The 69,445-nt window shown below is 41.1% G+C and overlaps 6 protein-coding genes across 18 annotated transcripts; 5 read left to right on the top strand and 1 right to left on the bottom strand.

Moving 5' to 3' along the window:
- The first annotated feature begins 1,997 nt into the window (after nucleotides 1-1,997).
- LOC106609510 (transmembrane 7 superfamily member 3) lies at nucleotides 1,998-14,314 on the top strand. Of its 2 annotated transcripts, none has more exons than XM_014208412.3 (12): nucleotides 1,998-2,304; nucleotides 3,916-4,038; nucleotides 5,409-5,559; nucleotides 6,049-6,169; nucleotides 7,738-7,909; nucleotides 8,047-8,224; nucleotides 8,762-8,848; nucleotides 9,280-9,360; nucleotides 11,182-11,334; nucleotides 11,480-11,577; nucleotides 11,754-11,916; nucleotides 12,031-14,314. In XM_014208412.3, the coding sequence occupies exons 3-12, from the start codon at nucleotides 5,409-5,411 to the stop codon at nucleotides 12,282-12,284; spliced, it is 1,458 nt and encodes a 485-aa protein (XP_014063887.1). In that variant the 5' UTR covers nucleotides 1,998-2,304; nucleotides 3,916-4,038; the 3' UTR covers nucleotides 12,285-14,314. The 2 variants fall into 2 exon arrangements, with proteins under 2 accessions (XP_014063887.1, XP_014063885.1); XM_014208410.2 differs by having other exon boundaries at nucleotides 3,884-4,038.
- A 191-nt stretch (nucleotides 14,315-14,505) lies between these two features.
- LOC106609512 (FGFR1 oncogene partner 2 homolog) lies at nucleotides 14,506-17,222 on the bottom strand. Of its 3 annotated transcripts, XM_014208417.3 has the most exons (6): nucleotides 16,922-17,221; nucleotides 15,821-15,974; nucleotides 15,607-15,724; nucleotides 15,320-15,462; nucleotides 15,092-15,205; nucleotides 14,506-14,977 (listed from the first exon to the last, which is right to left on the bottom strand). In XM_014208417.3, exons 2-6 carry the CDS (start codon nucleotides 15,953-15,955, stop codon nucleotides 14,840-14,842), a joined length of 648 nt encoding a protein of 215 aa, XP_014063892.1. In that variant the 5' UTR covers nucleotides 15,956-15,974; nucleotides 16,922-17,221; the 3' UTR covers nucleotides 14,506-14,839. The 3 variants fall into 3 exon arrangements, with proteins under 3 accessions (XP_014063892.1, XP_014063889.1, XP_014063890.1); XM_014208414.3 differs by having other exon boundaries at nucleotides 15,092-15,462; nucleotides 16,922-17,222; XM_014208415.3 differs by having other exon boundaries at nucleotides 15,092-15,462; nucleotides 16,867-17,209.
- Nucleotides 15,632-19,416, top strand: LOC106609513 (mediator of RNA polymerase II transcription subunit 21). 4 transcript variants are annotated; one of them, XM_014208418.3, is made up of 5 exons: nucleotides 15,632-15,764; nucleotides 17,169-17,311; nucleotides 17,605-17,719; nucleotides 18,336-18,436; nucleotides 18,922-19,416. In XM_014208418.3, the coding sequence occupies exons 1-5, from the start codon at nucleotides 15,683-15,685 to the stop codon at nucleotides 19,099-19,101; spliced, it is 621 nt and encodes a 206-aa protein (XP_014063893.1). In that variant the 5' UTR covers nucleotides 15,632-15,682; the 3' UTR covers nucleotides 19,102-19,416. The 4 variants fall into 4 exon arrangements, with proteins under 4 accessions (XP_014063893.1, XP_045578132.1, XP_045578131.1 ...); XM_045722176.2 differs by lacking the exon at nucleotides 15,632-15,764 and adding an exon at nucleotides 16,007-16,614; XM_045722175.2 differs by lacking the exon at nucleotides 15,632-15,764 and adding an exon at nucleotides 16,007-16,829.
- Nucleotides 19,417-20,494: 1,078 nt separating this feature from the next.
- LOC106609511 (serine/threonine-protein kinase 38-like) lies at nucleotides 20,495-28,582 on the top strand. Its single transcript, XM_082977763.1, has 13 exons — nucleotides 20,495-20,884; nucleotides 22,502-22,641; nucleotides 23,536-23,587; nucleotides 23,748-23,870; nucleotides 24,097-24,304; nucleotides 24,729-24,883; nucleotides 25,052-25,154; nucleotides 25,281-25,342; nucleotides 25,776-25,893; nucleotides 26,045-26,168; nucleotides 27,028-27,123; nucleotides 27,332-27,423; nucleotides 27,780-28,582. Exons 1-13 carry the CDS (start codon nucleotides 20,867-20,869, stop codon nucleotides 27,902-27,904), a joined length of 1,416 nt encoding a protein of 471 aa, XP_082833889.1. The 5' UTR covers nucleotides 20,495-20,866; the 3' UTR covers nucleotides 27,905-28,582.
- Nucleotides 28,583-36,767: 8,185 nt separating this feature from the next.
- Nucleotides 36,768-54,877, top strand: LOC106609509 (basic helix-loop-helix ARNT-like protein 1). Of its 7 annotated transcripts, none has more exons than XM_014208402.3 (17): nucleotides 36,768-37,042; nucleotides 43,297-43,459; nucleotides 43,546-43,584; nucleotides 43,711-43,752; nucleotides 44,489-44,646; nucleotides 46,492-46,577; nucleotides 47,735-47,827; nucleotides 48,581-48,698; nucleotides 49,049-49,195; nucleotides 49,394-49,625; nucleotides 51,047-51,153; nucleotides 51,437-51,584; nucleotides 51,816-51,868; nucleotides 51,964-52,075; nucleotides 52,250-52,334; nucleotides 52,707-52,812; nucleotides 53,003-54,877. In XM_014208402.3, exons 1-17 carry the CDS (start codon nucleotides 36,985-36,987, stop codon nucleotides 53,173-53,175), a joined length of 1,920 nt encoding a protein of 639 aa, XP_014063877.1. In that variant the 5' UTR covers nucleotides 36,768-36,984; the 3' UTR covers nucleotides 53,176-54,877. The 7 variants fall into 7 exon arrangements, with proteins under 7 accessions (XP_014063877.1, XP_014063878.1, XP_014063876.1 ...); XM_014208403.3 differs by having other exon boundaries at nucleotides 46,489-46,577; nucleotides 49,052-49,195; XM_014208401.3 differs by having other exon boundaries at nucleotides 46,489-46,577.
- Nucleotides 54,878-55,565: 688 nt separating this feature from the next.
- On the top strand, nucleotides 55,566-66,645 carry LOC106609507 (protein mono-ADP-ribosyltransferase PARP12). The gene is made up of 11 exons (XM_014208399.3): nucleotides 55,566-55,707; nucleotides 60,199-60,326; nucleotides 60,590-60,640; nucleotides 60,927-61,053; nucleotides 61,150-61,315; nucleotides 61,405-61,504; nucleotides 61,719-61,812; nucleotides 61,992-62,064; nucleotides 62,189-62,319; nucleotides 62,411-62,556; nucleotides 62,890-66,645. The coding sequence occupies exons 2-11, from the start codon at nucleotides 60,200-60,202 to the stop codon at nucleotides 63,390-63,392; spliced, it is 1,518 nt and encodes a 505-aa protein (XP_014063874.3). The 5' UTR covers nucleotides 55,566-55,707; nucleotide 60,199; the 3' UTR covers nucleotides 63,393-66,645.
- Nucleotides 66,646-69,445: the final 2,800 nt, after the last annotated feature.

Below are 69,445 nucleotides of genomic sequence, written 5' to 3'. Positions count from 1 at the left end.
ACTGGCTCTAACCAGAATAGAAAGAGGAGTGGGAGGCCCCGGTGCACAACTGAGCAAGAGGAGAAGTACATTAGAGTGTCTAGTTTGAGAAACAGACGCCTCACAAGTCCTTAACTGGCAGCTTCATTAAATAGTACCTGCAAAACACCAGTCTCAACGTCAACAGTAAAGAAGCGACTCTGGGATGCTGGCCTTCTAGGCAGAGTTGCAAAGAAAGAGACATATCTCAGACAGGCCAATAAAAAGAAAAGATGTGCAAAAGAACACAGACACTGGAGAGATGCTGATTGGAAAAAGTTTGAGGTGTTCGGATGACAAAGAAGAACTTTCTTGAGACGGAGAAAAAATGAAAAGATGCTGGAGGAGTGCTTGATGCCATCTGTCAAGCATGGTGGAGGCAATGTGATGGTCTGGGGGTGCTTTGGTGGTGGTAAAGTGGGAGATTTGTACAGGGTAAAAGGGCTCTTGAAGAAGGAAGGCTATCACTCCATTTTGCAACGCCATGCCATGCCCATTGGACGGCGCTTAATTGGAGCCAATTTCCTCCTACAACAGGACAATGACCCAAAGCACAGCTCCAAACTATGCAAGAACTATTTAGGGAAGAAGCAGTCAGCTGGTATTCTGTCTATAATGGAGTGGCCAGCACAGTCACCGGATCTCAACCCTATTGAACTGTTGTGGGAGAAGCTTGACCGTAAGAAGTGCCCATCAAGCCAATCCAACTTGTGGGAGGTTCTTCAGGAAGCATCGGGTGAAATCTCTTCAGATTACCTCAACAAATTGACAACAAGAATAGCAAATGAATAGCAAATGTCTGCAAGGCTGTAATTGCTGCAAATGGAGGATTATTTGACGAAAGCAAAGTTTGAAGGACACAATTATTATTTCAATTAAAAATCATTATTTATAACCTTGTCAGCGTCTTGACTATATTTCCTATTCATTTTGCAACTCATTTCATGTATGTTTTTATGGAAAACAAGGACATTTCTAAGTGACCCCAAACTTTTGAACGGTAGTGTATGTATATATATCATTCCTCTTTGAAAACATGGGGTATTGTGTATAGGCCAGAGACTAAAAAAAATCTCCATTTAATACATTTTAATTCAGGCTGCAATACAACCAAATGTGGAAAAAGTCAAGGTGTGTGAATACTTTCTGAGGGCACTGTATCTGTTTCATAATTATTATTATGTTTTTTTTTTATCAGATATTGTGCATTTTATCAAAATTTCCACAAAATTCTCATTACCGTAACAGTCCAAAAAAGTAATAAACCAATACCATTCTAATATTTTGTTCACATTTCTCGCCAAATAAAAAAGCCTGAGTTAAACATAACACTGAAAATAAATTAAATTATAAAATAACTATACAATTATATCAGACTTTTTTCCAGTTGGAGTGTTTTAGCCGTTTTGGTAATGAGAAGGTCAAGTGAGGTAAAGTGGGTGATTGAGAATAAGAACCTCATTCTGAAGGCATTTAAATGAATATATCAACTTAACCGCTACAACTCTAGACTATGCATCATGGGTTAATAAAACTAAATATGATAGTTTAATGTAAATGTCAACGTGTATTACATTTTATGATTTATGGACAAACTACAGCAACATATTTTGTGTTTTATTCAAATAAGTTTGGTTTTTCTAAAGTAAAATTGTTTACAAATTTTGGACCCGAGAATTTAGTCTGGATGCATTTCGGTAATGAGAATTTGGTATGAAAATGTACAAAATTCTGTAGAAAATTAAAAATGGATTTAAAATAAACACTTTGCCAAAAACGATACATCTTAGTCCTTAGAATGATAGTTGATTTTTGCAGATACATCATGGTTTTGTAACTCAATTTGCTACAGATATGTTTAAAACTGGTTTCATAATCACCCAGTTGCTGTTTTGTTCAGTGATTGGCAAATGTAGACCTAGCACGAGGTTACAATCTATGCGCTCTGGAACGCACACTAGGACTAGGGACTGGGACCTGCCCAGTTTGTTTTGACGTCTCCTGGAGAAAGGAAGTGGCTTGCAGCAGTTGACATTCGTAGTACGTTTGAGCGACCGGACATGGTTGGAGTTGTTCCGCGGAAGCAACAACAGCAATGAAAACGAATTTGTAGCCACACTATGTTGCGCTGGCCTGTAGCCTTTGAATATCTCAGCAACTGTGTTGCAAGTGAATGTAGCAGACTAGGAAGTAGGAACGTGGGCCTGAAGAAAATGCCGTCCTCCTGGCTAATGTACATATTTTTATATGTCTTGGTCTGTGATGGAGTTGTAGCACAAGTGGAAAGTAAGTAGTGCGTTCAATATTTTAAAATACAATTGGCAATAGATTAATTTGTATAACTTTCAGATTACATCATCAAGGTTGCTGGCTGAAAGCCAATCATACTCTAGCTAGCGTCTTATTGTTTTATAAGAAGAAGATATATACGCCTTTTTTGAATCAGAGATATCTACTCCACTAACTTAATGAATTGTTAACCATTCCTATGTTTAGAGATGTTACCTATTGTTGCAGTTAGTCTTCACATTGAGGCTGGAGAAATATGAACCACTCAAATTCATAGATGGAACTGTGGATGCACGGGCTGATAGTCCATGATATGGACTAACGTTAACTAGTTGTATTTTGAAATGGCATTGTTTGTTTACAAAGACTCAAATATCAACAAAAATAAACAATGGAGTTAAACATCCTTATTGTTTGGGTTATGATGAAGTGAAGACAGTTGTACTAGTTGCTGGAAAAGTGGAAGCAAAACACTATTCAATGTCTTCAACAGTAAAATAGTTGTGTGGGATTATTCTGGGATTTCAAAAAAGGCTATTATTGTTCATAGTAAAAAAATATGTTTTATATTTCACTCAATTTTATACCCAGTTTGTATAGGCTATGTAAATGCTACACTAAACATAGGATAAAATGCTGATTGTATACACCCACTCTTGCCATGCCAGGATGCACATCATTAAAAAATAGATATTTCTCTCATGGAATCTGATTACTTTACTACTACATATAATTGAAATGTAGGGCTAATTACACTGCAAGTGAAATGGTCGCTAGTGAACAGGTTGGATGCCATTGACATATTTAATGCTTGAGAAAGCAGCAGGCATTAGGAATTGGCTGCTTACGTTTTTTGTTAAACGAATGGAAAAGAAGCGACCAGAAAAGTAGACACAAGGCTGTACAAAGGATGGGGAGCAAGAGAGTAGAAAGTGAAAAGGCATGTGTAATACACAACCAGTAGTCTATTTGGTGTCACAATAGTTACAATAGTTGTGTTGTATGAGGATCTGGCCTGCCTTGTTTTGGGTGTATGTTGTGGATTAAAGGTGTCATTCTCAGATGTACTTACGATAGGCTCACATCCTGGATGATGTTGTCAAAACCACAGGCGTAACCACATAGTCACAGCACCCTGTGCGAGATTTATCAGTGGGCCGTCAACAGAAATCAGAACAGCAGAACTGGAAAGACATTCACACTTACGGGTGGCCAACTCATAAAACATTTTAGAAAAAGGCTCAGTGCTGTTATCCTTGCAAGGTGAGGTATGAGTGGTATTGAAAACAGAGGTGTCAATATTTTTTACCACTACCTTTTTGAGAAAAAAAGTATTACTAGTTAAACAGAATCTCTTTCTCTGAGCAATTGTATTAGTTTAAAACAATATCATTTCCAAATTTGTTGAGCATAGAATATACTGTAGCTCAGTATTTGAATTTTTGATTTTATACAGTCATTTTGGCTCATCTTTAACGGTGTGAATAATTTAGGAACCACCGTATATAAATGAACCTAGTAACAGGTTGTGGATAGCCAGGGAGGATAATGCTGTAACATATATTTCCTCTCTCAGATCGGGTGGTTTTTCTGTTCAACACCTTTCAGAACGTGAATGTGAATGAGAACGAGACAGTGCAGGCAGTGGTCTCCAGAATCCCCCCTGAAGTGGCCTTTATCACCCTCCAGTTCCATACACAGCACAGCAATGCTACGCTGTCCTACACCAGGGTAAGACACTGGCTCACACACAAACACACATGCTCAGGGTAAAATAGATTTATGTAATAGTCTAATTCAGGTCAATGTTCATTCATTCAATATGACCTATTACCCTATCAAACACGTACGAACACACACACACACACACACACACACACACACACACACACACACACACACACACACACACACACACACACACACACACACACGATTGGCACTGATCGGTCCACTGACTTGTGGAGGGAAGTCAGATGATGTGGAACCAGACTGGTTGCTCATCATGGGAGGAAGACGGGGCATGAGGCAAGGGTAAGATAGGTTGACCAATCCTGGCCTTGGTCCCAGAGATCCTAAGGGTTTGGTGAAGAAACAATCGCCAATCACCCAATCACACACACACCATTTCTAGTGACCCACTTGCGGCGGAGTCTTGTGAGATTTGCAGACACTCTGAGTAGAGCTGTGGTCATGTGTTAGGCTGGTCACAAGCTCTTTGGTGCTGACGGAAACCTTTGTGAACGCCTTTCCCTCTTTCTACTGAAAACGCTTTGAACTAACTCAAAGTAGTCGTAACTCAAAGTAGTCGTAACTCAAAGTAGTCGTAACTCAAAGTAGTCGTAACACAACTAACTCAAAGTAGTCGTAACTCAAAGTAGTCGTAACCCAAAGTAGTCGTAACTCAAAGTAGTCGTAACTCAAAGTAGTCGTAACACAAGTAACTCAAAGTAGTCGTAACTCAAAGTAGTCGTAACTCAAAGTAGTCGTAACTCAAAGTAGTCGTAACTCAAAGTAGTCGTAACTCAAAGTAGTCGTAACTCAAAGTAGTCGTAACTCAAAGTAGTCGTAACTCATGGTGGGAATAGGCTAAAGCAGTTAACATGCTCTGACTGTAGTGAAGTCAACAAAGAAAACTGTCCCCAACTGTTAAGGGGAAAATGTACCAAACACAGCATAGACAGTTAATGAGTGTCGTCTGGAAGTGAATATCACTACAAGTCGTTTTTTTTCTCCACTATCAAAACCATCTGGCAGGTATAGCCTACAGCTAGGTGTCAGCCGGGCGTCTGTGCACATTTCAGTAGTACTTTACATTACAGCACTGAATAAAGCATTAATAACATGGTGGTAATATGGTAACTACTACGTTAGAGTTACTCACAATGGAGACATTATTTGCCAGGATACATAGAACATTGAGAGCAACTGAAACTTTCAGGCAAATCAGTGCATTGAAATCAACAAAAGATTGACTTAGAGCTTTAGAACACAGGTCTTCATGGGATTTCAGGCTTTGGTTTGGTGACTGAGTTGGATGGATTAGGGCTGTGTTGTTGACTGACTATTTGAGTGATTGTCTGGTTGACTACTTTGGGCAGATGCCAGGGCTGGGCCTCTCTCTAACAGCGGTGGACTCAGGCCTTCTCTCACCCCTGATCCCCGGTCAGACCAAGTTCTCCTGGTTCCTGCTGGCCCCTGATGGCAACTCTGTGGCCGGCACTGGGGTCATCCTCCCCTACACCAGCTCTGGTATGTATGCCCTTCCATCTCCACTTCCCAAAATAATCCACCAATTCCTCTAAGTTTTAGGTGGCCTCCCACTATCTGTCAAGGGGCTGCAGTATGTTGCCTTACATCACTGTTAGCATTCCAGGATATTTTACCTCTCACTACTCACCCTCAATCCACCATTGTTTTAACCACTCCATATACCATGTCAAAACAATAGCAAGAGGTTCTAGTACCGTTTCAAACAAAGTATGTCAGTTAGATTATTGAACAAAACAAATAGTCAACTGAGGACAAATTTCAAAGCTGTTTTGTCTTCCACCTAACTGATTGTATCTGTGTAGAGTAATCTGCACTCTACAACTTCTCCACAGTCACCAGTAGGCCATCTGCATAGACCAATGGTACAAACTCTCAACAGTCTGCTACTACTGCACTGTCAATGGACTTCAAGAAAAAACAGTGACTTGATTGGCTGGTTTTAATGATGTGTTTTCTCTCTCTCTGCAGACCCAGTCCCTGGAGCTTGTAATCTGGAGTTTGACCTGGACATTGACCCAAATGTCTACCTCCACTACAACATTTTTGAGACTACTATCCGCTTTGCACCTGCAAATATTGGCTATTCAAGGTAACAACACGCTAGAGGGTTTATGTACGAGCGTCTTGGATTTAATCACTTCTGTCTCACTGCAAACAAATGTGAGGCAGGGCACACTCTGCATATGTTTTTGTTTATGTAACCAATGTGAAATGGCTAGCTAGTTAGCGGTGGTGCGCGCTAATAGCGTCCCAATTGGTGACGTCACTCGCTCTGAGAGCTTGGAAGTAGTTGTTCCCCTTGCTCTGTAAGGGCCGCGGCTCTTGTGGCACGATGGGTAATGATGCTTCGAGGGTGGCTGTTGTTGATGTGTGCAGAGGGTCCCTGGTTGTGTGCAGAGGGTCCCTGGTTCGAGCCCAGGTAGTGGCGAGGAGAGGGACGGAAGCTAAACTGTTACATTTATACATTTTAAAGTTAACCCTGGTAAAAAGCCAACAATTAGCCAAATAAATAGTCCTGTGACTGAAAGAAAATGCATTCTTATGAGTGGATTATGTGTTGTCCTACATTTGTGTGGCTTTCGTTGTGGTGGAAGCAAAGTAAGAAATGTCTTAATGCCAGGGCTCTGGCTAGGAATGTGCTTTAGTAGAGAAAATAGATTTACCCACAAGTGGCGAGGTACAGTGATTGGAACCCAACCTCTTCAGCATTTTGGGAGAGGGAAATCATTGATATTTTCTTATGTAAATAAAGAAAATACTTTGTTGCTGTTAATCAGGCTATGGTGTGATAATGATCATAGGAGTTGGCAAGACAGCCCAAACAGATCTGGTGACCAGGATATGGGAAGTGCTGGCTTTTAGTATTTCCACATACAGTACCTACTCACTCACATTACACAGACCGCAGAGTGGAAACACACACAAAATTCTGTCAGGGCCAAGCAGGCTGCAGAGCGGAAAACACACACACAATCTTCCTGTTGTGCATCAAGCAGCTAAAATGTAACATTGGCCTGTGGTCTGTAGACTGAACTGTATCTAAATTTACCTGGAACCAAAATAAACTGAGATTTTGAAAAGCAGTGATTCAGAAAGCAAACTACCAAAGAGGTCTGGGGAGGTCTGTGGCGAAACAAAAAAAGAGTCACAAAGATTTTGAAAGATTTTGAATGAGACCAAAGTGATGGGGACACTTATTTTGCGTAGTCTCTAAATTGTATTTAAAAAAAGAAACCCACTACGGCCCTTTCTGTTGCAGTTTCATATTGCTGTGTTATTATTATTTGTGACGGCCCTTCTGAGCTATCTTATTTCATTGTGAAAAATATGTAGAATTTTTTAAATATAAAAATCGACAACATTTTTGTTTAAAGCTAGAATCCTTAATAGGTGAAAGTGCCATGTCCGTTTAGGATATTACAACAACCACTGTTTTTCTCCTCTGACATCACTGTACACGCGATAGAACAGCCAAATATGCAGTGCACTTTTTTTTTACCTCGCTGCCGGACTCTTCTCTGCTCTGTTTTCATCAACAAAACAATAACAAAGGCACTGGGGGGCGAACAGTGGTGCTGTTTCCCTAAATGCGCATTCGTACTTTAAAGCAAACTTTCAGAATCCATTGTGAACTGACCTCTGTTGGCACCTCCTCAGGGGCTCCAATCCGCCCGCCTGTGACACTGAAGTAGGTGAAAACACTCGATGGCGCCTGAGGTATGATATCTACCAGTACTTCCTGCCTGAGAGCGACCTATCAGAGCAGAGCCTCATCACCAGCATCCAGAGTGTGGCCAATGTGCAGACCATGAGAGAGCATGGGAAAAGGGTTAGTTGATAGATAACAGTGTGAATGTAGTGCAAAATGGACATGTATAAAAATACAGATTGGGATTGTACACTGTAAACTTGCTGGTTGTGGTGTAATGGTATGCTGAGCTTTTCTCCTTTTTTTTCTCCCTGTAGATCATGACACTATCATCCAATGACAAGACAGAGGTAGTGTTTAGCTCCATCCCGGGCCAGGGTGTCATCTACTCTGTCATAGTCAGAGACCCAGTGCTTAACACCTCTTCCTCGTATATCCCTGTCCATACCTATGCCTGCAGCTTCTCCTCCACCCTGGATGGCTGCGACACTCTGGGTAAGTGGGACAACCAGCACTGGGTCAAAAGGGTCTTTTTGCAGGGAAACGTCAGTCAATATATGTCTATAATGGAGACATTTCCAAAGATATGAGTATTCCTGTCTGAATTCCCGGGGCCTTATTCAATGAGACTTGTTGCTGAGTGGAACGAGAGCATAATGTCATTCTACACAGAAGACGTTTACTGTACTGCAATCGTTCTGGCTGAGACCTTGAGGGCTATTTCTGTGGAAATCCTATGGAATGCACCTTGAAGGACAGCATGCATTTAAGACCAGGGAAGATCGACACCAGTACCCTGGGAATATGTTGTCAGCTGATTTCAGCCTCTATTTTTATTAGCAACTGACTTATGAACCCATATGTCAACTCTCATCAACAGTAACACACTGTAATGGAGCAATAAGCAATTTCAGAGCAGGAGAAAAAAGACAAACAGTCGACACAGAGTCTCTTGTTAGACCAACAACAAGTTAGACCAACTATGGGGAAAGACAGAATGACTAAAGGCTGATGTACTTTCTTTTCCTCTAGGGAAGATATCCACAAGGATCTTCTTCACCATCGCTGGTTTAGCTGGCCTCTTCGTGTGCTTCTTTGGGCACCGCTTTTTCAAATGTGGTGAGTAGTTGGAAACAAGTGTTGACTTACCAAGTTTTCCACTACATCACTGTCTTGAGAAGTCCAGGGCTTTTCCTCCCTATAGAACACCAGTAATAAATAGCTGCTCCCTAATAGCTGTATCTCAGTTATTTATGGTTTGTGAAAGGCCAACTCTCGTTTAAAGTTCATGCCAGCCAGCTAATGAAAATATGGGCTGGATGTTAAAGGTCTTTTTGTAAACTGTTTCTCCCACATAATGGGCAAAAATAATGTGAAAGAAAAATAATAAATAGACTCTTCGCTGGTCATGTTTTTAGTCCAGTACCAGGTTTAATCTGGGTCTGTGAAACCAGTCTTAGATGTCATGCTAGAAAATGTGTGTTTACTGTGTTGCTCTCCCGTATTAAACTTTCCTCCCTTGTTCCCCTCTCCATCTTCCTCTCTCTTAGAGCTATTCTGTATGGGCTTTGGCTTTGCAGCGTTTCTTTTTTTTGTCCTGATCACAAGAACTACAAAGCTGGACTATGACAGTAAGTTCAAGAGATTTCAAATGAACATAAGAAGATTGTTGACCTTGTCAGCCAGGTTGATAAGGATATTAATTCTGTTGTGTTTTTTTCTATAGTAAACATTGGCTTCAATTTATTTGGTCATATGCTTGTTCAGTTATCTCTGTACTCCCTCTAGATTTTAATGCGTCTCCAAAGCATACAGTATTTTGGAATTAAATTAGCCATACAAACTGGCTTTGCGGCCAGACAAATTGCATTAATCGTCACAGGTCTTTCACAAATGTGAACTAGATAGTCATGCCATATCAATATGATTTTCCCCAAAAATTATCCTATTTTAATTTGGGAGCTCCAGTCGGTGCCCCCTGAAAGCATAGAGTTTTTCTGGGATTCAATCAGGTCAGCTCAGTTGAAAAAAACTCCTGTTGGTCTCCTTAACTGGGAAATGCAATCAGATTAGCCAGTGCAAAGTCAGTACAGTTGTTACAGTATGGAGATAAGTGATATTTTATTTAAACATTTTCATTTAACCTTTGTTTAACTAGGCAAGTCAGTTGAGAACAAATTCTTATTTACAATGACGGCCTAGGAACAGTGGGTTAACTGCCTTGTTCAGGGGTAGAACGACAGATTTATACCTTGTCAGCTTGGGGAGCCCAACACTCTAACCACTAGGCTACCTGCCGCCCCACATGCCATCTTAAAGGCCGAGCAAAACATGTCACGTATGCATTTTATGCTTATGTTAGTTTGTGTATGTTGATTTGGAGAAACCTAGAATGGCTTGCATGGGTTTTTGTGCTCCCCATATGCAAGGTGATGTCAGTGTTGGCTTGTATATGTGTTAGTCATAGAGGATGGAGGTGAGCGTATGAATTCAGAATTACACACTCAAACCCTAATGTGATTTGGTCAGTGGTGGAGCTGATGGATGGGTGCAAAAACTCATCCAGGATGCAATGGGAAACTTCCCCAGTGCACAACACACAGTTCAGTGTGAAACAACACATTTCTGCGTAGAACAAACATCTCACTGTAAAAGCACTTCCAGTAATTAATTTGGCGCACGGGTTCCAACATGCTGAAGAGCACATGGTTTAGTATAAAGATTATTAAAGAATGTTAATCTATCTGTAGAGCAGTTGAGTTTAGACTTGAAGAAATTCCTGGACTTGCTTTCATTTATTTGGGGTCAGTCTGAGATGGACCTCCTGCCAGAAGCTCAGGTTCTCATTCTTCTATAGCTCTATGAAAAATAAAGATATTTTTCCAACTCCCTCTCCGTCTGACCCTGACAGCAGTGTCTGTGTTTCCTCCCTGAGGTCCGCCTGACCCTGACAGCAGACTCTGTGTTTCCTCCCTGCAGTCCGCCTGACCCTGACAGCAGTGTCTGTGTTTCCTCCCTGCAGTCCGTCTGACCCTGACAGCAGTGTCTGTGTTTCCTCCCTGCAGTCCGCCTGACCCTGACAGCAGTGTCTGTGTTTCCTCCCTGCAGTCCGCCTGACCCTGACAGCAGTGTCTGTGTTTCCTCCCTGCAGTCCGCCTGACCCTGACAGCAGTGTCTGTGTTTCCTCCCTGCAGTCCGTCTGACCCTGACAGCAGTGTCTGTGTTTCCTCCCTGCAGTCCGCCTGACCCTGACAGCAGTGTCTGTGTTTCCTCCCTGCAGTCCGCCTGACCCTGACAGCAGTGTCTGTGTTTCCTCCCTGCAGTCCGCCTGACCCTGACAGCAGTGTCTGTGTTTCCTCCCTGCAGTCCGCCTGACCCTGACAGCAGTGTCTGTGTTTCCTCCCTGCAGTCCGCCTGACCCTGACAGCAGTGTCTGTGTTTCCTCCCTGCAGTCCGTCTGACGCTGACAGCAGTGATTGGCGTAGTGGGGGGAGTTATCCTGGTGATGAGCTGGTGGCGCTTTGGCTCAGTTATGTCCTGTGTCGTCGTCGTCGGTCTCATGCTGGGGTTCCTCATCTCCTCCATTGTCTTCTTCACGCCTGTCGGTAAAAGAACCAAAAAAACACCTACATCAGATGATTATTTATTTGATTGACTAGTTCAAGCAGGATAATGCTCAATCAGATTAATGTTGTATGACACAGAAAGTATTGTAACAAAGTTGTAAAAAAATTCTCATCACTTCCCCAGGTGACATACAGGTGTTCCGTTCAAATGTGGTGTTCTGGGTGACGTTCAGCTGCATCGTGGTGGGGGTACCGCTCTTCTTTGTCCGCTGGCCAAGAGAGGTAGGCCCTGATCCCTACCCTTCTGCACGTTCTTTACAGTGGCTGTCCAATTCAACGCCATAGTCCCCTCCCACTTTAAACTCAAGAAGGGCTTAGAACTTTCAAAGATTTGGGAGGACAAATATGGAAATGGAGTCTCTGGGTAAAATTGCTGTGTGGGTGTTGTCTGTCTGCAGGGTAACATCACTACGTGTGGTGTAGCTGGAGCCTATGCTGTGGTGCTGGCTGTGAATGCTTACATATATACCAGCCTCTCCTACATCACCCTTAACATTCTCAAACGCTTCCTCAACGACAACTTCAGCAAGGCCTTTACTGATGTGCCTTTCCAGGACATTGGTGAGTAAAATCACTTCAGAGAGTTTTCTTTTATTTAACCTGCGGCAGGCCATATGTTGTGCACCTGATTTTGACCTTTCAACCTAACATCTTTTTGTCTTCTTGGTCTTCCAGATTTCATCATGATCACAGTGTGGGTGGTTCTGGGTGTGTCTGGTATCGTGCTACAGCTCTACCGGGAACGCACACGGCCCTTCTTCCCCCCCAGCCCTTATCTCATGTGGCTGCAAGAGCGGGAGCGCCGCAAGACCAACGTTCTGGACCCAAGCCACCACACGTCCTCACTCCCGTCCCGTCTCCTCGCCCGTGCCCGACAGCTGACTGGCAGGAGAGAGTCGGCTGGCGAGTGCACACCCCTCCTCCTTTAAACCCACCCATTTTACCCAGCAAGGTAGACTGATTCACCCCACTAGGAGGTTGCTATGGGGCATGGGCTCTCTATCTACAGGGGAAGCACCATTGCGTTTGGAGTCTTTCCATTCCAGATTATGGATGTTTTCATTCCTTTGATGATGGTAACAGTCCATTAAGGTAGTGTTTATATGCCTGGGGAAGAACTTTGCCACAAAGTGCACACAGAATTTTCAAAGCATTATTTTCGAGCATGATTTGTTTCACTTCCTCAGTCTTATGGTATTTGGCTGCATGTTCTTAGACGGTACTGAGGAAGTTGTTACCGCTGCCACTTAATATTGTGCCAAAATAGTTGGGCACCATCTCTCCTAGTACATCACAGTGCCTTTTAAACAACTAGGGTTACAGCATACCGGTATGGGCAACTTATGTGTTTTAATACCACTGAAAAGCACAAGAAAACATTTGGAACAGTAAGATGCAGACAGTCTTTTTGAGATGGCTTTGACAGCAACATTTGGTAGGTAGGTAGGTAGGTAGGTATTCATTTTAGTGTAAAAGTAAGTATACTTTGTTTATCTTAATACCAGTTCTGGGTATTCCCATTTTGGCTCCAATGGCTGTAAATTGTTTTTAATGTTTTGTCAACATTTTCGTTGGCAAACTGTCACTTTTACACCATGTTTTGTAAAACTGTGTATTTAGAGGCCACTATTTTTCTTTTTCTTTTTACAAATATGAACAATTACATTTTTAAGAAATATGAGTTTGGTTTATATTGAAATATGCATGTGTTTTGGGGACCCTTTTTGCGAAACGTAGTTGTTAAATCGAACACTTAGTGGTATGGGTGGGAACTTGCAGCCTAAAATGTATCCTCTCTTGATTTCATGGACATGTTTGATAGCACTCTAAAATCATAAACCACAAGTGGCAGGTGTAGGTGGATCCTGAACACTGATATTATAGGAAATGGTGATATTGCCAAGCCCTTCAGGATTTCCTGAAGTGTTGAGCAGTTGCAGGAAGAGCAAACGACAAGTGCCACAGCCTCTATTGCTCTGTCAGCTGGCCTAACGCTTCCTTAAAGTGGGCCTGCTGTTTATGTTCTCTATTGCCCGCCTTTGTTTGGTAAAGCATTTTCAGTGTTTCCCCTATGACTTTTTTTTAGCAGTGGTGCAAGGGTAGCTGGGTGGGTGCATTGCTAGTATTGTAAGCACAATGTCCTGCCAGCTGTTCCCATAGACCTCCAATCATTGAGCCAACGACTATCCCTTTAAAAGCGCGTCTTGTGGGCCACCGCTGCTAAATGAACCGAGGGGAAACACTGATTTTAAGGTAGTCCAATATGTGTTTTGTGGGACTTTTTCTTTAGGTTCTTTCTCTCTCATTACCCACCCAGTATGTGATTTGGTATGAAAATCTGGCTTATTGAGGCATTCATGATGCGTACAGGAGTTTGCCTGCAGTCACATGACATGGTTTATTAATGCATTCCATGACCAATGTCAGTTTTTCCTCAATGTTCAGTAATATTGAAACTTAAGTGGATAATTTAAGAGGTTATTTTACCTCTTGTGCAAAACAACAAGGTATCCTCAGATGCAGTGTAATATCCCACCAGTGATTTTGTAAATCCTCGCCATTTGCACACGACAGGATGTTGAATTAAAATTTGATAGGGAATTTATTGATCTTTCATGATTAGCATTACAATGTCAAGGATGGGAAAGACTGAAATGCAGGTAGAAATGGCCATTTCTACTTTTCTCAGTTTCCAAACCAAAACACACAGGGGTGTGAGGAGGCCGACATAGTAAAATTATAGCCATACTGTTGAAATTCCACACTAGGAAATGCTTCTATGCACTAAGATTACTCATGAAGCTTTCTTGAAAGTCAAGGTTGCCTTTCAGTATTTTTCACTACAGCTCTTAGCTACTTACCTTTTCATGTGCCATGTCTTGTTTTAAAATGGGCTGTTTGTCTATAGTGTTTGTTTTGTTGTGTGAGAAATGTGATAAATTGTTTGTCCTAAAAATCACTTGTTCGTTTCTCTGCTCCTCTTGTCCCAAAGTTTGTCATCAGTGAAGTTGTGATGTATCATGGTGCAACCATTAGGTCTAATTTACAGTCTACATACAGTAAGTTGTGCATTCCAAAGAGTCCTGTTCACGCATACGGTGTTTCCACCACTGGGTTTCAGCTGGAGGGCACTAGCCAAACTTTAACATGTTTCTTTCAAGTGTTTTATTGTCATTCAAGAGCAGCACTTTCATTCATTCACACTTTAAAACCCCACAGGCTCATCAGATAGCACAATGTGTGCCAAGATTAAAAATGCATGACAGACTAAACTGATGGAGGATTTTCCCATTTGTCTCAGAGGCTTCCTGCTGTATACCTCCATTGTAGCATGACAGGTGGGCGGCAGTATGACCTGTGGCATCGTTCGTTGTCGAGTGCCCTCTGGGAGTCTGTGTGGCTGTAGGGGATTGGGGGGTATGGTCTGTACAAGGTGGGGGCGCATATATACACACACTCTCTCCAAGCTAGTGCTGGTGTGGGCCTAACTCTTCCGGAGGCTGATGTCAGCGCTGGTCAACAGTGCAGACAGGGATGTGCTATCCGAGGCCTCCTCTCTCGTCAGAACTAGGAAGGCCTCTCGACTGATCCCTAGCAGCTCACGAAGACCACTGTTCTCCAGCTGACCCAAAAAAACATGCATACGTTTAACAGTATGTTTGAAATAGTAGTACTGTTAGTACTCAGTCAATGCTTTTAGTAAACTGCGAGAATACAGCCAACCTGTGTGACTCACCTCTAGTTGCTTAATCCTCTCCTCGTCTTCACACAACCTCCCCTCATCCACTTCGATGGCCTTCCTCATCACCGTAGCCATCTCGTTGATCTTGTCTATGTGCGCTTGCATTTCCTGCAGAGTCATAGAATAGAAACAATATAAATATTTGCTTTGAACTTCCTCGATACAAGAAGAAAGGGTAGCTCCTGAGTATGATGTGACACAAGAAGAGGGTGGGTCACTCACAGTGGTGTGCTGCTCCTTTAATTGGTTGACGATGGCTGGGTCATCCTTCTTACTGGCCATGAGGAGTCTGAAGACCTGCTCCCTGTATTTAGTCATGATGAGCTCTATGGCCGACTGGTGTTCCTCCAGGGAGGTTCTCAACTCTGCAGGGAGAGAAAATATAGATACGCACATTTCTATGGATTTATCCAGACAGGGTACTTTTTCAACTGGTAATATGCCTGTTATGAAACCAATAAATAGAGTAGCTTCATTTGTTTTTCAGCTTATCACACTCAGTGCTCTACCTTTGTTTTCCTGCTGTAGGTCACGGATCTGCCGGTTTTCCTGCTGAATGCCCATGACGAGGCTGGAACGGGGCCGATGCCGGGCCACCTGGTTCAGCGATTCAATCTCCTCCTGATACTGCAAACAGATACACAGAACTCCAGTCAACTCAATAAAGGTCAGTTAAAGGCAAGTGTGTACCCTTTCCAACACCAATCAAAAGAGCTGCATTACCTGTTTCATCGCCTCCACCCTCTTGTTAAGGGACGTTGTCTGTTCGATAAGTACCTCCGCTGCATTGTCATGGTTGCGAAGTCTTTCCACCAGCGACTTGGCGTCTGATAATACATTTTCTAATGAACACGTCATCTCTGTTTGAAAAAGTACACTGGAAGGAAAATAAGGTTAAGTTGCTGCTCCAAAGCCTCACCAAACATGAATACATCATTCAATTTCTCCCCCTTCTCCCTGGAATGTGCACCTGCTCACTGCCCCTCAAGGATTTGAAAGCATTGGATTGGTATAAGTATGTGCTAAAGTATAGGGAGATCCAACCATATTTATCAAATCAGTCCTAATGTAACTTAGAAGACTTAAGATCTTAGGCAAAGTTGCATCTTGGCATCCATTATATAAATACTTGGCACATGAGCTTGTCAAAATGCATGGACTAAAATCCTGACAGAGTCACCATATCCTAACAATACTAAACATCATGATTGACCTGGACCCTCATTCATGTACCGTTACTGTCTAAATAGCTCGCTAACTCGTATAATCTCCCGGTCAGCAGGGACGTATTCATTACGTAAACCGTTTACCCTTTAATAACCAAACAGAGAAAAACAAGAGTTTCTACTGGACAATTTAAGGAAGGTCCCGCCCCGTTTGTTTCCGTTTAGGAAACGTTTTACAACATTTTCTGGTATACGCCCCTGGTATACAGCTAACCTTCAGAGTTTCTGACTATTTTTCCAGTGACTGACCAGTGGACAACCAAAAGGATGTTTGCAAAGTATTCGAACAGGGTACCTTAGCTAAATGATAATTACGGCAGCCTACTGACTGTCGTAATCAGAATGATGTTGTTAGGCAGTTGTCAGTCAGATACTAGCTAACCTTGTTGATATACTAGCTAACAAATCAACAAGGTTAGCTAGCTACAGTAGCTAGTTAAATGCTACGGAAATCAGGTGAATCGGTCACTGAAAATACAAGCAAACAAAAGCTGCAAGAGTCTCATGTTGGTATTGTATTTTCTGAAAAGTTGCTACACTTACCTGTAAGAAGAAAAGTGAAATTACACATAAAACGAACCAATACTCGTAGATTTACCTTAGCGAGAAACTCCTTAGCCAAGCTGTACACTTCCTGTTGTTACTGCTGCAGTCTGGGAAATGTATGGGCACGTTCCGGATTCTTTAGATTACAAGCGCTGCGGTCAAACTGAATAGCTTCCCCTCCTTCTGTATTCCAGTTAGGATAGCTAGGTCTATCAGACACTTTCCCCCAATCAGATACTGATTACATTACTTAACATCTCTGATACTCCTTTTCCAGTTTTGTTTTCTTTCTTTCTTAGATTTTCTTTCACTGTGTGCGTTGTGTACTCCAACCTGCGGGTGGCAACAACACGCTAAGAAACGTTTAGTCAGCCCGGAAATCCAAGGAGAAACAACAAAGATGGCGGACAGGCTAACGCAACTTCAAGATGCAGTCAATTCGGTATGATCAATTTTTTTTCATTTAGCTATTAGTGCACCCCACAATTTTTTTCATGCTCAGCAAATTGTCATGTCACGTTTAGATTGACTGACTTTGTATTTGGAAGCGGACTAGGCTGAATAATGACAGCTAGCTAGTTGGCTAAGTTCTCTATCGGTTCTTGGTTGCAAGGTTTGCTGAGCTCACTAACTTTAGCTAACTAACAAACAATCACGTTGTTTAATGTCTTATTTGTGTTAAGTCAATATGCTCTCATGACAATATTTTTCTGACGTGTTTTTGATGTCTTTCAGCTTGCTGATCAGTTTTGCAATGCAATCGGGGTGCTGCAGCAGTGTGCGCCGCCAGCTTCGTTCAACAACATACAGACAGCAATCAACAAGGACCAGCCATCGAACCCCACTGAGGGTAAGGACATGTCAGATATTAGATCCAAGTGGGACACCATTGGGGCATGTTTGCCTTTGGACTAGGCAACCTGAGTTAAAGACTTACACCCATTTGCGCCAAATACAACAGGTGTAGATCTCACAGTGAAAGGCTTGCATACAAGCCCTTAACCAGCAATGCGCTGGTGTCAGAAGTGGGTTGTACTCCACAGAAATAGAATCCTTGATTTGATTTCTATGATGTACTCTCATGTGATGTTGTTGGAGGCAAGGATGGACATAGGAAGGCACTTGAAAGAAAGTTGGAGTGCTTCCAGTTCTGAGGGGTTTGTATAAGGAACCTAACAAATGTAAGTCTGTTACGACTTTCCCCAAGTTGGAGCAGTGGACAGTGTGTTTGTCTTCGGACAGGATGATCCAAGTTCAAGACATACGCTTGCCATTCGCTTACATTGTTAGCCACCAGCAATGTGAAAGTCATTTGACACCTTGCTGATACAAATGTAATCTTATGTCGCATAAATATAATACAATTTGACGGAAATAACGACTTTGACCGGACAGCGCTATTTGCATATGAAAAGTTTACGGATTACACCTTTAATTTGAAATGGGGTTGTTATTTCTTTCCCTAGAGTATGCCCAACTATTTGCTGCACTGATTGCCCGGACAGCTAAGGATGTGGACGTGCTGATTGACTCACTGCCTAGTGAGGAGTCCACGGCAGCTCTACAGGTATGGAGGCTGACTTTACTCCTGTGATTCAACAGGAGTGGAAAACCTCTAACTAGAGTGCCATTCTCATGTTGAAAATGATTATAGTACATTCTTTCAAGTGAAAGCGATAATTCACTTCTAATTCTGTATTACAATCTCTTACTTTGGAAATAGCATATGGAGCCAGGGGTGGACTGGCTGGAATCTGTAACTACTTTGGTTGCAATCCAAGTCAGGCTTGTAAGTGGCTATACTTAGCATTGGTTACCATAGCCCTGTCCCGGACATACAAACAAATAGCTTTGGTAAATCGCCTTATAAGAAGTGTAGATGGGAATATTTACTCTCCACTCTCACTTTGGCACACATTACTTCAATGACTTCACGCTCAAATAACTACAGTTTCTATACATTTTGTACGGAGGTTTTGACTTTCTTCACTCCCTCTTTTCCCCCTCACCCCCTCTCACCTTTCTTGTCTTACTCCCTGCCCCTCTCCCTAGGCGGCCAGTCTGCGGCAGTTGGAGGAGGAGAATCATGATGCAGCGGCACGTCTCGAAGAGGTGGTATACCGTGGGGACTTGCTACTGGAGAAGATCCAAAGCGCCCTGGCTGATATTGCGCAGTCACAACTTCGTACTCGCAGTGGAGGACCCAGCCAGACCACACCGCCTGAATCATGACCCCCACACATGGGGCAAAGACATTCTCACATCACTTTCTCACATAAATACACCAGAGGGCGTAAATGTGTACAGGAAATCAAATAAAGAGCCCACTGGGTGGACCTGAACAGCTGACCTCTCAAGGATGTGAATCTATGGAAAATACTTCTCGCAATATGTGAGTGGGAAGTTGGTGCTTGGGGAATTCAGTGAGGCAAGCCATGAACCCACATGTTCCTTTACACAAGGACCTTGAGTTCTGCCAGCAAGGAACTGTTTACTCTGTCCTTTTCTTGGCACACTCTATTTTGGATTAAAAAGCACTGCTCTGGTGTCAATATCTGCTGTCATTTTCTTAACCCTGGTTATTTTGAGGATGCTTGTTAAGTCTGCTGACTGCTGTTGGTAGCCATTTTTGTACATACAGAAAGCAGCTGGTAAAAGGAACAACAATCTTAAATTGATAGAAGCCCATTTTACATGCTGCATGCCAACAAACAATACCCCTTTACAAGCAAGCCCTGTTGTTTTAGAAAGGCAGGTTTTGTATTTATTTTATACCAATGTTTTTATCAACAGTTTATTTCAAGGCATAAATGGCATTTTAAAATTAAGTCCAGTGTTTGCATTTTATGTGGAATGTTAGTGTTTTTTTAATGTTTTATATTTTGATATGCAACACAGAATGCCCTTGAATTGAAAGTGTTTTTTTTAAGTCTTATATACTAAGGGGTTTCGATTGAGCAGCCCGGGTAGAACCGGCTGTAGCTCATAACGTGAATGGGCGAACTCGGAGTGAGGCGCACCCTGCTCAAATCGAACGGTAATCTGCACAGCTCGTGATATTGTCAACATTGTGCATCATTCAGAAACATTATTTATCATAAAATATGTTTGAATTCAACTAGTTTTCATTTGGATGGTAGATGAAGCCTTTTAATCAAAAGCAATCCATTTTGCATGTGAAAAGACAATCCTACTCATTACTACACATGCTTAACCTACATCGCTTTTGTTTTCATCAGACACCTGATTCACCCAGGGGATGCAGCCCAGTTCCAAAACGAATGCATCAAAGCTAACCCGATTCACCCGGGACATTAATAAAACTCTCTCACTAGCTGGGAAACCGGTCTTCAACGATTAATTGAAGTGAGAAGTGTTCCAGAGGCTGGCCACATTGCAGTCCTATCATCGTTAAACCATTCCCTGTAATATACTGTATTTTCAATTACTACAATGTAGGCGGCCTGGAACGCAACCATGCTCAGGGTAAACCGGTGGACGGACCTGAAAAAAGGCATATTACTTTCCTCTGATTGGTAGATAGCTAGGTTACGTCCCCAATATTTCCATGACCGATTGGTTAAAATAAACATTTATTTCATTTTCTCTTCTTCTATTGGCTAATCTAGGTGTCATTTCTGTAGCATGTACTTGCGTGGAGTAAGCGTTATGTTTCTTAGTGCATCCATTCCTGGAGTAATTGGGTATTTTACTATTTACAGGGAGGGTTGAGGTCGAAGATGGATGAATGGAGACAAGCAACGCTTACCAAACCCTTGTACTGTTAGTCTTGTTAAATATCAAAAATAGTTGTCATTGACTCAAGTCTTTTATTTTCTCCATACACAGTCCGTGTTTGCAGTGTGTGTATCTAGTTAACGCTGGATAGCTAGTACATAACGTCGAGTCTTTCCCCTCATTCTCTAGTTAAATTTACGGACCTAAATTCTGTCATATTGGAGCAGGGCTGGGCAGCTAGCCTAGCCATCAATTGAATATGGAGCAGGATACAGAGGTAGGTAAAAGCTATTATTAAATCCAAGTCTGGATAGTTTTGACATTATGGTCAACGTCGATCAGCAGCTATCAAGACATAGACAGCCTACATCTAGCCTAGATGTCAAATTGCAATGACAGCATTCAATACAGTTATCTTCTCGTTGGCGGACTTGTTTCGTTGCCTGCATACCTGTGGTTTTGTCATGTTTACGTGTGTTACGCAACCCAATGCACAAATCATGGCAATGACGTGTTCATCATCACCTGCTCGTACAGTCCTTATTAACACTGGCGCCACATAAGCAGCGTCCTCATCATGGGCATCTTCTTATATACATTGAGTCATTGGAATTGAATTAAATAATGTGTCTTTACATTCCAATTTTGCGTCTACGTCCAATCATTTTCTATTTTGGATCTAGCTATTTATCAAATTCAATAGTTAAAATTTCTCAAATAACAATGGGACCTCCAAAACACTGGTTTCAAATAAAACATCACAATTCACAAGCTTTGGTAAGGCCATCAGAAATATCCTTATTTCAATCATGCCTGAGTCGTGATGAGATACAGAATGTCTGAAATCCACACAACAAAGGACATTACTACTAGTACTAACTACTAGTTTAAATCTCAGGAAAATACAATATGTCTTTGTTGCTAAATTGACATACCTAATAGTATAATTAAAGATGGCCTTTGCATAGGGAACGCAGAAGAATTTAAGGGTGAAGTTTTAGGCAACGGGAGCAGGAGCCTGGTGCACAACTCATGAAAACAGGCATTGGAAATTGTGTTGTGATTCATTGGACTGGTACATGAGCTCAACCCTATGGACCAGTCCCCCAAAACACTCTTCCTCACTGCCTATTGAGATGTAGCTGAGGGCATGGAGCTTGGTGTTGTTCTTGGCTGTGTGTATGTCCCAGACAGTCCCCCTCCCTCTGGCATCATGACTGGGTCTTTTCATGCTGAAGGGGAGTTGCTTCCTGTCCGGTGCTGACTCACAGGGTGGAGACCACTTGGTTTCTTGATTGCATGTTTAACGTTCCTTCCCCCCCCCCCCCCCCCCCCCCCCCCCACTGCACACAATGGCCCCTCTCTCTGCACCTGTATTTCAAGAAAGAGTGAACTTGCATCAAATCAACCTTTTTTGGTTACGTACACAGTTTAGCAGATGTTATAGCAGGTGCAGCAAAATGCTTATGTTACTAGCACCTAAAAATGCAGTAAAATGTCAAGCAAGAACATAAATAATACAAGATTTTAACAAACAATCAAGAAATATCTGAATGGATCCAAATAACCTAACAACCCAAATAGCACTGTAACATTCATCCAAATGCAATCTATACATATCTACACTGGATGAATTTACATAAGATTTACTGAGAATAGGTACAGAAGTCACATTAGATGTTTTAGTGTGGGCATACTGGTCTGTATTATGCAAAGACAAGTTAAAACAGGCACCTCACTGCTAGTAATAGACAGTAGCAATACAATGTCTCTCAGATATTACTCAACTGGAACTAAATACTTTTGGATGTACAGTAGGCTTATGTTGAATATCAGTACATGTGTATTGGGCCTCAGTCAGTCAGTGTTGTCATTGTTTCCCTTTGCTCTACAGGATAGTATGGCCATGACGGGAGGGACTGCAGCTGCCCTTCCCATGAGCAACCACACCCGGGAGAGGGTGACCGTGGCCAAGCTGACACTGGAGAACTTCTACAGCACTCTGCTGACACAACACGAGGAGCGAGAGACCAGGTACGTGTCTCCTATAGGCCACCCATGCATGTGACAGCCAGGTGTTCCGAATATTTGCATTTGGCAACGCAAGCTTGTTTGGGCTACATTTTAAGAGGAGCCAAATAGTGGGTTGTTGTGTTGAGAGAATGAAAGAGACTTTGTTCTTTAGAAAATGGCTGGGGTTTATTCCAACCCGAGCATCCTCACGTTTGTGAGCTAGCATCACAATTACAACTGTTTAGCCAAAGTACCATGGCTCCTGTAGGACATCTCTACTATGGTGGGTGAAACCGTAACACACAACAATAACTCTCAGGGTAGGCTATATAGCCACCATAACATTTGGAGTAGAAATTGCACTTTAATCATTAACAATCATCACAGTTTTATGTCTGAAAAATGTTGAGACATGATCATGAAAGACAACACCACCACGGACTAGACTGGGGTAGACTGTTTCAGAATAACTAGACTGGGGTAGACTGTTTCAGAATAACTAGACTGGGGTAGACTGGTTTCAGAGTAACACGACTGGGGTAGACTGGTTTCAGAGTAACACGACTGGGGTAGACTGGTTTCAGAGTAACACGACTGGGGTAGACTGGTTTCAGAATAACACGACTGGGGTAGACTGGTTTCAGAATAACACGACTGGGGTAGACTGGTTTCAGAATAACACGACTGGGGTAGACTGGTTTCAGAGTAACACGACTGGGGTAGACTGGTTTCAGAGTAACACGACTGGGGTAGACTGGTTTCAGAGTAACACGACTGGGGTAGACTGGTTTCAGAGTAACACGACTGGGGTAGACTGGTTTCAGAGTAACACGACTGGGGTAGACTGGTTTCAGAGTAACACGACTGGGGTAGACTGGTTTCAGAATACCTGCATGTTCCCCTCTGTTTTTCCAGGCAGAAGAAGCTGGAGAAAGTGATGGATGAGGAAGGCTTGATAGATGAAGAGGTAAACCTCCACACGTGTGGAACGATGGCTTTAATTCCAATAGTGGATTGGAATCAAAGTCGTGGGTAGCACTTTCTTTGCATGTTTGTCACATCTACTATTTTAGAGGAAACCAAATGGAACTGATTATCGGTGTCTCTGTGCCCGTGTTTCTCAACAGAAGATCATGCGACGCTCCCAGCACGCCAGGAAGGAGACAGAGTTCCTGCGGCTGAAGAGGACCCGGCTGGGCCTGGATGACTTTGAGTCGCTAAAGGTCATTGGTCGAGGCGCCTTTGGAGAGGTATGTTATGATATCTCTCTCTCTCTTCAGTTTATTTTCTTTATATGGACCTTTGAGTGTATGCTGGTATTGATTGTGGATTAATATGGTCTTTACTGAAGTTTTCAAAAAAGTTTGCAATGCATGGTTTGGTCTGACCACTCATTTATCAAGCAGTTAGCAACTGATTACACTTAAGCCTCTCAAATGTGGCATACTCATGTGTGACTCCTACGTTTGTCCTCAGGTCCGCTTGGTGCAGAAAAAAGACACTGGGCACATATATGCCATGAAGATCTTGAGGAAAGCTGACATGTTGGAGAAGGAGCAGGTGGCTCATATTCGGGCAGAGAGGGACATCTTGGTGGAGGCGGACGGGGCCTGGGTGGTCAAGATGTTCTACAGTTTCCAGGATAAGAGGAACCTCTACCTCATCATGGAGTTTCTACCTGGAGGTGGGTTTCCACAAATTACATCAAACCATTTTGTAATTTGGTCTGACGAATCCCGGTTCTTGTTGCGTCATGCTGATGGCAGCATCTGGTTTTGGCTTAAGCAGCGTGAGTCCATGGACCCATCCGGCCTGGTGTCTACGGTACAGGCTGGTGGTAATGGTGTGGGGAATGTTTTCCTGGCACACGTTTTCCTGGTCCCTTGATACCAATTGTGCAACGTCTGAATGCCACACCTTGTACTATCCATGCCTGACGAATTCAGGCTGTTCTGGAGGCAAAAGGGTTCTACCCGGTACTGGATGGGTGTAGCTAATAAACTGGCCAATGAGTGTATACTGTTATTATATACTTTAATTTAATTGGTCATCTGTTACATCATGTAAAACAACGGGGTTAGTGTCATTAATATCAATTCAATGTGCAGGTGACATGATGACCCTGCTGATGAAAAAGGACACCCTGTCTGAAGAGGCTACCCAGTTCTACATAGCTGAGACCGTCCTGGCCATCGACTCCATCCACCAGCTGGGTTTCATCCACAGAGACATCAAACCTGATAACCTGCTTCTGGACTCCAGGGTGAGACACTGGCCTGGTCCAGGCCTACCCCTGTACACAAACAGACACATGCTCAGAGACACGCACACAGAGAAGCATTCACTTACAGATGGCCAATTCAATTAAAGTATATAATAAGCGTTCATATTGAAGGTGTGATCGGAGAGTCTTTTTTTTTTTCTTCTGCAGGGCCATGTAAAGCTGTCTGATTTTGGTCTGTGTACGGGACTGAAGAAGGCCCACCGTACAGAGTTCTACAGGAACCTCACACACAACCCTCCCAGTGACTTCTGTGAGTCCCTCTTTACAACCTGTGAATCATTCACTTTTATTTTCATTCAGACAAAATAGAATTTGTTTATTCAGTCGTTTTTATGGTAGAACACTGCCATGTCTTTGAACTTGCAATATTCCACAGCCTTCCAAAACATGAACTCAAAGAGAAAAGCAGAGACGTGGAAGAAGAACCGGAGGCAACTGGTAAGAGTTTGTACATGTGAGAGACTATATATTTTACTGCCCATTATATTTATTTTTTACATTTTAGTCATTTAGCAGACGCTCTTATCCAGAGCGACTTACAGTAGTGAATGCGTTCATTTCATACATTTAATTTAATTTCATGCATTTTTTTTTGTTGTATTGGCCCCCCGTGGGAATCGAACCCACAACCCTGGCGTTGCACACACCATGCTCTACCAACTGAGCCACAGGGAAGCCATCTTATCTTTGGTACCGCCCTTCCCAATGGTCCTTTGAGTAGGATCCCTCTCAGGGATCTCATGAGTGTTTTTGTTAAGGATCTTCTGAGCACCACAGACCATGGACTGTGAAACAAGCACACCCAATACTGTAGCCTTTGGGTTGAATTTACTTATTAGTGTCTCCCCATCTGTTTGTGTTTAACCAACAGGCCTACTCCACAGTGGGAACACCGGACTATATTGCCCCAGAGGTGTTCCTGCAGACGGGATACAACAAGCTCTGTGACTGGTGGTCTCTGGGGGTCATCATGTATGAGATGCTGATAGGTATGTCTATGTAACCAAGTCAATTACAACATGCCCAAGTCTGTGTTTCATTATGAACTCAAAGATAGCCAGCTAACTTTCTGAAAAAACGTCCTAACTCATTGTTCCTACTTTGTAACATACTGACATTCTCCCCTGGTGTCTCTCTCAGGGTACCCCCCGTTCTGTTCTGAAACACCCCAGGAGACGTATAGGAAGGTGATGAACTGGAAGGAGACCTTGGTCTTCCCCCCTGAGGTGCCCATCTCAGAGCGGGCCAAGGACTTGATTCTCAGGTTTGTGGTCATATGAAACCTTATAGGATATCCGATTGTGTGTATGTCTCAGAGTGTATTGTCCTCTTAGGAAAAAAGTATTATAACACTTTACTGGTATCATTTTTTATTTAACCAGGTAGGACAGTTGAGAACAAGTTCTCATTTACAACTGCGACCTGGCCAAGATGAAGCAAAGCAGTGTGACAAAAACAACAGAGTTACACATGGGTTAAACAAACGTACAGTCAATAACACAATAGAAAAATCTATATACAGTGTGTGCAAATGTAGTAAGATTAGGGAGGTAAGGCAATAAATAGGCCATAGAGGCAAAATAATTACAATTTAGCATTAACACTGGAATGATAGATGTGCAGATGATGATGTGCAAGTAGAGATACTGGGGTGCAAAATAGCAACACAAAAAAAACAATATGGGGATGAGGTAGTTGGATGGGCTATTTACAGATGGGCTGTGTACAGGTGCAGTGATCCGTAAGCTGCTCTGACAGCTAACACTTATAGTTAGTGCTTTAATACTTGTTATAAAGATGTGAACCTTATATAATGTCTTATATTTTAGGCCTATAGCTTCACATTTGCTAGATTGGGAGAACTCAAAATAGCTGTTTCTCATGATCATTATGAGATGTTAATGACGAAGACATTATAAGGTCATACATGTTAATGACATGTCTTATAATGCATTATAACTGGATCGTAAGTCACATCTGCAGGCTGAGTTACTAAAATGATCACATCCACAAAAACACGCCGTATCAAACTGCAGTAAAGTTGACATTTTATTTCAGCGCAATGGATTCCCTATTTTGTGAAACAAAGGCTTTGGTGTTCCAACAACATGAACCCATTTCAGGTACTGTAATGACGCTGAGAACCGTGTTGGTGCTGTGAGTGTTGAGGAGATGAAGAGTCACGCCTTCTTTGAGCCTGTGGACTGGGAACACATCAGGTATGTGTTTGTTCTTCAGTACTTACGTGTGGGTGTCTAAGCATGTGTGATGGCAATATCTTAAAGGAGGTATAACATGCAACCACAGCCCAAACAAAAGCCAAGTCACTTAGCTTTAATTTGGTTGTCTTTGGTGCGTTTCAGCAAAATGCATTAGGACAAAGGTTTTAAATAGACCAACGACTCACATTTTGCCCTCCTTCCATAGGGAAAGACCAGCTGCCATCTCCATTGAGATCAAGAGCATCGATGACACATCGAACTTTGATGAGTTCCCAGAATCGGACATCCTTCAGCCAGGTAATAATAATCACTTTGTCTCTACTACTACTTTTCATACATGAAATGCAGCTCAAAGTTCTTCACAATAAGCATGAAATGAATGAGAAAATGTAAAAACTATTAAAGCAGAAGAAACATTTGTGCTGCGGTGCAGGTTTGCTTTGGTGTACAGGAATCTTTGAGTCATCATCTCCGGCTCATCTCCAATTTAGATTAAATAGGACCCATAGTCCTGTTGTTATTCACACATTCCTACAGTTCTGAGATCTAGATTAAGTTCCTATTCAGTGTTGCCCTCTAGTGGCAAGGAGGAGACAATAACACTGGTATTAACCTTAATACACTGTTGTATATAATTTACAATCTTGTTTCAGTTTCCAACGTGACGGAGCCAGACAAATCCAAGGACTGGGTGTTCTTGAACTACACCTACAAGAGGTTTGAGGGGCTGACTCAGCGAGGCACCATCCCCACATACATGAAGGCAGGGAAGGCCTGAGATGAGGAGGGAAAAGGGAGAGACAATGTAGACACAGGGTTGGGCGGTAAACCCCTGCTGTGCTGAAAGCACAGGATCAAGAATGATGATGAGGTTCTTTGCTTCATGCTTCACCAGGGTTTTCCTGCTTGGCCACAGATCCATTGGGGCACCAATGGCAAGAGGAACATATACATGTATCGTATTTTGTCTTAGGCCTTGCTTGGGCTGTTAAAGGGGAAGTTTGTGTTTTACAACTTGATGTTAGATGGTTCCTTAACCTGAAAAAACTGAACTTCCCCTTTTGAAGTGACTACTACTGGGTGACTAAATCAACGGGCGTGTTCTTCTGCCCAGGCGTCTTTGAAGTATGCCCGATCTTACAACACCTGGATAGGTATTTTACCTATCGGCTAACCACATCATGTTATAGCAATCTGGTGCCCGACGGCATAGTCGATGACGAGGTACGCAACCATTTGTTGATGGAACGTCTGAGCAGGGGAACGCGACCATCATATCTGCATGTTTACACACTGATTTGCAGGGTCTAAAACACTGGAGAAGGACTGCCCCACACACAGGGTATTCGTTGGGGGTTATCCTAGTGACCTCGTGTATGACTGCAGAAAAATGCATGTAGTTAATGTTAAGTAAACATTGTTTGCTAAACTTGTAGGTATAAAAAGTTCTAACGTTTCAAGTCTTTTATGGGTGCCATGTTAGCCAAAAAGTTTCATTCTAGTTACAATGCAAATAGTAATCCTTCCGTCATGGAACGTTCGCTGCTAACATGGAGTATGGTGAGCTATCCGTACATGTATCTATGGCTCTGGGATTAATCCATTGTGGTGTCTATTTAATGCCTTGATAATCTGGAATTAATAGCTCTAAATTATTTAATGGTGTTAAAGATGCATAGAAAAGTGTTGCATTCTAGTGGTTGAGATAAGAAACGGTAATGTAGAAGCAGATTTGTTTTTGCAAGTTAGAGGACAAGTCATGTATGTCAATGAAAATTCAATGCTACTAATACTTAAAGGTAGCAATATGATGCAGAAAGTAAACAGTATATTGGGTTAATTTCCGCAACAACTAAGAGCGTTGAAGCGTGATACTCAACTTCTCTGCTTTTTTGGTCCCGTGGCTACCACCGTGTATACGGTATGAAGCAAACCCGTGCACATGCTCAGATGCTGTGTGTGACTGCGGGAGAGCAACGTCTTGCATCTCGCTCATCTCCGTATCTGCGGTGCTGCTCGTGGCAATGTCATTTCGCCGAGTCTAACTTTACATTAGTTATGTTTCTGTTCAAATTTATTGACAAAGATATCAGATGGCACCTTTTTTTTTTTTTTTTAAAGAACATCGGAAATCATGTTTGATCTCCACTTCACATCGCTCCCCAAAATGCATCCATTTAAGTTAGGAACTACATTTTCAATTAAATGTACTTTTTTATAGTAAACATTTACTCAAGTTTAGTGAACACTCGCTGTGGGTGATGTCATACAAATAGATATTCAAACGTAGGGGTCAAACATTTCAGCGATTCTGATTTAGTTGTGCACCTCAGCACAACTTGCATATTCAACCAACTAAACTCGTGTAATGTTGCCCTGGCTACAGTGCCTTGCAAAAGTATTCATCCCCCTTGGCGTTTTTCCTGTTTTGTTGCATTACAAACTGTAATTTAAATAGATTTTTATTTGGATTTCATGTAATGGACATACATAAAATAGTCCAAATTGGTGAAGTGAAATGAAAAAAAATAACTTGTTTAAAAAAAAATGTAAACGTCAAAGTGGTGCGTGCATATGTATTCACCCCCTTTGCTATGAAGCCCTTAAATAAGATCTGGTGCAACCAATTACCTTCAGAAGTCACATAATTAGTTAGATTGCAAACAGGTGGACTTTATTTAAGTGTCACATGATCTCAGTATATAGACACCTGTTCGAAAAGGCTCCAGAGTCTGCAACACCACTAAGCAAGCGGTACCATGAAGACCAGTGAGCGCTCCAAACAGGTCAAGGACAAAGTTGTGGAGAAGTACAGATCAGGGTTGGGCTGTTAAAAAAATATCTGAAACTTTGAACATCCCACGGAGCACCATTAAATCCATTATTAAAAAATGGAAAGAATATGGCACCACAACAAACCTGCCAAGAGAGGGCTGTCCACCAAAACTCACGGACCAGGCAAGGAGGGCATTAATCAGAGACCAAAGACAACATTGAAGCAGTTGCAAAGCTCCACTGCGGAGATTGGAGTATCTGTCCATAGGACCACTTTAAGCCGTACACCCCACAGAGCTGGGCTTTATGGAAGAGTGGCCAGAAAAAAAGCCATTGCTTAAAGAAAAAATTAGGTGAACACATTTGGTGTTTGCCAAAAGGCATGTGGAAGACTCCCCAAACATACGGAAGAAGGTACTCTGGTCAGATGAGACTAAAAGGTAGCTTTTTGGCCATCAAGGAAAAATACCTCCCATCACCCCAAGGACATCATGCTGTGGGGATGTTTTTCATCGGCAGGGACTGGGAAACTGGTCAGAATTGAAACAATGATGGATGGCGCTAAATACAGGGAAAATCTTGAGGGAAACCTGTTTGTCTTCCAGAGATTTGAGACTGGATGGAGGTTCACCTTCCAGCAGGACAATGACCCTAAGCATACTGCTAAAGCAACACTTGAGTGGTTTAATAAGGGGAAACATTTAAATGTCTTGGAATGGCCTAGCCAAAGCCCAGACCTCAATCCAATTGAGAATCTGTGGTATGACTTAAAGATTGCTGTACACCCATCCAACTTGAAGGAGCTGGAGCAGTTTTGCCTTGAAGAATGGGCTAAAATCCCAGTGGCTAGATGTGCCAAGCTTATAGAGACACCCCAAGGGTCTTGCAGCTGTAATTGCTGCAAAAGGTGGCTCTACAAAGTATTGGCTTTGGGGGGGTGAATAGGTACGCATGCTCAAGTTGATTTATTTTTGTCTTATTTCTTGTTTGTTTCACACACACAAATATTTAGCATCTTCAAAGTGGTAGGCATGTTGTTTAAATCAAATTTATACAAACTCCAAGTTGTAGGGCAACAAAATGGGGTAAATACTTTCCCAAGCCACCTGTATCTGGCACAGGTCAAAGTTGAAATGCTATGTGATCTGGAGCAGGTGTAAATTCAATGTATCAAATTATTTATTTTGACCATGAACAAATTGATAAATCCCCAAATGTTTGCAGAAGTAAACACCCAAACACACCACAAATTAGGGCGCATCATCTGTTTAATGAGGAATTAAAATGTTGATGACTAAAACGAAATACCTAAAATATAACAATGCTAGAAGATACCCATGGACTTCCAGTCATTGCGCTAACGCTAGTTAGCGTTAACTTGCGAAACTACCTCTAACTTCCTTCATACTGAACACAGACATAAAAAGGGTATCCAGGACTTCATCTGACTCTGGGGAAGTAGATAAAGGGCCTCATTGCCAAAATCCCGAAGTATCCCTTTAACTTGTAAATGATTCAAGAATGGAAATAAAAACGATTTGTTTACATAGAGAAGAGTTAAGGTAACTTTTATAAAAAAAGTAGTTTAACTCAAATTCATTATTTGATGCATTTGTTCATTCTTAACTTGATTTGTCTTTCACCGGAAACATGTTACAAAAATATATTAAAGGGATAGTTCACCAAAATTACACATTGGTTACCTTACCCTTTAAGCAGTCTATGCTTTGGTTTTAATTTCCCTGGCACTGTTACCAAATGTTAATGTTTTAGCATTTGTGGCACAAATATCTCTAACCCTTTGGGTGAACTATCCCTTTAATATAACTGGTTGGCACTGGGCGGGAACAGGGAGGGGTTGTGTATGTGTGGTAGGGGATTTGCACAAAATGATGATAGGTTTCCATCTAGTTGGTAACAGATTTTGATGCGAATATTCTCAAACCTGCATTAAAACAATATGTGCATTTTCCCACCAGAAAGGTTTCCATCAAATTTACTTGTTGTGGATAAAAGGCTGTGCGTGATGACACAGTGCACATGGAATTTAACCGCAAAAGTTTTTGTGGTTAAATTCCTATGTACCGAATAAAAAAGACAAAAAGATAGAAACCCATCTCTCATTTTCAACTCTACTGATGGTTTTGTCACAACAAATGTTGCGTTATATAGTGAATGTGCCCACTCTGGTATTGGCACGTGCGCTCTAGCCAACAGCTCGTATTTACAGTGCGGGAAGGCTACCTACATGATGAGATTATTATGGATAAATGTACATTTGTAAAAAAACAAATTATTTAACTATGAAAGTTCAGTTAACAAATTCTTATTTACAATGACGGCCTATCGGGGAACAGTTGGTTAACTGCCTTGTTCAGGGGCAGAAAGACAGATTTTTACCTTGTCAGCGTGGGGATTCGATCCAGCAATATTTCGGTTAATGGCCCAACGCTCTAACCACTAGGCTACCTACCGCAAGATTACTTCATTTTTTTGTGAAAAGGCAGCCAAGCATCATGTAACCAGAATAAGACCCTCAATGTCTATTGGAAAGGAGAATCAAGCTCATCACTGTTCACTTTCACTACGGTTGGAATACATCCTAATTTATTTCATCTGTAGCGTAATAAACTGCATGTTTTCCCGAGTCGTGGTGGGAGGACCACACAATATCATCGCGTGACTCCAAATGCAAGTGTTTTAATGAACCCTGTTGTTTCCTATTCCTGGGAAAGAAGATCGCAAGAGGACTTGATTTCCATCAGAGTTAATCATTAGTTCAACTATCTTTCACAGCAAACAGCAGTGTATTCTATAGGTACAATCTCATATTATAGGCTACTCTGAATTATGGTTTTGAAGACAGTTGGACTAAGCGATTGTAGTGCATATTGTATAACTGCAATAGATACTTGCAATAGATTGCTTGTTTGTTACATTTATAATCGCTGTTTTTATTAAAGAGTTAGGGAGCCACATAGAGGATATGACTGAACTGGAAGCCTAACGTGATGTATATATTTCACTAGGGAATAAATGTTAATGACTGAGTGTACCTCGTCAAAACCAAATGAACTTGATCTAATGGCCTCTGTCAAAGAATGTCTTACACAGGCAGCCCAATTCTGATATTTTTCCCACCAATTAGTCTTTTGACCAAACATATTTTCACATCAGATCTTTTTCAGAGATGATCTGATTGGTTAAAAAAAAAGACATTTGTGAAAAAATGATCAGAATTGGTCTGCCGATGTAAACGCAGCCTTAGTTTTATAGATTTGTTTTATTCAATAGGTTCTAATCTTAGCATTAATCGGCCATTGTTTTGCATGCCCATTAACTGTTGCCTCAGGACAATGATCCAGTGTTACTGAATGGTAAAGGAAATAACTATCAGTGAACACTGACCAAGGATGTCTAAGTGTTTTATGTTGTTTGTTTGTAATAGGTATAGTAAGGATGGATGGGGTAATTAATATATTTACTGTAGAACTATATATGTACAAAACTTTTTGAATATTTGAGTTCACTCATACTCAAAATGAACTATTCCAAAACTACAAAGCCCAGAATGATTTAGAACTTTGAGAACCAGGCTCCTATTGGTACAAAAAGAATCCAAATGGATAAGTCACTACATCGGTTGGCTATCTTACAGTGTTAAATACAAGGAATAATGAGCATGCATTCAGATTTCTGCTGCTGAAAGTATCCCAGTAGGGTGCGCCATTGATTTGCGCTAAAAACAATATCAGTTGAGCGCAGACAATTTAATCAAAAACAGTCAACTTGTTTCTGAATGAAGTCGAAGGTAGTTTTCATTTGTCATGTGCTTGTGAAGCATGTTACGTATGTACAGTTGAAGTCGGAAGTTTACATACACCTTAGCCAAATACATTTCAACTCAGTTTTTCACAATTCCTGACATTTAATCCTAGTAAAAAAATCCCTGTTTTAGGTCAGTATCACCACTTTATTTTAAGAATGTGAAATGTCAGAATAATAGTAGAGAGAATGATTTATTTCAGCTTTTATTTCTTGCATCACATTCCCAGTGGGTCAGAAGTTTACATACACTCAGTTAGTATTTGGTAGCATTGCCTTTAAATTGTTTAACTTGGGTCAAACGTTTTGGGTAGCCTTCCACAAGCTTCCCACAATAAATTGGGTGAATTTTGGCCCATTCCTCCTGACAGAGCTGGTGTAACTGAGTCAGGTTTGTAGGCCTCCTTGCTCGCACACACTTTTTCAGTTCTGCCCACAAATTTTCTATGGGATTGAGGTCAGGGCTTTGTGGAGGTCAGGGCTTTGTGATGGCCACTCCAATACCTTGACTTTGTTGTCCTTAAGCCATTTTGCCACAACTTTGGAAGTATGCTTGGGGTCATTGTCCATTTGGAAGACCCATTTGCGACCAAGCTTAACTTCCTGACTGATGTCTTGAGATGTTGCTTCAATATATCCACATAATTTTCCTTGACTTTGTTGTCCTTAAGCCATTTTGCCACAACATTTTTTCTTCTGAGGTCTTGGCTGATTTCTTTTGACTTTCCCATGATGTCAAGCAAAGAGGCACTGAGTTTGAAGGTAGGCCTTGAAATACATCCACAGGTACACCTCCAATTGACTCAAATTATGTCAATTAGCCTATCAGAAGCTTCTAAAGCCATGACACCATTTTCTGGAATTTTCCAAGCTGTTTTAAGGCTGTCAACTTTGTGTATGTGAACTTCTGACCCACTGGAATTGTGATACAGTGAATTATAAGTGTCTGTAAACAATTGTTGGAAAAATTACTTGTGTCATGCACAACTGACTTGCCAAAACTATAGTTTGTTAACAAGAAATTTGTTCAGTGGCTGAAAAACAATGACTCCAACATAAGTGTATGTAAACTTCCGACTTCAACTGTACGTATGTATGTATACTGAACAAAAATATAAACGCAAAATTTCAAGTGTTGGTCCCATTTTTCATGGGCTGAAATAAAATCTCCCAAAAATGTTCCATATGCACAAATTGTATTTCTCTCAAATTTTGTGCACAAATTTGTTTACATCCCTGTCAGTGAGCATTTCTCCTTTGCCAAGATAATCCATCCACCTGTTGTGACATATCAAGAAGCTGATAAAACAGCATGATCATTACACAGGTGCACCTTGTGCTGGGGACAAGAAAATGCCACTAAAATGTGCAGTTTTGTCACACAAAACAATGCCACAGATGTCTTAAGTGTTGAGGGAGTGTGCAATTGGCATGTTGACTGCAGAAATGTCCACCAGAGCTGTTGCCAGAGAATTCAATGTCAATTTCTCTTTTTTTCACCTCATTAAATCGAGTTAAGGAGGAAATCGACCTCAGCAGCCTGAATGGAGAATAGAAGGCTGCATGTATTCCCTTTGGACAGTAAGATGAAATGACTCTATATCGCATCTGCTGGTCTTTTGGCTACACTACTACTGAATTATTAGCGCTTATAATGCTTTTAAATGTTCACAAATAACAAAATGCATGTATTAATGCTATATACACTATACATTATTAATCACGCTTATTATAAAGTATTACCAATATATTTCTCTCCCCCAAAAATATTTCGGGAATATATACAGTAGCCTATATATTATTTTGATGGTAGCCTTTGTTCATTTCCAAACATTCATGTAGGATGTTCGCATGCACTTTTAGAGACCGGGCTGATCTTCTTAGACACTGATGACGAAAATACAGTTGTGCCTTTTTATTCAAATGATGTATGTTGTGACATCGCATGTAGAACTACAATGCTATGGCTACACAATAATAAATGTCTCACGGTTGTAGCCTATGATTTTCCCGTCATTGGATTTACCTATTTTCACTCAGAGACATAGGCCTATTATGTTCACCAAGGCAAGACGTTTTGCCAAAACACAGCCTATTTTACAGATATGACAATATTTTGTAGGCTAGATAGTAGTGTAAATACATGTAGGCAAACTTGTGGTTCAATTTATTTATTCGCAGTGTCGTGACAATTTAAGATATGACAGTGACCAATGGTTCATCCGTAAAGGGAAATTCGTTATAAATGTCCTCAATCCATGACGCTCAAGACTAACCTATACAATTTCAATTTTTCCCCACATTTATATAATGTTGTGTGCGGGGCTGTAAAGTGCTCTGGGACGCACGTTTACTTTCGCTGTAGAGGGGTGTTTCAATTCCGCCGATTCTGTTGCAAACCGTTTCTTAAACGGAACGAACGTGGAGTGACTTGCCTAAATTTGTCCAACAGAAACTCGTTATAGTTTCCAAACGGAATGCAACTGTTTGGACTAATGATTACACCCCGGGCTTCAGACGGGTTAATGAGACAGCTGCTACACGTGACGGTTATATGGTTGTATAACGCAACAATATTTAGGTCAACGCGATTCTTGGTTGGCACGTGCACACTTACATAACGTCTCGTGCAGAGGTCTCGAATAACACTGAGGTGAGAGACAAAAAACATGTTCGAAAGAAGGGGAAAAATACCACTCGAATGAGTTTACTTATATATATGTATAGTAATTTGTCAGGTTGGACACGGATAATTACACGAGAAAGCAGTGCTGTCGTAGCCTATGTAGACAATCACTTTTCCCTCAAATACATGCAAAATTACACTTTGCAGCCTATAATTTTAGAGGATAAAATGAACAAATATTTGTGTTTCATGAATGTTTGTCCTACTTGCTCTGGGCCAGACTATATCCTACGAAACGAATGTGTGTGAATGCAATGGACAGTGTCCCCTTCACGGGTGGTTGAGTGAATGAATGCGAGTGTAGTGGTGATATAGGAGGAGACAGATTGACCTCTTCCGCGTTCTCCTGGAGTTGTGTCCTCATTATCCATGAGGCTACTTTATCCTTGCACGTGTAGGTCTACGTTTTTATATCTACCCCCTCCCAGCGTTAGTACAGAGAGAGAAGGAAAAAAGAAAGTACGTTTACAATCCCCCGCCTTTTCTACAGTAGGCTACTTCTACCACATTTAGGCTACACTACCACTTCCTCATGTTCTGCAGCGCCGGGCTGCTGCTGACCGGCTCCATCCATGTCCAAAGAGAATTTAGCCGCCGGCGGCAATGACGGGACCGCAGACAAACGAACAGGTACTGGTAGACCTACTTGTACCGCGTTCAAGACAACTTGGAACTCGGAAACTCGTAAACTGAGCTCCGGGTTTCACGTTTGAAAAGGATCAGAATCAACCAATAGGAGCCTCTACGCAAAAACCGTACGCTAATTTTCATTTGGAGGTTCTGATCTTTCGGAGTTGTCTTGAAAGCACCACGAGTGAGTTCTTTAGACTATGAGGTGATAATAGTTGATTGTAGTCGATGCTATGCGCGGGGTGGGATTTGAGGGGAGCTGTTTCTTTCGCTTTGAAAACAATTCTGGTTCTTCCCCAAAATGTAGGTCAGTAGATCAGTGGAGCAAACGCACACTCGAGGAAGTCCTGGGACGCGCTCGTGGAAATGTAATAATTTTGGCCATATTTGTGGCATTCTACCATGTAATTTCGCAGGTAGGAGTTGGCGTGATTTTATTACAATATGTGCATGGTGGAATTGTATTTATGGTAAACCTGGTGTAAAACTATGCAGCTGCTTTTTCATAGGCGGTCAATAGATCTTCTGTTCATCCCTTTGGTATTTTTTCCTAGACTAATAGTCTATGTCGGTTAGCCTGATAATCAAATAAAATGGCACCAATCACGTAATATATGCTTGGATAATGCTTGCACCATATCCTGTTCAGTCGCACGTATTGCCAAAACTGTGTTTTATATATGTGTTTGGGTAGCCTAAAGTCATAGCCTAGTTTACAGGTTTTCATTGTTGTAGAATTTCAATGTATCGCGGCAAGTTTGTACTTTTGGTGACGGAAATTTCCGATGTCTAAAGCATTCTGATGCATTGCCACATGTTCGTAAACTGATCTCCATGACCCCATTGTGTTTTTGGCCATGCATGGTAAAATGTTAAAGAATGTTTCCAAGAAGTGGGTTATGAAACCGTTTCCAAATTCTCAAGGTGGGTGGGTGGATTTATTGGAACGCAGCCCAAAACAATTATTGTACCTTCGCGAACGTGCAAGCTAGGCTAATATTCTGCATTCATGCTTAATAACACAATTTACCATTCTGTAATTTGACCATAACATCCAATAACGTACGTGTTATGAATGTAGTTTAATATGCTTTGAAAATAATACCTATTTGCAGCATAAAACAGTAAAAAATGTATAGGCCTGCCTGACACATTTTAATTGAGCCTATATGGTACATCAAATAGGCTAGCTGCGCTTTGGCCAATATGACTGTAGTAACTTGTTTAGGCTATTTAGGCCTGTGTTCAGTTATTTTGTAAAACACCTGAGCCTATAACTTGATCACTTTTCAACACAAGCTGCACGTGTCAAATATGAGGCAAACATTTTGACATTGGTTGACAATTCTTAATGGTGTTGTAGGCTTAACACTCAATTGCTGTAACAATATTTATTTATTTATTCCTGACGTAATAATTATTGCACTTAAATTAGTGCCAGACCTAAAGGTGTTGTAGGATGACAAACGTTACACAGGAATGGATAAAGAGGAAATAATGTGTTACATAGCCCTCTCAGTTAGGCAACCAATTGTTAAGACCATATTGCCAACAATCAACTGTACTTCACCTGAATAGCATAGATTCCTCCATTACAATATGTATTCCCTCTGTTTTGTATATTGAATAAACAAAATGTATTCTACTGTCAGCCCTCTTTCTTAGTATTGTACCTCATCTCATGTATGCATGTGTCCAACATGATATTGCCATTTTGCCTGGCCCCTAGTATTATTCAACACCAGTGCAGAGGTTGGTGTGGGGGTGGGGCGATTCCTGTGGGAGTGAAAGGGGAATGGCTCTCCTCAGATGAACTAGTCAGATTGGCCAGTGTGACTGGTGTAGAGTTGCCTTTCTTTTGTTGGCTTAAAAAGCAGCCAAAGATTGGATCTATTTTCAGATAATAAAAACTAGGCGGGACGGATTCGTCCCACCTACGTAACAGCCACTTGAAGCCTGTGGCGCGATTTTCAAAACCTTAAAAATCCTATTACTTCAATTTCTCAAACATATGACTATTTTACAGCTATTTAAAGACAAGACTCTCGTTAATCTAAACACACTGTCCGATTTCAAAAAGGCTTTACAACGAAAGCAAAACATTAGATTATGTCAGCAGAGTACCAAGCCAGAAATAATCAGACACCCATTTTTCAAGCCAGCATATAATGTCACCAAAACCCAGAAGACAGCTAAATGCAGCACTCACCTTTGATGATCTTCATCAGATGACAACCCTAGGACATTATGTTATACAATACATGCATGTTTTGTTCAATCAAGTTCATATTTATATCAAAAACCAGCTTTTTACATTAGCATGTGACGTTCAGAACTAGCATACCCCCCCCGCAAACTTCCGGGGAATTCGCTAACATTTTACTAAATTACTCACGATAAACGTTCACAAAAAGCATAACAATTATTTTAAGAATTATAGATACAGACCTCCTCTATGCACTCGATATGTCCGATTTTAAAATAGCTTTTTGGTGAAAGCACATTTTGCAATATTCTAAGTACATAGCCCAGGCATCACGGGCTAGCTATTTAGACACCCGGCAAGTTTAGCACTCACCATAATCATATTTACTATTATAAAAGTTTGATTACCTTTTGTTGTCTTCGTCAGAATGCACTCCCAGGACTGCTACTTCAATAACAAATGTTGGTTTGGTCCAAAATAATCCATCGTTATATCCGAATAGCGGCGTTTTGTTCGTGCGTTCCAGACACTATCCGAAATGGTAAAGAAGGGTCGCGCGCATGGTGCAATTCGTGACAAAAAAATTCTAAATATTCCATTACCGTACTTCGAAGCATGTCAACCGCTGTTTAAAATCAATTTTTACGCCATTTTTCTCGTAGAAAAGCGATAATATTCCGACAGGGAATCTCCTTTTCGGCAAACAGAGGAAAAAATCACAAAGGCGGGGGCGGTCGGGTCACGCGCCTAAGCCCAGTGTCCCTTGATCGGCCACTTGAGAAAGGCGATAATGTGTTTCAGCCTGGGGCTGGGATGACGACATTCTGTTTTTTCCCGGGCTCTGAGCGCCTATGGACGACGTAGGAAGTGTCACGTTAGAGCAGAGATCCTTAGTAAAAGATAGAGATGGAAAAGAAGTTCAAGAAATGGTCAGACAGGCCACTTCCTGTAAAGGAATCTCTCAGGTTTTGACCTGCCATTTGAGTTCTGTTATACTCACAGACACCATTCAAACAGTTTTAGAAACTTTAGGGTGTTTTCTATCCATATGTAATAAGTATATGCATATTCTAGTTACTGGGTAGGAGTGGTAACCAGATTAAAGCGGGTATGTTTTTTATCCAGCCGTGTCAATACTGCCCCCTAGCCCTAACAGGTTAAATTAAGTGAAGTGTAAAGCTCAGATTCCTATGAAAGAAAATGTGCAAACACAAGGAGGTATGATTAGCCATTAATGATTAACCCATAATTCATTCTAGGCTTTTACATGTAAGATTGATGAAGAAGTTTGTGCAGGACAACTTCACTGGAACCTCCCTTTTTCCATGAGGGGGCGGGGTTCTGATGGGGAGATGAGAATAAAGTGCATAATGTAAACCTGGACACTAATAACTAGCCTATCGGGTCTCTACAATTTTCTACAAGAATAATATAGAATTTGAACAGAGAAAGATGTGTGTAATGTAAACAAGGGTACTTATACTAATTACTATCTTATCAGGTAATAAACTACATGCGTTTTTTTCAGTGAATATAATAGGGAATCTGAACTCGGATACTCACAACTCACCAATACTGCCATAACTAGATACTGCCTTAACTTCATACTACCATAATGGCGTACTGCTTTAACTAGATACTGCCATAACAATATTCTGCCAGAGCCTTATACTGCCATAACATCATACTGCTGTGCTGTCTAATCAACTTTTAGACATGAATGTTCTAGTTGTACCATAGACCCTATCGACACACCGGGGTTCTTGTGTGAGAGCGTCAGGTAAGTAGTGAGGGATAGTGGAGGTTGATTAGGAGGCACCAGCACCAGTAGAACTAGCCACAGGAAGCTCATCTGATGAGGGAGAGTCCTTTTGAGGGTCCATTTATATGGCTGTGACTGCCAGGGTCTTCATCATTATCATCATCAGCTGAAGACTTTGACCAAGGGAGTAGTGCGATCCTCACCACATTTATCCAGCCAGGAGAGAGCATCATCCATGGAAGGTTCAGCGGCTGCATTATCGAGCTCCAGTGCACAGCCTTCTCACTCATTCACACATGCCTCACTTGCCATGCAGTCATCTCTTAGGAAGCCAGGACCAGAAGTGTAATTTTGTGTATCATTCAAGGTGATTCAATTGACCTGGTTTCTGCACCACCCACTCATATCCTGCACAACCAGTGAACTTGTTGATGTCTGGTTGTCAGTTGTCAGTGAGTTTGCGTTTCCCTCTGCATCTCCTATTAGCGTCAAGAACTGGATCAACATTTAAGAAGAGTACTGTCAATTGTTTCTTTCAGAGAACAGAAATTAGTTTCTGCTTGTATCCCAATCCCCCCCAAGACACACACACCCTAAGGGGTCGGAAGCACTCTGAGCATTTAAGGGTTAACTGCTTTGCTCAAAGTCACAACAGCAGGAGATGACATGGAGAGAGGCTGGCCTATCCAGGAAATGACTGCTGCTTATTTTCCAGGGGTTGCTCTGGTCCCCTGATGAACTTTGATCCAAACTGGGTCAACCAAACGGATGTGTAGCACAACCATTTCCCCACATAACTACCTAATTGTATTTGATATGACATTATCTTCCCCTTAAGTTAGTTACTGCAAAATAGCGATCTTCACTCTTCTATTTACAATTGTGTTGGATTTTATGAAATGTATGATGTTCTAATTTATATCCATTTTCAGTTAATAAATGTTAATGTACATTCTAAATTTACCTCAACCCTGAGCTGCTCACTGTCTTAGTCAAACATCCAAAAGCCACCATGTTTCTACTTGATTGGGCAACAAACTTTGTCAGATTTGTCTTAACTATTTTCATGAAAATGGAAAAATAAATGGAGATTAACCCTACATGATGATACAACTACAGAATTAGCTAGATGATTAAAATTACCGTAGTTCCACTACCACCTGTGGAATATTTCCACTTGTTTTGCTTTTATGATACTACAGTTTCTCATGCTTGGTGAGATGCCTGCAGGAAAAGGAAGAGAGGGAGGACAGGGCTGGAATATTTTTCTGCATTCCACCTCTGTCAGAAATGACCCCAAAATTCCTAGACATAGCCTAGGTTAGTTCATTATTCGTAAAAATGTGTTAGCATTAGAATCCCAAAAGATCTTCCCCCTTTTAAACAATATTTCATATAAAATATCGCCGCTTAAAGTATAATGGGGAGTTGTGCAGGAAGTAGGTCAATGTTACAGCATTATATAAGCAGTGCAGTAAGGGATAGCAGAAACCATCACGTGCCCCATGCTGGGGGGAAACTGGGATAAAGCCAGTGGTTAGACGCCCTCTTATGGTGACTTTTACTAGCTACATGGAAACTCACCACGTGCTGCGTGACAGCCGGGAGAAACTGGTGTCTGGTAGGCTGATTTAGGTTGGAGAGTTCATTCACCTCACCTGCCAGGTTTATGGCTTTCAAGATGACTAGTTACAAGCTGGAAGGCCATTTCCAGTTAGCTGAACTTAACTTAAACTAATTTACACTGAGGAACATTTGTCAATGGCTTACAATTGAGAGTTTATTTACAGTCCTCTCAAGTGGATGTTAGTTAGTGCATACACACTTATCATGTGACTGATCACAACAAGAACATTTATATTTATAAGATTGTTTAAAATTATTTTTCTTTTTAAACTTTTTACACAATATTAAGTTACACTCCCAGGCAGCTTGTAATGATACAAAGTTCCAACCATGTGTATGGGACGCTTGAGGTCAACATCCATTGAGTTGGTATTTGTGCCATCTTCTGGGGAAAGCAAGTAACTGCAAGCATTCGTTATTTTATTTTCTCAGTCCTCAGTTGAGGGTTTCAGTTGAGGATCGGGATATGTGAATGTTCTTTTTCAACATTGGCAAATATAAAAATCGGGGATTAAACAAAACACCAAATTTTGTCTCTAGGCCTCCATAAGGGTGTCAGTGCTACAATAATGCATTGCATTTGACCGTGGATGAATTACAAATTATGAAAAATCAAAACTAATGTGTCAGTTTTGTATGGTTCTTGTGCCTGTTATTTAGGACCCTTGCAGTTAGGAGAAACCAAAAGCCTTCCTGTTTCTCGGCCTGACGTGATAACACCCCACCTGGAAAGAGCCTTGCATGATGCCATAACCCCCCACCTGGCAGGAGCCATGCCAATCCAAGAGCTGTCTAGGAAACGGAAGGGGGATGTAGACAACAGGTAAGAGCAGAGAGACCTCACCTTTCACAAAGTAGCATAAAAATAACAAAATTCTAATTTTTGTCTCTTACCCGGTGGACTTACAGGGAAGATGGTGATGCTCAAGTGGAGGAGGAACAGAGCAGGTATTTGAAGATTCTTTAGTAATGAATTTTATTTCAGCACTAATCTTGGCAAGATCGCTCAGGGCCAGGCCAAGTGTTGAAATTAATCATTTTAAATAATCAAATATATTTCCCATTCCAATTCAGATCGGAAGACGATGATCAACAGGTGAAAATGAAATGCTTCAGGTAAGAGCCTGGGCATACATATTCATTTGGTATATTGAAAGGGAGTTAAAGGCCGAATGCAGCCGTTTAAAAAAATCTCAATATCAAATCATTTCTGGGTAACAATTAAGTACCTTACTGTGATTGTTTTCAATGAAAATGGTCAAAAAGAAACAAAAATCGCTTCTTAGCAAGAGCAGTTTCTCAAGCAAGAATTTCACTAGGACTGTCTGGGAGTGGTCTGAGCGGGGAGGGGAAAACTGAAAAACGGTTTGGAACTCTCTTATTGGTCTCTTAACTAATTTATCGCCCGGTGATGTCACCAGGCAGGCCAAAACTCCATCCCACCAAAATTGGCTGAAATTTCAGGCGGTCATTTCAAACAGCTCTTACACTAAAATGACATTATCATAATTTTCACAATATCACAGTATTATTCAAACCTCATGTTGTGAAAATATATATAAAACACAGGAAAATCACATTTTTGACTGCACTGGCTTTAAAAAAAACAGGAGGATACTTTAATATTATATATAACCTAATACTCTAATACTACAGTTGAAGCTGGTGGTATGATGCGAATGACCACATCAACGTAACACCAATAATAACAATAACACACACTTTCATGTGTTGTTGCTTTTATAAATGATATCATGCTGACTTGATAGCAACCCATCAGACACCTGTATACTTAAGTGTGTGAGATATATGCGAGAGAGACAAATAAGTGTATTTGTGCCCTCACTCAAAGGGAGCCACATAGCCAAATTGAAAAGCGGCGGAGGGACAAAATGAACACCCTTATCGACGAGCTGTCAGCCATGATCCCCTCCTGTAACCCCATGGCCAGAAAGCTTGACAAACTCACTGTACTGCGAATGGCTGTGCAGCACCTCAAAGCCCTGAAAGGTAGGCCTCATCATCACTAAACTATCCTTACAACACAGTACCAAACCAGGCAATCTGTGCAGCACCACACATCTCTTTAAGGTAGGTCTCATGAAGCTATGCAGTTAGATCCTAGGACACAGGATGGCGGCAAAATACATAGCTGTGCACAAATAGCTTGGTTCATTGCTGATAATATACAGTACCAGTCAAAAGTTTGGACACGCCTACTCATTCAAGGGTTTTTCTTTATTTGTACTATTTCTACTACATTATAAAGTAATAGTGAAGACATCAAAACTATGAAAAACACATGGAATCATGTAGTAACCAAACAAGTGTTAAACAAATCAAAATATATTTTATATTTGAGATTCTTCAAAGTAGCCACCCTTTGCCTTGGTGACAACTTTGCATACTCTTGGCATTCTCTCAACCAGCTTCATGAGGTAGTCACCTGGAATGCATTTAAATTAACAGGTGTGCCTTGTTAAAAGTTAATTTGTGGAATTTCTTTCCTTCTAACTGCGTTTGAGCAATTCAGTTGTGTTGTGACAAGGTAGAGGTGGTATACAGAAGATAGCCCTATTTGGTAAAAGACCAAGACCATATTATGTCAAGGACAGCTCAAATAAACAAAGAGAAATGACAGTCCATCATTACTTTAAGACATGACGGTCAGTCAATGCAGAAAATGTCAAGAACTTCAAGTGCAGTCGCAAAAACCATTGAGTGCTATGATGAAACTGGCTCTCATGAGGACCGCCACAGGAAAGGAAGACCCAGAGTTACCTCTGCTGCAGAGGATAAGTTCATTAGAGTTAACTGCACCTCAGATTGCATCCAAAATAAATGCTTCACAGAGTTCAAGAAACAGACACATCTCAACATCAACTGTTCAGAGGAGCCTTCATGGTCGAATTGCTGCAAAGAAACAACTATTAAAGGACACCAATAAGAAGAAGAGACTTGCTTGGGCCAAGAAACACGAGCATTGGACATTAAACTGGTGGAAGTCTGTCCTTTGGTCTGATGAGTCCAAATTTGAGATTCTTGGATTTTAACCGCCGTGTCTTTGTGAGACGCAGAGTAGGTGAAAGGATGATCTCCGCGTGTGTGGTTCCCACCATGAAGCATGGAGGAGGAGGTGTGATGGTGTGGAGGTGTGTTGCTGGTGACACTGTCAGTGATTTATCTAGAATTCAAGGCACACTTATCCAGCATGGCTACTACAGCATTCTGCAACGATACGCCATCCCGTCTGATTTGCGCACAGTGGGATTATCATTTGTTTTTCAACAGGACAATGACCAAAAACAAAACACCAGTCTGTGTAAGGGCTATTTGACCATGAAGGAGAGTGATGGATTGCTGCATCAGATGACCTGGCCTCCACAATCCCCCGACCTCAACCCAATTGAGATGGTTTGGGATGAGTTGGACCTCAGAGTGATGGAAAAGCAGCCAACAAGTGCTCATGTTATGTTGGAACTCCTTCAAGACTGTTGGAAAAGCATTACAGGTGAAGCTGGTTGAGAGAATACCAAGAGTGTGCAAGGCTGTCATCTAGGAAAAGGGTGGCTACTTTGAAGAATATATTTTGATTTGTTTAACACTTTTTTTGTTTACTACACGATTCCATGTGTTATTTCATAGTTTTGATGTCTTCACTATTATTCTACAATGTAGGAAATAGTAAAAGTAAAGAAAAACCTTTGAAGGAGTTTGTGTGTCCAAACTTTTGACTGGTGTTGTATAAAGATTTCATATTCATGTGTATTTTTAACTCAAATTATGATGTTGAGCTCCTAAGGGACAGGTACAACACAGACTAACAGCTCAGTGCTGTGTTCGTCTCATCAGCAGGTGCCAGCAGCTCCTTTACTGACGTTAACTACAAACGCAAGCCTTCCTTTCTGCCTCAGGATGATCTCAAGCACCTGGTGCTCACGGTAGGCCGCCCTTCATTCTGTCTCAATCTCTTTCTCCAATCAACCAAAATCAATCCCATTTGGTATTGTGGCAGCAGTCACAACAGTGGGGTAGGATTATGTGGTGTGTCGATTTATAGTTTTTGTGTGTTGGGTCTACTAGGCTCCAAAAATAACAGAGAATTTGGGAAATATTTGGGATATGGGAAATATATTAACCAATAATAAAGTGGTCTAGGGTTATTCCTTTATGATTACAATAATGAGGTCAAACTACAATTGGTTTTTATTTTCAAAGTGCCGATTTTTATCCAAAGTTATGAGAGTGTGGTGGACATGTTTCTTCTTCAGACTTTAAGTCTACACTTTATGTTATGGACAGTACCACAGGTATACCCTCTGGGTTTGCTACAGTATTTTTCCATTCAGTCGCTAACTAACTTTACTCTGGGAATTCCCTAATTAGAAAAGGATGTGTCAACTGCTCAATTCAATGTAGAATTAAATATAGAAGTAGCCAGTTCTTTCCCCTCGCGTGGAGTGTTCTGTTGTTGTCGTTGGGAAAGGAGGACCAAAATGCAGCAGGTGTGCGGTTGCTCATCTTGAACTTTTATTAGACTCAAAATGGACACCAAAATAACAAACTCACGATCACCGAAGTCTTCTCAGGCTCATACACGCTAGACAAGAAACAATCTCCCACAAAACCTACACCAAACAATTACCCATATATAGGACTCTCAATCAGAGGCAACGAGGAAGCACCTGCCTCCAATTGAGAGTCCCAACCCCCCCATTAACCTAACATAGAAATACACTCACTCGACTAAACATAGAAATACCTAAACATAGAACATAAACCAAAACCCGTAAATAATAAATCAAACGCCCTTCAACAAACACACCACCCCGAACCACATAAAACAAATACCCTCTGCCACGTCCTGACCAAACTACAATAACAATTAACCCTTATACTGGCCAGGACGTGACAGTTGTATAACCTTTGCCAGCTCTGATCTCCCACAAGTGTGCATGTTTGTCACACAGTCTGCCATTTTAGAGTAAACAGAGAGAGTGGATACACACTGATGGTTTCAAAGTACTGTAGCAGTGTCAGTGTTTTCATGGACCCAGATTGAAATATATTGAGGTCGTGCCGTGTCTCATTTCCCCAGGCTGCAGATGGGTTCCTGTTCGTGGTGAGTTGTGACAGGGGGAAGATCCTCTTTACCTCAGAATCCGTCTCCAAGTTCCTCAACTACAGTCGGGTCAGTGAACTGGTTATACTTAAGCAATAAAGCCCGAGGGGATGTGGTATACGGTCTGATATACCACGGCTTTCAGCCAATCAGCATTCAGGGCTCAAACCACCCAGTTTATAATATACAATAAGCCGGTCTGGCAGTCTTGATTTACTACTTAATTCTAAATTGAGCTAATTATTGAGGTGGATTCCAACAATGTCCCCATCACTCAATCCTATCTATTATCCACTTAAATACTCTCAATGACAACTTTAGGAAGAGGTCATTACTTAAGTGTTATTCCGTTCATTTAGTTCCATGGTTTGGTTTTCTTTGGCCATTTGTAACAGGCACCCCATGCCCCTACCACTCTCATTGATTTTTAGCTAGCGGTGGCTAAAGTTAGCAGACGTTTGTAGTGGCTGTCTAAAGAAAACTGAACCATGGATTATATTTTCTCCTGGCCCATTGACTACTTACAGGGTAACATTAAATTGTAAAATACTGAAATTATCTTTTAGTGCCTTGTAATTTCTGTACCATAGTAAAGTTATACCTGAATCTGTTTCATACTTTATATTGTGGAGGTGATGCTTGAAGTGGAGACCGGATGTTTAACCAGAAAGTTCAGGTGGTTCTGAAGTGGGGATCTGAATCAGTTGTTTACCCTAGTTCAGAACTATAGTTGGCTAGCTTGCTAGCGCACACAAAATTTGGTTCCGGGTTCTGAGATTAATAGTTTGGTTCTGATAATTAAAGTGCTGTTTTTGTTTACAGTTGGAACTAATTGGACAGAGTCTTTTTGATTATGTCCACCCGAAGGACATTAGTAAAGTGAAAGAGCAGCTGTCAGCTTCAGGATTATACCCTCGCGAACGGCTCATAGATGCCAAAAGTAAGTCTGCAAAGACTTTATTTAAATGTATCTGATGCTGGGATTTCCATATCTATTTCTCTCTGTGTTCTGATTTGTCTGTGTCTTGTTGAGATGTAGTTAAAGCTATGTCACCACTATAACGGTATTACTTTAAAGAAAGTTGCAGCTTTTATCTCAGTTCTATTAGCACAGGGGAAAGAGCAGAGAGCCTGGGTTCTGTTTGTTCTTGCTTTACTGGTTTCCACTTTGCCCTCGTTCGCTTTTGAGGTCACAAATTCGTACTTTTTATATTCTGTCTTCAATGTGTTTTTTAAATATTTGTAATATAATATGATGTTGTTGGATCATGGGCTCTGCTGGTTCTTTAGCAGGGTTACAGGTGCAGGACCGTCCTGTGGGAGCAGTTCATCTGTGTACAGGGGCATGGCGCTCCTTCTTCTGCCGCATGAAGCACAGCAGAACAGTTATGAAGACAGAAGACAAAACCATCCAGCCCAGCAGCTCCAAGAAGAAGGGTGAGAGAGCCATGCAGAGAGAACTTCACTAAATACATCGTAGGAGCAGAGAGAAACGTGGTGGTCATCAACCCAGAAGCACAATTTATTTTTCTTGATTCCACCTCACTAAGGTTAGCCCTGATAGGGCCATGATTGGAATTGCGTGTGGGGGTTAAATGTAAACACGTGTTTTATGTACACTGTCTCCCCCTGTAGAGTCTCAACGATACTGCACTGTCCATTGCACTGGTTACATGCGGAGTTGGCCTTCCACCCAGCTGGATACTGAGAGCGACGATAACGAGTTCTCCCATCTGTCCTGCCTGGTCGCTGTGTGCCGCGTTCACCCTAACAATGCCTGTCAGCCCTCACTAGAGGTTAAGGTCAAACCCACCCAGTTTGTCACTCGCTTTGCAATTGATGGCAAGTTCACCTTCGTGGACCAACAGTAAGTTGTGCCTCTTACCCCCTCCACAAACCTTTTTGCGATTTTTGCTCATTATTACATATTCTTGGCAAGTGTTGGCATAATTTTGAACCAATACTGTTCATAAGGGGGCATTGTGGGCATATCCTTCACCTGATGAAAAACACTGGGAGGAAAATAAAACTGAATCTATACCCTGTGAAAGTAACCGCCCCTTTCGTTTTACTTCTGGATCAAGTCCGCTAATCTTTTGAACAGGCTTAACGATTATATAATCAAATTCGTAATATATATATATACAATTATATTTGTTTTTACTGAGTTTTTGCACTTAAGACCATTGCGATATGTTTTTGCCCATTGAAGACCATTCAAAAAGCCTACAAAAGTTTAAAAACTACAAGGCTGAGGGGCAGTTACTTCCTGGTAACTTTCATAGCGTATTGTTCTCAGTTTTTTGTTCATATTCGATCTCTTTCAGCTGAGTTGAGTATGTTTTGATACATACTGTAATGTTAGCCAAGGCTACGGTAAGTTAAATTGGCCTTGGCTAACATTACAGTTATATCCTGGGTAACCCAACCTGTGCTTGTATTAACAGCGAAAGAAAGAAACAAATAAAGAGAAAAGCAATGACGTTGGTTAAGGCAGGCCTGGCAGGCAGTCATCTTGGATAGGGTTTGCCATGGCACCCCCTACCCATACCACAGTGGCTGTAAGTGTAATGGGGTTACCCCAAGTTTTCCGGCAACTGGTCTGAATGCATTCCAAGTGAGACAATATACCCCTCGAAGAGATGGCTGTACTGATTATTTCAAGAGATGGCAACAGTACAATACTAGTACTATTGGTTTGAAATACAGATTATGAATTGAAAAATGTTTACTTGGAACATTGTGTTGGAAATATTATTTTTCGCATAGTAAAAGCATGTCAAGGTAAAGACCTTTTTACTTATCGGTTGTCAAATAGTTAGCTCCATTTCACAACAGGAGCCCTATAACGTATGTGAATTTGTTATTGTGACCCAGGCTGTCCTAAAATGTAACACTGGTGGTGAGATCTTCTGACCAACAGCAGAGAGTGCATTGAACGCGTCAGTCCAATTTGATTTATGTTTACAGTATAATTCATATTATCTGTAAGTAGTTTTCTTTTTGTTGCTTTTGAGTGAGATTCATTCTACTTTGGCATTTCATCCCAATTCAGAGAACAAGAACCCAGCTCACTTTACCGTGGTCAAATGTTTGACAACCATTCCATTTACTCTTTTCCATAGAAACAGAAAGGCTGCATCATGTATATTGATGATTATAGTTAGTATTTATTGTGCCATTCTGAAATGATGTACATAGTTAGAGCTGGTAAGTTGACAGAAGATATCAACCTGGGACTGTAGTAGGTTTAGAGAGAATAACAGCCTCCTTGTCTCTGTCCTTCAGAGCCACCACTGTTCTGGGCTACTTGCCACAGGAACTACTGGGGACGTCTTGTTATGAGTACTTCCACCAGGACGACCTGCAACACCTCGCAGAGACACACAGGAAAGGTAATGGAGAATAGTTTGGTTGTCTTGTGTATCTACGTATAGGTGAGAATCATATGTTCTCCAGATGTGCAAGGTGCTCAAACAGATATGAATTATATTTCGGTTGCACTTTATTTCGGGTTATAGAAGATTACCAGGTTCTTATTTTCGTCGCATGGTAAAATGGTGATTACACCATAAGTGTAATGCATCACCTGTGCAGTACTTGTTTTTTATTGGGGGGGGATTCATGAATAAAACAAGCACATTGCAGTGATAGAAGTGGCATTTTGTGTCTCAACAGTTCTCCGCAGTAAAGAGAAGATTGAGACCAGCTGCTACAAGTTCAAAACAAAACATGGCTCCTTGGTCATGCTTCAAAGTCAGTGGTTTAGTTTTATAAACCCGTGGACCAAAGAAATTGAGTTTATTGTGTCAACAAACCGAGTTTTGTAAGTGCCTTTTCACATTAGGTCTAGATTGTGGGTTGAACAATCTATAATGATATTCAGTAAAATACATTTCATTTAATAATCTGCTTCGAATCAAGACACAAGTTCAGTCAAAATTGTCCCATTTTGGACCCAAAATGTAGCTGTTGTTCGAGAGTCCTCAGCGTTGTACTAATGACATCATACAATGGATGTACAATCATTTATCGTCTGTACCCTCTCCACACACAGGGGACCCAGTCACACAGAAGCTGAACAGCCGAGCAGCTCCAAGCTGTTGGACGGTAAGGAAAGGAATATTTGTCCTGGTCATTCTGGATGTTGTTTGGGTGTGTGGACCGACCTCAGCTCACTGTCCTGACCCCTCCCTCTGTTACAGAAGAGAGCAAACGTACTATCCTTATCCCTGGCATCTCCAGTGGCATGGCCACTATGATCTACGCTGGCAGCATAGGGACCCAGATAGCAAACGAGCTCTTGGACTCCAACAGGTGTGTTGCGTGTATCACGACATTGTTTTACCACCAGGAGGAAGCTGGTACTTGTACAGTCGGCTTACATTGTTTTATTGGCACACGACCTTGAATATTTTGTTACATTAGTCCTGCTTTCTTTCACCGCCAAAATGTCTCTGTTGCATAGACGATGTCTCTGTGTCTGTGCAGGGTCAATTGTTCTCCATCGAATGGAACCTCCAGTCCCTTCTGTCCACCTCAGGACAGGTTTCCAATGGTCTCCTCTCATGCCAACGTGAGTCACCTTACCTACCTCACCTCTCATCCTACAGTGTCTTTAGAGCCCTAGGCAGTAGTTGCACGTTTACTATATATTTCTTTTACTATTTTCATTACGGCATAAAGGGAGAGAGTATGGTGTTTTTTACATGCAGGTCTCAACCATAACCACTTGAGGTCTCCCTATGAACACATGCCTTGCATAGATTAAAAACGTTTAAACTGATTGTAATATTTTGATGTACTTTAACTTATCAATAACCGGGGTAAATATTACACCTCTTAATAATAGTTGCGCTTGAAGAGTTTTGTAAATGGAACGTTGTATCAAAACATCTATAGAGCAAAGATGTTCTGTATTATTATGTAGCCACTTGTCCTCTTGCAGATGCCAAATGAGGAGGTGACTGACTCAGATACAGTGAGCAAGCCTAGATTACAGTCTGCTTCAAAGGGGGCCACATACGCTGGCAGCAACACACATATGGACACAGGTAGTTACCATTCAAAATCCTATACAAAGTCATCTTAGAAGCAATGCATTTACATGATCTTTCATTTACCTAGACTGTTATCAATCAGACGGTTTTAAGTGTATGTTTGGGTTACTTAGTTATACTTAGAGTTATCCTTGGTTAGCATATGACTAACATAACTTTGTGTATTGGTCGATTTTGATGACAGCCCGTTCTCCCCCAGGAGAGAGCTCCCAGATGGACCTGGACAGCATGGTGGGACCAGGCCTCGGTATCCTGAGCAACGACGAGGCTGCCATGGCCGTCATCATGAGCCTGCTGGAGACTGATGCCAACCTGGGGGACGCAGTAGACTTTGACAACATGCACTGGTCTCACTAGTAGAGATTCAAATGCCATGAATTCAGGAGAAGAATTTAGATTCCAATTCAAGAATTGAAAAATTATATTTATTCTTATCTACATTACTTCTTTTATTTATTTAAGCATTTTCAAAGAGGATTTCATTCAATTCCTGAATTGTGATTTCAATTCACTTCCAGAATTGAAATGGAATTGACCCCCAACTCCATCAGTCCTAAACTCTGTAGTTTTTGGTTAGACAAACTCCATCCAGGGACTATTTTCATGTGCTCTGCTACCAAGGAAACAGATTTATGTGCCTCTGAGGGACTTCTACAGCTCTCTGTTCAAGTTTCAGTAAGAGAAATCCAGCCTGCTCTAAAACCAGCAAACTCTTTGGTGGGTTACACAGCTGGTTCAATTGGTGGGGATTTTTTTGATCAATGTTTCAATGTAACTGAATGTGTTCTAAAACCACCCGAGTTTGCCTGTATCTGGGGGGGTCACAGATCGATAGCAGTTCGGTACTCTTGGGGTTCCCGCCGGTGCGAAAGTGATCAAGTCAAATTCCAAGGTAGTGGACGGAGGCATAGGTTAATCAATTGCAAAGTATATTAACTCTGAACACTTATCACTTGTGTGAATAACTTGAAATGAAACATTACAAACGTGTCTTCACTCAAATTGTCATTGTCTATTATTACAAAGTGAAGTTGTATATTGTTCTGTGTTTTTGCTCTTGCATTGTAGGCTTCTGTGTAGGTGTCTATTGTAAAGACAGCAGCATTACTTTTTCTGAAGTCACTCGAGGTAGAGCTGCTTCTCTTGAAATATTTTTATTTACACTGGAACAGAACACCCTTAAGATGCACCTGCAGGGATGTAATGGAGGCTAAACGCACAGAAACACCTTTTTATTTTGTGAAAAGCATTTACACATTTATTCCGCAACGTTGGCGTTGTTAGCAATAGCATGTGCTTTGCCTATCCTAGAGGAACACAATGGAAATAAGCTCTCAGGCTTTATTGTATTTTGTCCTCAATGGTTTTAAATATCTGTTCTTCAACTTTTTAATTATAAAATAAAATACGAACTGCCCATCATCACAACCAGCGTTCAGCGCTTACCCACTTTAATCTTTTACCACTACATCCCTGTGCATCTGCCTTATACAAACACATCCTAGTTTGTTTGAAATGTGGAGGTGTGAAACTAATCCAGACAAGGAAAATAATGCTTGCGCACAACCTTTTGATCCTCGCTTCAGCAAACTATTGCGAAAGCCTCTTTAGTCCCAGAACCAATCTCAATACCGTGTCTGCTTTTGCTATGAACAGAGCATTACTTTCTCTCTGTGTGAAGTTTGCACACCTTCCAAATACTTAAAATCCAAGTGCTTGAAAATAAATGAAGTCTGTGTTGCTGGAATTCAATCTAAATGCACTGTACATTTTGTTCTGCAATTTTGGTTGCAGAACAAAATGAGGGACAAAAGGGAGAAATATCAGTGAATCCATAAAGACTTGAATTGTAATGTCTGTGTGCACTCCTGCAGTGTTGATTATTATTACACTTTTTGGGTGAGGGAAGATCATGGCTTCATGTGCAAAGAATCAAGTAATCTGGCACAGAAAAGCACATTAATAAGCTGCATGTCAAACTTTGATATACTTTGGCTCTGACCAATGCACCCATGCAATGCAATTAAACATTAAAAACAAATCTGAACCCATTAACAAAGTTTAATATGAAACTTATGTTTTTATCTTGAAAGTTTGTAAACGTCATTTATAGGCATGACTTAAATATAGAACATCTGGAAACTGCATTTCAACTCAGATGGAATATAAAAAAATATGTATGTGAATGCAATAGTTATCAAGTGTAATTGTCCCTAGGAGTACTATGATCCTTACACTACCCTCTTCCTTTAGAAAGTGAGTCCCTCTGCTTCACTCTCACAAGTCCCTTGTGCCCGTACTGATGGGAAATCATTTTTATGACCTCTCAGCAGCGCTATCCCACTTCTGACACCCAGTGTAGTTAATTCAGGGGGTACCGACCAAGATTCGATCCCGGTCCCTGTGACTGTCAGTTCAACACCTTAGCCAATACTGTATGTCATCCATAGAGATTCATATTTGTTGACTTAACAGAGAATTTAAAAATAATTGTCTCAGTTGGTAGAGCATGGCGTTTGCAACACCAGGATTGTGGGTTTGATCCCCGGGCCACTCATACCTAAAATATATGCAAGCAAGACTAAGACGCTTTGGATAAAAGCGTCTGCTAAATGGCATATATTATATTACTATTATATTACTATTATATTACTATTATATTACTATTATATTACTATAGACCAGTCAGGGGTCAGAGGTGTGAGGCATTATTTCCTTATTATCTAAATCAAAGGACAAAGTCCATTGACCATTTAGAGTGGCATTTTTGCATTACTCTTTGGCTTAAGTTACGGTAAGCCATTTTCCATTTCCTTATAGGAATAACACAGCATTCCTCTTAGTGTCATAGTCTCTGAGCACGCTTGAGGCTGTATCTCGCTACAAGAGGTAAGCATTCACACTTCTTCCTGTTTTTAGGATCCTATTGAATCAGATGTAGTTGCTGACTTACTTTGTTTTCTCTGTAAAGAATCAAGATGTCTATGGTACAGTACCTAATATCTGACAATGGATAAGAGTCCAGTCTTTAAGTACAGGCAATGCCCTCCCTAAAGATGAGCTTTACATAGCCAAAGCTAACACCTGTACACAGATCTCATACAGTTGGAGGTAACTAATAGCCAGCATATATTTTGGCAGTTCAATGATCTATACTACAGTCAAATTGAATAATTACATTTTAGTTTCAAACCTTAAATTTGTAATTTTTCCAACACACTAATTCAAACGGTATAATATAAATAGTTTTCCATTTTATTATTACATTTTTTTTCTCTATTTTCTAATCTTGAAACATTGGTGTGGTTGATAGGAAAAACAAAGTGATTTCTAAGTCTGTAGGTCAAGTGGATGCTACCACTACAGTGACGGGGGAGCTCAACCTAGCCTACCTACACTGTAGTGCAATCTTGCCTGTCCAAAGTGCACTTAAGTTCTTAAGGTTAATTGGAGAACTCTTGCCCAATAAATAATTTTTGAGTTAAGTAGGGGGTTCTTGACGTGGCATGCATGATTCTTCAGAATTCTAAAACATACTTACTTGAAATGTTTGGAAGTTAATTACCTATAGTTTTAATTTTTCAGTTTAACATTTATAGTGTTGATTCCGGAGTTAAATTAACACTAAAGAGTTAAATGAACACCCAGTGGTGTAAAATATCGCCCATGTTGGTGTTAACTTCTCTAGGGTAGGGGGCAGTATTTTGACGTCCGGATGAAAAGTGTGCCCGTAGTAAACTGCCTGCTACCCAGACCCAGAATGTAGGATATGCATATTAATAGTAGATTTGGATAGAAAACACTCTGACGTTTCTAAAACTGTTTGAATGATGTCTGTGAGTATAACATAACTCATATGGCAGGCAAAAACCTGAGAAAAATCCAACCAGGAAGTGGGAAATCTGAGGCTTGTAGTTTTTCAAGTGATTGCCTATCTAACACACAGTGACTTAGGGTTCATTTTGCACTTCCTAAGGCTTCCACTAGATGTCAACAGTCTTTAGAAAGGTGTTTGAGGCTTCTATGGTGAACAGAGAGCGAACAAAGGAAGTTGGAAGTTGTTGACTCAGGAAAGGAAATGAGTTCATTGGCGCACGTTCACATGAGAAAAGGCCCTAAAGATTGATGCTATACATCGTTTGACATGTTTCTACGAACGTAAATATAATTTCTTTGACTTTTCGTCGTGAAATTTTCGGCGCACTTCCTACATTTGGAGTAGCTTAATGAACACACGAACATCAAGAAGGAATTTGGACATAAATTAGGGACTTTATCGAACAAAACAACATTTATTGTGGACCTGGGATCCCTGGGAGTGCATTCTGATGAAGATCATCAAAGGTAAGTGAATATTTATAATGCTATTTATGATTTTAGATGACTCCAAAATGGCGGGTATCTGTATTGCCTGCTGTTGTTTTCTGAGCGCCGTACTCAGATTATTGCAAAGTGTGCTTCCCCGTGAAGCTTTTTTTAAATTTGTCACAGCGGTTGCATTAAGGAGATATTTATCTATAATTCTTTGAATAACAGTTTAATATTTTATCAACGTTTATGATGAGTATTTCTATAAATTGATGTGCTCATTCACCGGAAGTTTTTGAAGGAAAAACATTTCTGAACATTACGGCCAATGTAAAATTGGGTTTTTGGATATAAATATGAACTTTATCGAGCAAAACATACATGTATTGTGTAACATGAAGTCCTATGAGTGCCATCTGATGAAGATCATCAAAGGTTAGTGCTTAATTTTAGCTGTATTTCTGGTTTTTGTGTCGCCTCTGCTTGGTTGGAAAATGGCTGTGTGGCTTTTATTTTTTAGGCGCTGTCCTAACATAATCTAATGTTTTGCTTTCGCCGTAAAGCCTTTTTGAAATCGGACAATGTGGTTGGATTAACGAGAGTCTTATCTATAAAATGGGATATAATACTTGTATGTGTGAGAAATTTGAATTATGAGTTTTCTGTCGTTTTGAATTTGGCGCCCTGCTATTTCACTGGCTGTTGAATAGTGTGACGGTCACGTCCCACATACCCAAGTTAATAACCAGACTTGAACCAAAACCAGGCCAATCATAATATTTCCCAGCATGCTCTATTACAGGTAGACTTTTTGTTTTGTTTTCCAATATCTATGTTTTTGGATGTAATTGAATGATTAATTAATGTTATGCAACCCCAATTATAAATAACACTTTTTTCTTAGCTAATCCAATCTGTTACTTGGACTTTTTGCAACTGTTAATGGTTGTTCCAGTTTAGAAGTGTTAGGTAGTCTCATAACTTAGTCTTCCCAACCCTGGCATTCATTCTGAATATAGGTTAGGGGTGAATAAAAATGTAAAATGTTGGATATACCTGGCTGGATTCCAATGGGAATTACACATCACTTTGAAAGCCAGCATAATGTGACTTGCAGGCCTGATGTGAATAGTTTCAGGCCACTGTACTATGGTTAAATGAGGCCTTCAAAATAATAGTATTTTAATGATTGTTATTTGCATTTGTTTTGGAAAGTTTTTATTTATAACCTTCCGTTAAAAACAGCTCATATATTTATACATCATTTTTACACATAAAAAATAAAGGCCCAAAAAACAGCATTTGAATATTACATTTATATTTGTTAAAAAGTACAAGTTGTTTATTTAAAACAATAAAACAACCATCAGTAAAAGTACATTTTCTTGTAAAAGCCATTTAAAATGTGCACAAATTATTTAACAAAGGTAAAATATTTTTAAGACATGGAAAACATGTTAAAAAGCTGTCTTCAGTCCTTTGTACAGGAACAGGGTGAGTCCTTATCAAACTCGCCTCCTCCTGCTATTCAGAATCAATTACCGTCCTGTCCTTCAGGGCCCAGAGCAGATCTCTCCCCTAGGCGCATCGCCCTTGGCGCAGTGGCCACCGGGACCTTGGGTGTTGTGGGGGACCCTTCGCCTGGGGTCGAGGCCCCCTTTCTTCTGTACCACCCCAGGGCTTCCGTGGCTACCATGGCCACAGCCTGGGGGTGGTCTACCAGCAGGTTGCGGGAAGACCGCAGTGCATCCTTCAGACATGTGAGGGTGGGCCAGAGCTTGGTGAAGGCCTTTGGTGGAATAGGCCTTTCGGCCCACCCCATACAGCACGAGCTGGGGCGTTAGGTCCTCCCCTGCTGGCAGACACGGGGACATCAGGGGGCCTGCTTCCTTCCACAGGTTCATGGCGGCTCTGCACTCCCAGAGCAAGTGCCTCACCGACTCATCTTGGCCGCAACCTGGTCGGGGGCACGCGGATGTCCTCGCCATGCCCCGGGAGTGCATAACGGCCCTGACCGGGAGGATCTCGTGGGCGACCATCCAGGACAGGTCCCGTTGCCGATTCAGCAGAGCAGGATGGGCCACGTTGCACCAAACCGTTGTGGGCTCGCCTATAGCAAGCCCGCTCACTGGACACACTGGTTCCCACTCCTGCACAAGAGAGAGAAGAGAGCTGTGTTTAGTTAAAACCGTGATTGCCTGTTTTTCAAGTTTAAAATGTTTAAAAAACTTTTGGACATAGTGTGTGGGGAGCAGGAAAGAGACTGGGGCTTGCATGTCAACTGGGATCAGCCCTAGTCCTGAGGTAAGATCCCAGCCAGAACCGTGCGAGGTCCTGGGTCTTGTTGTTGACCAGGGAGGTGGCAAGAGTGAGATGTAATGCTGTGTAGCAGCTGCCCAGGAACAAGTAGACGTCAGGTAAGCCTTTCCCCCCCTTGGACCTGGGCCTCTTAACCACCTCCCTCCTCAGCCTCTCCCACTTGCTTCCCCTCAGGAAGTAAAATAGCATCTGCTCCAGAGCTAAAAGAGTTGTATGTGGGGGGATCTAAACAGAACTGATTAATAAAATATCAAATTCACTTAGGATCTCACTTGGTGAAGGTCACAGGACTGAACAGGAATGAATGTAACAACCATGTCTCTGTCACTAGCAAACAGTCATAGTGGTACTGGTAACTCTAAAATTCACTTGGAAGGCACACTGGGAAATATTCAAATAAGGCTCAACACCCTACAACGTTAAAACAACACCCAATTGCATTTATCAATGCAGTTCTGGAAAGAACCATGAAATGTTTTTTGTAGAACCTTATATTGATTTGTGTACGGTTCTTCAAAGAACCATACCATTTAAGGTTTTGGCATCGCTCTGAATAACATTCCAACGGGGAACCTTTATTTTTAAGAGTGTAGATGAATAAGCTACCCTAACCTGTAATAGTAGGCTACAGTGGGAATGTGAAAGTAAATTAGGCTATAGCCTATCAGCATTATAGGCCTATGCAACGGCTGCGGGAGGAGTGAAGCCTGTTGTTGTTCTTCTTCTTCTTCTGCTTGTCTCTCTTATACACAGTATGTCTATACGTGTTTATCCTACGATGGAGGATGTGGACCAAAAGTCCTTGGGACTTGCTGAGATTTACCAACAGAGTTTACAATTTTTCAAAATCATGGAAGGTTCAGCAAATGTGCCCAACTTTGGTAATGATCTAAATAATATTACATTTTTTTACATGAGGTAATGCAATACACAGATTTACAGAATCATTATTATTGTGAAATACTGCATAAACCTTTATGTTGACGTTTTTGGCCACTCACATAACTGTTAAAAGTTTAAAATGTCATGCTTTGTTTATTTAACTGTATTGCTGCATTTTGGTTTAATGTGGTCTTCAAATAAATTACAAGCTTACTTTGCAACCTAATGTGAAATGAAATGTGAAATATTACATTTTCCACAGAAAAAAAAGACATTTGTCATGACTTCATTTTTGGACGCTGCTCTCAACAAGGTACAGTAACTGCTTGCTTAACAGTATTGCTAACTTTCTCACAAGTCCTTACCGGTTAGTGATCTCAAATCCTCTGTCTTGCAAACACAAGTGATGGCCCTCTTGACAACAACTTAGCATGTTGCGCAACCAAAAAGTTAGGCATTCAATGGAGTGAGGTTTTCAATCCAACTCAGGTACAATAGCACTGGTGTATTATCTTTACAGTATTTTGAATAACACAATGTTCTAATTTCCCAGACTTAATCAGCAAGATCTATTGAACTGATATTGATTTCTATTTAAGCCAAATGCATGGGCGTTCATTCTACTATGCCATACCAATGGGAGGTGGAGAATGGACGTGGCTGGTCATGTATCCCAGACAATGAGGGTGTTGAAAGGGACTACTGCGACCCAGCAAAGACCCAGAGGTATGTATGTCCACAACGTGTTGTTAGGATGCCGTGAGACAATGGCGATGTGTAAAAATGAAATAAAAGCATTGAAGATGTTCCTTTGTCCTACAGTTGCAGGATACCACCGGTTAACTTTATCACCATGACTCGTGGGCACCGCAAAGTTCGCCGCCTTGCTACGGTTTCCTCCCTGGACCAGCCAGATGCTGTCTTTGCTACCAAGTGGACCTGGTACTGGGAGGAAAACCATGGTGTCTGGACTCCATATTTGTCACCAGTATGTAGAGATGATACCTAATTTCTCCCTCTGATATGGCACAAAGAAAATAAGAAAGTGTGTGTGTGTGTGTGTGTCTGTCTCCTAAGACTGTGGTGGAGGACCTAGAGAGGGAGTACATGGATCCCTCCCGTGGCTCAGTGATTGAATTTACTGCTGGAAGATTCACCTATGAAGTCAATTTGGAAGGTAGGCAGATATCAGATGTGATTCAGTATGGTGTAGGTACAGTACAGTTAAAATACTGGTCAAAAAACAGGTTTACAGAACACTAAAGATTGAACAATGAAACATGTCAAATTTCATTGTTGATTGGGAGTACCTTGTATGTTGTGTCTGTAGGTTACTCATCCATTTTTGTATACCCGTTTTAGTCTCTGAACTGAGAAATATATATTTTTAGTCATGATCCAGATAAATACAAGCTCACACACCCAAAGACTGGTAAGAAGACGGCCGATGTTCAAATCGTCCATAGATGTTCAGAGAGCTACTGGGTGAGAGTGAAATACAGCAATCTCAATTGATGATTGATTTTCTAGGGGAAGGATACAACATTATGTAATTAGATTTTGGTTCACTGAGTATGATATTGGGTCACTAGATTTGTATTATCTTTGTGGTATGATGAGGACCATGTTGATGACACTCGGAATGCCCTCATTTCTTTCTTAAGCACATCTAATACCACCACTTCTTCTGTGCCACCTCTCTGGGACCAGTCTCGGTTGCCTGGCATTGGCTTTGAGGTAATACAAAACACTGAACATTGTGTCAATACTCCCTGACTGGGAGCCTCACCTTACATTGAAAGAACATTGAATATGAATGAGCTTATGAGGACTTTGTCTTAGTGTAAATCTGTTTTCACAGAGAGTTATGTTGCCAAACTCAGCAACAGAATACAAAGACATCAAGGCCCTTCTTGAGAAAACAACAGTGGGGTTCAACATCCACACCATTGAGAGAGTGCAAAACCCTATCCTATGGAAGTTCTACGTGCTGTAGGTTTCTAAAAGACAGTTCTATCAAAAACAAATGTATTTTGTTTTTTCTTTAGTTAGGGCTTAATTGACCCAGTATATTCCTTTTTAGGCAAAGAGATCAGATGGAATCCTCAGGGACAAGCATCAATGAGAAGCAGCTTTTCCATGGAACTGACTCCAAACATGTTGACAGCATTTGCAGAAACAACTTTGACTGGAGGCTATGTGGAACAAATGGAACTTCATTTGGAAAAGGTTGGATGGCGGTATAATAGTGTACTTTGTGTATGCAATGTTTCAATGAATCCAAATTAATAACTGTTGTGTTGGCAAAAACAAAGGCTGTCATGCCTGTGAATATTATAGCCTATTAGGGTATGCCCAAAGGATAAACAATATAATTTATAATGTTTTGCTCAAATGGCCAATTACATATTCTTACATAGAAAAATGTCGCAACTGGTTTAATAAGGCTTGTAATTGCCTTCCCTTACTGTCAGTAAGAACAAAGGCACTTTACAGCTAAGATTTAATAAATTAATGCATGTAAACACTGAGCTAAACATGGTCAATAAATCCTATTTTCAGGGAGTTACTTTGCCAGGGATGCTAAGTACTCACACAGCTACACCAGCCAGTCAGGAGCAAGGTCCATGTTTGTTTGTCGTGTGCTGGTGGGAGACTACACTGAGGGAAAATCCAGCTATGTGAGACCACCTCCTAAAGAAACCGGAGGATCCATCTTCTATGACAGCTGTGTGGACAACATCAAAGACCCTAAAGTGTTTGTAGTTTTTGAAAAGTATCAGGTTTACCCCGAATCCCTCATAGAGTACAGTGATACTGCTTCTCCACCAAACCGTGCTACTCAGCCAAATCCCGTTGTCCAACCAAACCCTACTCCCCAGCCAAATCCCGTTGTCCAACCAAACCCTACTCCCCAGCCAAATCCCATTGTCCAACCGAACAGTACTCCCCAGCAAAATCCTAATGGCTCAGATTCAGATGACCCTGAGTTTAATAGATGTTTTTTGTGTTTATTGTGGACTTTATGTTGCCCATGTGGCATCTACTTTTATTTTTCTCGATGATGATTGACCGGGCCTTCGTGTGTGCAGGTGCCCTCTAGCAAGGCACTTAAGCCAAATTGCTCCAGGGATGTTGATTCGGCTGACCATGGCTCTGGTCCCATCCCTCTGATGTTCAGGGTTTCTGTTAGCCGATAAATGACAGCTTTTGGCCGTAAAAAAATGAAAAGCCGTAAAATAAAATTGTTGCTGGCCAAATTGACCTGGAGAAAAAACAACTGTAGGCAGGCTATCAGCAGGTCACCCACCACTTTACAATGTGAGCTGGAGGCAGTATGCATTTTGAAAACATACTTAATTGTTTCAAACCTGAATGTTTTACTCCATATTATGAGCCAGTCCAAGGCACTGCATTTCAGTGCAAGAGGCGTCACTACAGTCCCTGGTTCGAATCCAGGCTGTATTACATCCGGATGTGATTGGAAGTCCCATAGGGCGGCGTACAATTGGCCCAGCGTCGTTCGGGTTTTCCCCGGGTAGGCTGTCATTGTAAATAAGAATTTGTTCTTAACTGACTTGCCTCGTTAAATAAAGGTTAAATACAAAATGAATGTCTTCCTTTGCTTGAAAATCCGACCATAGAAAGGTGGAAGCAATTATTTTATAAAGACTTCATAGGCATTATGTGAGTCAAGTTTGGGGAAGCATAAGCATACAATTTATCCTACAATTTCTACCGATCTGGGTGTCAGTTATGATTTTCATATGTGCATTTTCGTGGAACAGTTTAATTTCAGTAATAATGTTTTCATTTCTAAAAATCATTGTCAAGTGGTTAATGATGAAAATATTAATTAAATTGATACAAATATAAAAGTTAAAATTCAACTAATGCTAGAGCACCAGCCTCTGCCATATTATGGACACATTGATACACCGTGATCATTGGCGGCTAGATAGCCTAAATGAGTGCCTAGTACTCGGAGATGGCCAATGCAGCCGTTGGCCTATCATTTCTAGTGATGGGCATTCCGGCTCGTTCGGCTCAGCTCACCAAAAAGAGCTGGCTCTTTTGATTCCCAAACGGCTCTTTAAAAAAAATAAGTTTTGTATTTTTTCCAAGTCTAACAGTTTGAGATAGTTTGACTATGATTGGTGTTAAAACAATTCTAATTAAATGATTAAATGAAATCAAACTGTACCTTGACCACAATCTATTTAAAAATGCATTGGTTTGTTATGAAAAAGAATGCTATTAAACATTTGCATTTAAAGTATAACTTTTCAATGTATATAAACAAAGTGCATATAAATCTAACCATTCAAAACAAATACAATCTGAACAGCATAATAGAATATTGTATATCAAAGAAAAAATAAATAACAATTTGCAAAACTGCAGCATCCCACTAAAAACATTAAACTGGTCCCTCTTTTCTCTCTCTTCTTTATTGCCATGTTATAACCAGCAGCACACAGCAATGCTGACCATATTTTGCTTTTATGAGAGATTTGCATTCAGAAATGCAAGCTGCCTCACTTTTGAGGGGCTGATGCGATTTCTTCTCTCAGTAATTATTTGTCCCATTTTCGAGAAGACCCTCTCAGAGGGAACGGATGTGGTCACTATGCACTATGGAAATGTCTATGTTTGTGCTTTTCTAATAACCAATTTCTGTGTTCTGTTTGTGCTTTTCTATAAACCAATTTCTGTGTTCTGTTTGTGCTTTTCTATAAACCAATTTCTGTGTTCGTGCAAGTGGCTGACTGAACGAATCCTCACTATCAGTACCTGCAATTTGGCAGTACGCCCAGAACCTTGTTTAGAAAACGAGAACGAAAGATGTCTTAGTTTCAAAGTCTCAGCTTAGAGAGAAGAAGCCTCGTGAGGTATTGGTCTGTTACATGCATGACTCATTATTGGTCATCACATGAATGAAGCAAACGTTAATGATGAATGATGAATAAGCTAAACCATGCAAATATAACTTGTCTGTATATAAGCGAACTAACGGGACTGCCCCGTTAGAGCTCACTTCAGAACGGTACTTTATAAACAATGATTGATTTAAGATTGACTTCAAGTGTCAAGTGTAAGAATTTCCACAACAATGTGTAGTGTTAGCGTTTGTTGCTGGCATGTCAAGCATAAATGTGCTTATCTTGCCTATGACAAAATCATGAAAGTAATTCGCAATTTCAGTGGGTTGTTTGATGAATCTGATTCAATGAATGAGGGGAGCTGTTTGCCTTTTTCCCCAAAATGTCATTTAAGGCACTCCAAAGCTTTTTACTATCATTCTTTATATAATTTATCTTTGTTTCATAGTATAGTTTCTTCTTTTTATTCAGTTTAGTTACATGATTTCTCAATTTGCAGTTGGTTTCCCAATCGGTTATGCAGCCAGACTTATTTGCCATTCCTTTTGCCTCATCCCTCTCAACCATACAAATTTTCAATTCCTCATCAAGCCACAGGGATTGATGTCTTAACAGTAATGTTATTAATGGGTGCGTGCTTATTAGTAACTGGAATAAGCAATTTCATAAATGTGTCAAGTGCAGATGCTGCTGGAAGTGGTGTTGGAGGGCCAGTAGGAGGCACTCTTTCCTCTGGTCTAAATAATATCCCAATGCCCCAGGGCAGTGACTGCCCTGTGTAGGGTGCTGTCTTTTGGATGGGACATTAAATGGGTGTCCTGACTCTCTGAGGTCATTAAAGATCCCATTGTACTTATTGTAAGAGTAGGGGTGTTAACCCCGGTGTCCTGGCTAAATTCCCAATCTGGCCCTCATACCATCATGGCCACATAATCATCTCCAGCTTACAATTGGCTCATTCATCCCCCTCCTCTCCCCTGAAACTATTCCCCAGGTTGTTGCTGTAAATGAGAATGTGTTCTCAGTCAACTTAACTGGTAAAATAAAAAATGTGATCAATACATGTTGATGATTTCATTCCTGTGCTGTTTGTAACTACCTTGGTAAATTGACTGATAACCTGAACAGGGTTGCAAGCAATGATTACTGTTTGAAGCTTTTTCTTGAGTGGACAGCTTGATAAAGCCAGTCAATATTTAAAATCACCCAGAAAATATACCTCTCTGTTGATATCACATACATGATCAAGCATTTCACACATATTATCCAGATACTGTCTGTTAGCACTTGGTGGTCTATAGAAGCTTTCCCACATGAATGAGCTTTAGATGAGGCAGATGAACCTGTAGCCATATTACTTCAATAATATTTAACATGATATCCTCTCTAAGATTTACAGGAATGTGGTTCTGAATATAAACAACAATACCTCCACCATTGGCATTTCTGTCTTTTCTGTAAATGTTATAACCATGTATTGCTATCATTCTATCATCAAATGTATTATCTAAGTGAGTTTCAGAGATAGTCAGAATATGAATGCCTTATGTTACTAGCAAGTTATTGATATCATGAACCTTGTTTCTTAGGCTACATATATTAATGTGGGCTATTTTAGAACTTTTCTGGGATGCTTGATTGTTTTTATTGCTTTACTGGGAAACTTAGCAGAAGTAGACATGCTCATGTTATTTATGTTAGTGCAGGGTGAGCTGCACACAGTGGACTTCCTACTAGGGCACCCCGCCTCAGTGCTATCAGTATAACTCTGGTTCATAGGCACATGATTACTGCATAAAATAGTTGTAGGATCAAGAGACATTCAGGGCAGTTACAGGGACATAAATTGGGTTACTTACATTGTGTCTGCCAACGCCCCTGGAATAATGTACATTTGCTGCAGCATTATGACAATTCAGCGACACAATGATAGGAATTAACTGAGCTGGGCTTGGGTCATTGATGAGTCATTATCTCAATGCAGCCTTGAAATATGTGGACAGAGTCCAGGAGCCAAGATGATTGGATGGACTCCATTCCTGTAGAGCATCTTCGGTTTCCAGAAGATGTCAAAGTTATCTATAAATGTGATTCCAACAGAGCTACAGTAATCTTTTAGCCAGGTGTGTAATGCCAGTAGGCTGATGAATCTTTCACACCCATGGCCCACCGATGGTACAGGACATTAAATAATTGGCCACTTTTTGGAATCCTTCAGTGCTAGAATCAGTTCTTTAAAATCAATTTTCAGAAGTTCCGAGGTAGCCCTCCTAATGTCGTTTGACCCCACATGGACTATGACAGCGATAGCTCTCGGCAGCAGTCATAGAATGATCAGAAGCAGCCTTGTAATGTCCTATACTCATGCCCCAGGGAGTTACGGGCATTCTTTTACCTCAAGTGGTTTCGCAAACCCATCAAGGACCGAAGGACGGTGGGACCAGATGGACCCAAGCCAGCTGTAGTATCCATCGTGGAAACAGACGCAGAAACACAAATAAGTGAGCAGTTCAGTCATCTGCGCCCAATGCATCTAGCCTTTAACATATTATCTTACCTCCTTGTTGATTGATATCCATTCAATTGTTGCAATTTCTTTTTTAGAAAGCATTTTAAAAGGGATCAAGTGTCAAACACATCCATTTTCACAAATATGAAAAGATAAATGGTATCATCATAAAACAAAATACTACATTTAGATCATACAAGGGAGAAACCTTACGTTGAATTGAGGAGATCTTTACAGATAATTTTTGTTTTAAAGATAGGGGCATGGATCAGAAAACCAGTCAGTATCTGGTGTGACCACTATTTGCCTCATGCAGCACAACATCTCCTTCACATAGGGTTGATCAGGCTGTCGATTGTGGTCTGTGGAATGTTGTCCCACTCCTCTTCAAGTTGCTGGATATTGGCGGGAACTGGAACACGCCGATCCAGAGCATCCTATGGGGGGAAAACAAATAGGGAATGATTGTAATGGTAAAGAAGGTGAGAGGTGTCTAAAATCCAATTTTGTCATGGAGAACGGAGTTCGGGGAAACGGTTAAACTGAAGTGAATGAGAGCAGAAGACCCCCTCTTAGAGGTTTGTAAATGCAGCACCCATCCAGGTATTGGTCCGTCTGGCAGACAATGACACCCTAATCCACTGAGAGACGGAGAACACAAGTCAAATAGAGAGTGAGATGGATGAACTGAACAGCTACAGAAAATATTAAGGAGAGCAATAAATGTTGTTTTCCGTTCGATGGATTAGTGTTCGATATCCATAATAAATAACAATACCTGCCTGTGCAGAAGAAGGAGGGGTTGTCATGTCAGGTTGACCATGATTCAAAAAGTGCTCCCTCAGCTACACAAGTACACAAAAGACATACACACTAAACTTACTACAGACAAGGACCAGATATGCAGAGACGATCTCATAATACACCTTACTGCTTTCTCTCTATATAGACTTCCAGTATAGGAAGAAGCAGATGCTTTGAGCTTACCCAAAGTGATGACCTAGATACAGTTAAAGTAACATTATGCAGTGGTTGTCCCTTACCCTCTTCAGGCTCTGTGCTCGGCTGTGGTTGACAGAGTACCAGCCTATGTACACCAGGTCCACCCGCACCACAGCTGGTTCTCCCAGGGTAGATGCCATGATGGAACCCTTCAGCACCCTGGACTCCCAATGAGAAGACATACCACTAAAACACACTGACAGACAGATCGACAGACAGACAGAGAGAGAGAGAGATCCCAACACCCCCCTCACACACAGCACAGGAAAGGATGCCCCATCATTCATTTTCTTTTCATAACCCAGGCCTATTTATTGTTCAGGTCAGTATCTCTCCATGCTGACCCTGACACTATGTAGGCCTGTGAGTAAATACAGGCTAGGAAAGATAGCAATTTGGCAAAGATTTGACAAAGAAAGAGAGGCCAGGAACAATGGTAGAAATGGGATTCATACTTGGAAGACAACAAAATAATTCAACAAAATAATGTTGCAGGAATGCTTATTTGATCTGTGTTTATTCTGAGATGGTTGGTGTCATGGCTTGCTGAAATAAAATGGAAAGACCATACATCCCAAATAAAATTGTGTTTACATAGGGGTGCAAGTTGTAAACACTCACAAAAGCTCTGACGAAGGCCTCGAGGCCGACATGTGAAGCTTAATAAAGGGCGGTGATACTGGCAAGATCAGTGTGCTGGTTTCTTCTTTTTTCTCGTCTTGTT

Source organism: Salmo salar, chromosome 07 (assembly GCF_965601325.2).
Source record: "Salmo salar chromosome 07, fSalSal1, whole genome shotgun sequence".
NCBI classification, from domain to species: domain Eukaryota; kingdom Metazoa; phylum Chordata; class Actinopteri; order Salmoniformes; family Salmonidae; genus Salmo; species Salmo salar.
Note: the sequence above shows the minus strand (reverse complement) of the source record. Positions and strands in the feature narration are given on the sequence as shown.

Coding starts and splice junctions, on each gene's coding strand:
- LOC106609512 (XM_014208414.3), bottom strand. CDS start 15,955: ATGACGTGTTCATTAGAAAATGTATTATCAGACGCCAAGTCGCTGGTG. Junction 15,463..15,606: donor CCTACAGCAGGAAAACAAAG/GTAGAGCACTGA, acceptor CTCTCCCTGCAG/AGTTGAGAACCTCCCTGGAG. Junction 14,978..15,091: donor AGAGGATTAAGCAACTAGAG/GTGAGTCACACA, acceptor TTTTTGGGTCAG/CTGGAGAACAGTGGTCTTCG.
- LOC106609509 (XM_014208401.3), top strand. CDS start 36,985: ATGTCCAAAGAGAATTTAGCCGCCGGCGGCAATGACGGGACCGCAGAC. Junction 48,699..49,048: donor ACGGCTCATAGATGCCAAAA/GTAAGTCTGCAA, acceptor CTGGTTCTTTAG/CAGGGTTACAGGTGCAGGAC. Junction 49,196..49,393: donor CAGCAGCTCCAAGAAGAAGG/GTGAGAGAGCCA, acceptor CTCCCCCTGTAG/AGTCTCAACGATACTGCACT.
- LOC106609511 (XM_082977763.1), top strand. Junction 25,894..26,044: donor CATGTATGAGATGCTGATAG/GTATGTCTATGT, acceptor TGTCTCTCTCAG/GGTACCCCCCGTTCTGTTCT. Junction 27,124..27,331: donor GTGGACTGGGAACACATCAG/GTATGTGTTTGT, acceptor CTCCTTCCATAG/GGAAAGACCAGCTGCCATCT.
- LOC106609510 (XM_014208410.2), top strand. CDS start 2,139: ATGTTGCGCTGGCCTGTAGCCTTTGAATATCTCAGCAACTGTGTTGCA. Junction 5,560..6,048: donor CCTCCCCTACACCAGCTCTG/GTATGTATGCCC, acceptor CTCTCTCTGCAG/ACCCAGTCCCTGGAGCTTGT. Junction 8,225..8,761: donor GGATGGCTGCGACACTCTGG/GTAAGTGGGACA, acceptor CTTTTCCTCTAG/GGAAGATATCCACAAGGATC.
- LOC106609513 (XM_014208418.3), top strand. CDS start 15,683: ATGCCGGGCCACCTGGTTCAGCGATTCAATCTCCTCCTGATACTGCAA. Junction 15,765..17,168: donor CTCCAGTCAACTCAATAAAG/GTCAGTTAAAGG, acceptor TTTCTTTCTTAG/ATTTTCTTTCACTGTGTGCG. Junction 17,720..18,335: donor GCCATCGAACCCCACTGAGG/GTAAGGACATGT, acceptor TTCTTTCCCTAG/AGTATGCCCAACTATTTGCT.
- LOC106609507 (XM_014208399.3), top strand. CDS start 60,200: ATGTCTATACGTGTTTATCCTACGATGGAGGATGTGGACCAAAAGTCC. Junction 60,641..60,926: donor TGGACGCTGCTCTCAACAAG/GTACAGTAACTG, acceptor TTTCTATTTAAG/CCAAATGCATGGGCGTTCAT. Junction 62,320..62,410: donor CTATGGAAGTTCTACGTGCT/GTAGGTTTCTAA, acceptor ATTCCTTTTTAG/GCAAAGAGATCAGATGGAAT.